The sequence below is a fragment of the Hyaena hyaena genome, unplaced genomic scaffold (assembly GCF_003009895.1).
Source record: "Hyaena hyaena isolate Hyena2069 unplaced genomic scaffold, ASM300989v1 scaffold_840, whole genome shotgun sequence".
Taxonomy (NCBI): Eukaryota; Metazoa; Chordata; class Mammalia; order Carnivora; family Hyaenidae; genus Hyaena; species Hyaena hyaena.
In genome coordinates, this window is record NW_024081475.1 from 157,580 (window position 1) to 227,925 (window position 70,346).

Sequence of the window (70,346 nt, forward strand, 5' to 3'; positions counted from 1 at the left end):
GGGGAGACGGAGAGAGGCAAACCATGAGAGACTCTTGAATGATGAGAACAAACTGAGGACTGATGGGTTTGGGGGGTGGAGGGGGGAGATGGGCATGGAGGAGGGCACTTGTGGGGATGAGCACGGGGTGTTATATGGAAACCAACTTAACAATAAACTATTTGTAAAAGAAATAAAATAAAATAAAGCATTCCAATGCAAAATAAAAAAAAAAGGAATGCAAGAGAAAGAATAGCATTTTTAGGCATATAAAGATTGCGAGTGTTTACCACTCACAGACGCTCACTGACGTAACTATTATAATGAAGAGTTTTGCAAGAAGGAAACAACTCGAAAGGAGAAAAAAAGGCAAAAAAGAAATGGTGAACAGAAGCTTTGCAAAATCCAAATGTGCACTAACTGTTAACATATAAAGGGGGAGGTTAAAGAATAAAATGCAAATACCTTGGGGCACCTGGGTGGCTTAGTCGGTTAAGCGTCCGACTTTCGCTTAGGTCATGATCTCACGGTTCGTAGGTTTGAGCCCCGCGTCGGGCTCTATGCTGACTGCCAGCTCAGAGCCTGGAGCGTGCTTCTGATTCTGTGTCTCCCTCTCTCTCTGACCCTCCCCTGCTCGCGCTCTCTCTTTCTCCTAAAAATAAATAAAACATTAAAAAAAAATTTAAAAAAAAAATGCAAATACCTTACGATGGTCACACAGAACAGTGGATGGTATGATGCGAAAGACAGGAGCTCAAGCATGAAAATGCCATGTATTGTTTGGAAGAATGATGTAGTTACCTGTTCTAAGCTTATTAAAAATTCAACATGCATATTGACATTTTAAATCAATACTAAAAGAGACCGTGAAAACAGTCAAAAACGTACATCTAAAAACTAAAATTACAACCCTAGGTAGCCAATGGGTTCATAAGAAAAGCTTCATGGAAATCATGAAAAAGTTGAAATCGATGACAATAAAATACATGTAAAAACATGGGGCATGCATCTAAAAAGTATTCGTGAAGAAAACGTATAGCGTTCAATGCATTTTTAAAAAATATGCCAAATGGGTGGCTCACTAGGTTAAGTGTGTGACTTTGGCTCAGGTCAATCTCTCACCGCTCGTGGGTTCCAGCCCCACATCAGGCTCTGTGCTGACAGCTCAGAGCCTGGAGCCTGCTTCTGATTATGTGTCTCCCTCTCTCTCTGACCTTCCCTTGCTCACACTGCCTCTCTCTCTCTCTCTCAGGAATAAATAAAACATTAAAAAAATTAAAAATTAATAAAAAACAAAAATATGCCAAATTCATGCATAAAGAGTTCCATTTATTTTTTTTTTAATTTCCTTACTAACTTACTTTAAGTAGTCTCCACACCCAATGTGTTCAAGCACCAATGTGGGGCTTGAACTCACAAACCTGAGATCAAGAGTCACATGTTCTACTGGCTGAGCCAGCCCGGTGCCCCTCGAGTTCCATTTATGAAGCTAAAGAAAGAGAAGGACAGGGGCACCTCGGTGGCTCAGTCGGTTAAGCGTCTGACTTCGGCTCAGGTCATCATTTCATAGTCCGTGGGTTTCAACCCCGCGTCAGGCTCTGTGCTGACAGTTAGCTCAGAGCCTGGAGCCTACTTCAGATTCTGTGTCTCCCTCTTTCTCTGCCCCTACCCTGCTCACAGTATGTGTCTCTCTCTCTCAAAAATGTTTTTAAAAAAAGAAAGAAAGAAAGGGGAAGCCAAAGCCAAAAAGACAGTGGAAAAAAGTGATAACGAGAAGAGCAAGCATTAAGAAACACACACACAAATTGCAAATGATCAATAAAACCAAAAGCTCGTTCTTAGGAAGAAACTAATATAACAGACATACCTCTACAACACTCACCTATTTAAAATCATATATACGTATATAATATTGAAAGAAACATACAACTATAGATTCAATTTAAATTTAAAGCCGTGTAGAACAGTTCGGAAACATGGAAGAATAAATACGTTTTCATTTGCTCGACATCCTGAAATCACACTAAAATGATAATAGATAATTGTACAGGGCACCTGGCTGGCTCAGTTGCTGGGGCATGTGACTCTTGATCTCAGGGTCATGAGTTCGAGGCCCACATTGGGCGTAGAGATTACTTAAAAATAAATATATAAATGAAATAAAATTATAATAGATAATTATAAAAAATATGGACCCACAAGAGCATGACACTTGCTTAGCTGAACACAGGGATTCCGAAATTAAGTATTCACACGGGGAAAGCCAACATACAAGCCAATTTGGCTCAGAAACCCAAAAAAGTTCAAGAATTGAAGGCATCAGCATAAATAGTATCTCACATTATGAGCAACAGCTATAATGTGCTGGGAAAAGATCTATGATTTCTGTCAGTCAAACCTATGAGTAATGCCGATACTGCTATGCTTTCTTTCCCACAGTCATACTTGAAGGAAATGCTAAATTTTCACTTAGTGACAAGAAAGATGTGACATTTTTCCATCCGAGTTCACAAGTTCAACATACCTACGACGCAGCAAGTCCACTCTTAAAAATATACACAACAGAAACACCTGCCTTAAGAAACATATATGAGAATGTGCGTAACAACATTATTTAACTGCCAGGAATGAGAAATAACCCACACGGTCAAAAACAGAACGGCACCCACTAAAGGGGAACCTAAGAAAGACCAAGTGAATTTCCAGGATGACATCTATGCAATGAGCCTAAATATCAATCAGTTCTCAGGGGAGTAGAAGGGTAGATGGCAGGCAGAAAGATGTCTCCAAATAAAAAAACTAAATAAAAACTAAACTGAAAGATTACCTGATTCTTTTGACCTTCTGAGGGAGGGTTTGACATCTCCGGAGGAGTCTGCTGGAATAATTCCTAAGAGGCACAAGAAACCAAATCAAGCAGGCCAGAAAAACAACCAAAGTAATTATTAACTGCAGATAAAATGAAATGTCATCTTCGATAGGAGGCATCATAACAGTATACAGCTGACCTGTGGACAATGTGGGCGTCAAGGGCACCAACCCCCCGCACAGTCAAAAATCCAAGTATAACTTTGTACTCACTCGAAACCTACCTACTAACAACCGACCGTTGACTGGAAGCCTTGTTGATAACAGAAATAGTGGAGTAACTCGTATTTCATATGTTACACGTACTACATGCTGTATTCTTATAGTAAAACTAGAGAAAAAATGTTACTAAGAAAATCATAAGGAGAATATGCATATTTATTGGAAAAAGGCCACGCACCAGTGGACCTGCGCTGTGCAAACCCATGTTGCTCAAGGGTCTATGGTAGGGTCTGTCTCAGCCACGAGCCACAGTCATCACAACACCAGCAACACCGAATTATGATTTAACAAAAACAGTGTAATCAAATGGGATAAGGGAAAGTATATGCAAGACTTTGCATTGTGAATAAATCCTGTTAGAAGCACAACTATTTTTTACTTGCCATTTGTCCGGCTGCCGTGACTTGAGTAATTAATAACAGACAGAATTTGTGAGCTGGCCACAACAGACATGTTTGTGACGCCACAAAATTCTCCAAAACATGTTTTGCGAGCTTAGTAGAGCGAATACGTGCTTTAACACAGGATGCGTAAAGACAGACTCGTTAGTAAACTAGTATGACAAGAGTCGTTATCTCGTACTGAATGTCAGGAAAGTAGAAAAATAGGTCCCGTGTAGCTTCTGATCAAGAACAAAGCATAGTCGAGTTTACTCTTAGAAACTGGCCTTCAAAATGTTTATTCAGGTAACGAGGTTTCTTCTTTAGCTCATAGGGTCTTAAATAGTCTCCGGTTTAGTTTATTAGTAAAATTAGAAAAGCAATCTATAGCAAAGCACAGAAATGAACAGAAATTTGAGGGCGAGGAAGGTGTCTCCCGTGTGTTCAATCCTCCTTGCCCATGTTTCCCTTTTAATTGGGGGCAGACAGCACAAGCGGTTGTACGTAGCCTGCCTTTCTCCTTTCAGCACTTTCTAACTCTACCTATGTGCCCACACGTCTGTGTGTTTTCAGGAAGAGAACTGAATGTTCATCTTCAATAAAATTCAATAAATAATCCTCTCCTTTCCCTCTATGTATAACTGAGTAGAAATGGAGAAGGATTGGGGGGATTAGGCAAATAATCTTATAATCCTTCGGTCTGAGTTAAAAAAATTTTTTGTAATGTTTTATTTATTTCTGAGAGAGAGACAGCGTGAGCAGGGGAGGGTCCGAGAGAGAGGGAGACACAGAATCCGAAGCAGGCTCCAGACTCTGAGCTGTCAGCACAGAGCCCGACACGGGGCTCGAGCCCACGAACCGGGCGATCATGACCTGAGCTGAAGTTGGAGGCTTAATCGACTGAGTCACCCAGGCGCCTCTCTTTTGGTCTGAGTTTAAAATTTAGGGGGGAAAAAATCCAAATAACTTTGTAAAATTGTAGCATAGGGACCAAGGACAGGCCCCCCTCAAAGTGTATCGCTTGGCATATTGATTATTTTGAATTAAAAGTTAAAGGGGCACCTCAGTTGGTTAGGCATCTGATTCTTGATTTCAGCTCAGGTCATAAGTTCACGGTTCTGAGATCGAGCTGCGAGTCAGGTTCTGTGCTGGGCATGGAGCCTGCTTGAGATTCTCTCTCTCCTTTTCCCTTGGTCCCTCCCCTGCTTTTACTCTATTAAAAAATTAAATTTAAATTTTAAAAAAGGTATTTAAAAGTTATTTAAGAAACAACCAGCGCGGGGGCCCTGGATGGCTCAGTCGGTTAAGCATCTAGCTTCAGCTCAGGTCATGATCTCGCAGTTCGTGGGTTCGAGCCCCGCGTCGGGCTCTGTGCTGACAGCTCAGAGCCTGGAGCCTGCTTCAGATTCTGTGTCTCCCTCTCTCTCTGACCCTCCCCTGCTCACGCTGTCTCTCTCTCTCTCAGAAATAAAAAGACATTTACAAATTAAAAAAAAAACACAGTGCAAGAATACTCAGACTCCCCCTCCAACTTTGTTTCCAGAGAGATAGAAATAAATCTCCTATGAAAGGTACATCCTTCCTGTACCAGGAAGAAAGAGACATCCTTATCACCAGATAGACAGTTCAGAGCCAAGAAGGGTGTAAAAACAAACCTTACACTTTTACTAATCTATTACCCCAAACCAAATTCTGCTTCGAATTCCTTCCTAATTGTCGGGCGTCTGGGTGGCTCAGTTGGCTGAGTGTCAGACTGTTGATTTTGGCTCAGATCATGATCCCAGGGCTGTGGGATTGAGCCTCGAGTTCGGCTCTGTGCTGAGCATCTGGCCTGCTTAGGATTCTCTGTTTCCCTCTCTTCCTCTCCCCCGTTCATGCTCTCTCTCTTACTCTCTCTAAAGTAAAAAAATAAAGTAAAATTTAGAATTCCTTACTAATTGAAGCCCCTAAACATACGTTTTCTTTGTCCTGTCAATTCCTCACAGGTATATAATCTCTTTGTCTAAAAAGTCTAAAAACTGCCCGCTGTGGTCATTTCTTTGGGTCTCAATTTTATTATCGGGCCTCTGTGCACATGTAATTAAACTCTGGCTTTTTTTCTCCTGTTAATCTGTCTTATGTCAATTTAATTCTTAGGCCAGCTAGAAGAATCTTAAAAGATCAAGTAAAACTTTTCCTCTATTAAAGTGGAACGTATACTTACTCTATGACCCAGCAGTTCCAATGCTAGATATGTAGCCAATATAAATGCATACATATGATCACCAAATGGTATGCACTGGAATATTCAGGGCAGCACCCCAAATAGTAGAATAGATGAATAGATGTGGTAGGTTTCCACAAAGGAATATTATATAGCAGTGAAAATGAACAATCAAAGCTACATATGACAATATAAATGAATCTCATTTCCAACATTCATAAAGTTAAGAGAAAGAAGGCAGACATCAAGAATACACACCATGTGGTTGAGTTTACATGAACTTCTTTTTTTTTTTAATATTTTTATTTATTTCTAGGAGAGAGAGAGAGAGACAGCGTGAGCAGGGGAGGGTCAGAGAGAGAGGGAGATACAGACTCTGAAATAGGCTCCAGGCTCTCAGCTGGCAGTCAGCACAGAGCCCAAAGCGGGGCTCGAACCCACAAACCGCGAGATCATGACCTAAGCGAAAGTCGGACGCTTAACCGACTAAACCACCCAGGCGCCCCGAGTTTACATGAACTTCTAAAGCGGCAAAAGTAACCAGTGTTGTTTGAAGTCGGGATGGTACCATTCCTGGGAGGAAATGACCTTGAAGGGAAGCAAAGGAAGCATCTAGAATGCTGGCAGTAGTGTTCCTTGCTCTCAGCACTGGTTACATGAGTGCGTTCACTCTGTGAAAATTCACCAAGTTGTACATGTATTCTTTGTACATTATCTGTATATGTATCATGCCTTTTTTTATTATAGTTTTTTTTTTTTTTTGAGAGAGAGAGGGTGTAAGTGAGGGAGGAGCAGAGTGGGGGAGAGAGAGAATCTCACTTGGGGCAGAGAAAGAGAGAGGGGGGAGAGAGACAAGTGGGGCTCACCTGAAGCAAGGCTCGAGCTCCCCCAATGTGAGGCTCGAACTCATGAACCGCAAGATCATAACCTGAGCCAAAGCCAGATGCTTAAATGACTGAGCCAGCCAGGTGCCTTGTATATGTATTCTACCCTGATTAAAAGTTTAATGAAGGGGTGCCTGGCTGGCTCAGTTGGTGGAGCATGTGACTCTTGATCTTGGGGTCGTGAGTTCAAGTTCAATTTGGGAGTGAAGCCTACTTTAAAAAAATAAATCAAATATTTTTTAAAGAAAGTTTAATTAAAAAGAAACTTTTACCACATGTGGTGGACAATAAAATGCCCCCCTAAAGTTGTCTACACCCTAATCCCCAGAACCTGTAACTATGTTAACTGTTTAAAAAGAAAGAAAGAGGGGCACCTGGGTGGTTCAGTCGGTTGAGCATCCAACCCCAGCTCAGGGCATGACCTCACAGTTCATGGGTTCGAGCCCCACGTTGGGCTCTGTGCTGACGGCTAGCTCAGAGCCTAGAGCCTGTTTCAGATTCTGTGTCTCCCTCTCTCTCAGACCCTCCCCTGCTCATGCTATCTCTCTCTCAGAAATAAATAAAACATTAAAAAAATTTTTGTAAATAAATAAAAATGTAAAAATAATTTAAAAAAAAGATAGAAAGAACAACCTCGAAATAAAGTCATTTGCCCCCTATAACAGCAAACCAAGATTTAATTACGGATTCAACCTATCGCAGAAGTGTGATCTTTTAAGAGTCAGTCTGAAATTCCCTGAGAGTGAGGTAACCTGCGTGATACATACCCGACCTTTCCCTTCCTCCCAGAAAGATGTCCTGGCCTCAAATAGTCCTTTCTTACCTTTTGCTAATAACTTCCTTGCCCCATCTTTCTATCTATAAAAATCTTCCATTTTGTACAGCTCTCCTGAGCATCTATTTGCCACATGGGGTGCTGCCCAATTCATGAATCCTTTAATAAAGCCAATTAGATCTTCAAATTTCTTTGGCTGAATTTTGTTTTTTCACATAAATTCTATGGCAAAGGGAATATTAAGGTGGCTAATTATCTGACATTAACATAGGAAGAGTATTTTGGATGATTCAGGCCAATATAATCACAGGGGTCTTACAAGTGGAAGGGGGAAAACAAACAAACAAAAAAGTGGAAGGGGGAGGCAGAAGAGAGTGAAAAAGAGGTGGATGAAGCAGAGTCAGAGAGAGATGCTATGTTCTTGGCTTTGAAGATGGAGAAAGGGGCCATGAGCCCCTAGCAGGTTCAACGCTCTGGAAATGGGGCACCAGGGGGTCTCAGTCGGTTAAGAATCTGACTCTTGATCTTGGCTCAGGTCATGATCTTATGGTTTGTGAGTTGAACCCTGTGTCGGAGTGCAGAGCCTGCTTGGGGTTCTCTCTCTCTCTGCCCCTCCCCTGCTTGCTCATGTGTGCGCGAACTCTCTCTCTCTCTCTCTCAAAATAAATAAATAAACTTAAAAGAAAACTCTGAAAATGACCCACAAAAACCTAGATTCTCTCCTAGAGCCTCCAGCATGGAACTCAGTCCTGTCTGTACGTCAATTTTAGTCCAGTGAGATCCATGTTGGACTTTTTTTAAAGTTTATTTGTTTTGAGAGACAGAGAGAGAGAGAGAGAGAGACGGAATGCACATGCAAGTAAGGGAGTGGCAAGGAGAGAGGGAGAGAATCCCAAGTAGGCTCTACACTGTCAGCACAATGCCTGATGTGGGGCTCAAATTCACGAACGGTGAGATCATGACCTGAGCCAAAATCAAGAGAGCACTTAACCTGACTGAGCCACTCAGGTGCCCTGATATACGTGTTGGACTTTTAATCTACAGAAATGTAAGATAATAAATGTGTGTTATTTTAATCCACTACATTTGTCGTAATTTGTTATAGCTTCAATAGGAGATCAATACAAGGGCACCTGGGTGGCTCAGTCGGTTAAGCGTCTGACTTCACTTCAGGTCATGATCTCACGGTTGGTGGGTTCGAGGCCCACGTCGGGCTCTGTGCTGACAGCTCAGAGCCGGCAGCTCACTTCTGATTCTGTGTCTCCCTCTCTTTCTGCTCCTCCCCCACTTGTGCTCTGTCTCTCTCTCTCTCAACAAGAAAAAAAAATTAATAAAAAAATAGGAAGCGAATATAGCTGGTGTGGGGAAGGCTCAAGTGTTCAGTTTTGGATGCATTCAGAGAATCTGAGCGTGTTAAACATCTATGCAGAAGATACCAAAGAGACAGCCAACCGGAGTCTGGAATTCAGGAGAGAGGTGTGGGCTGCAGATATAAATTTTGGAGCGGTCAGTGAAGCCAAAAGAATGGATTAGATTAACAAAGAAACAAGTGTAGATAGAGAAGAGGTCTCGGGACTGAGCCCTGGAACACCCAACTCGGACAGCTGACATGTAGCCAGTGGTTTAAAGGTGCGAGCTAGCGGGCACTCCAGAACAGAGGCAGACACCAAGATGCAAGCGCAGAGCTAAGCAGTAGGTCAGAGGCTGATACAAGCTAGGCTTGTAAGGACAGGCAGGTGCTGGAGTCGGCAGTGAGTCACCGATCTCGAATACAGGGAGACAGACTTGTCAAGAGGAATTAGGCACAGGCTTGGCAATAGAGGCTGAGAAAATCTGAAGGACAGAGTCTGGGTACTATATTTTAGATGTTGGCAAAGATGGGACCCTGGCTCTGAGCCAGCTTTCTGCCTTGCGCTTCTATCGCATCCTTAACTTGATTCCTGGGCCCTGTGGGTGTTTGTGCATCTTTCCAGCTTATCGTTTTCCCTTCTCTCATTTCTCTTCCTTTTTCCTTAATTGCACACAACATACAAATAACATATTCAATTGATTCTGACTTTTTGTTTCACATTTTAACACCCCTGAAGTCAGGATGAACTGATGGTGTGTCATCATTTAATTGGCAGCACTTTTTTTTCTTTCTTGGTATATATATATAAAATAATGGTGGTCTTAGATTCACTGGTATCTTTGACTTCATGAAATACAAATGCTCTATTATTTAGGGAAATACTTTGCAAATTTTGCATTTTTTAACATTTGGAGGGGACTAAACTTTACTGAAGTTTAACTGACTGAAAATAATGTTCACCAATCGTTAAAATTTTTTTATAAAATTTTTAAATGTTTTTTATTTCTACAGAGAGACAGCGTGAGCAGGGGAGGGTCAGAGAGAGAGGGAGACACAGAATCCGAAACAGGCTCCAGGCTCTGAGCTGTTAGCACGGAGCCCGACGCGGGGCCCGAACCCACGAACTGCGAGATCACGACCTGAGCCGAAACCGGACGCTTAACCGAGTCAGCCACCCAGGCGCCCCTAAGGTTTTATATATTTCTGAGAGACAGAGAGAGACAGCGCAAGCAGGGGAGGGTCCGAGAGGGAGGGAGACACAGGATCTGAAACAGGCTTCACGCTCTGGGCTAGGATCAGCACAGAGCCCAACGCAGGATTCGAACCCACGAACCGCGAGATCATGACCTGAGCCGAAGCCGGACGCTTAACCGACTCAGCCACCCAGGCGCCCCGGAAGCTATCTTTTGATCTGAAAAACACTAAACTTTCAAGAGTAAAGATTCCATTTACTCACAAATAGAGATACTGATCCGTCAGTGGCTCCAGACGCCTGGCCAGGAGCGGCTAGCTGCTTTGCATGCCGGGATTTGTAGTCCTCGAAAGAGTGGTTCTAGCCAAGATGGCGGAGTTGCTAATGACGTGAGACAAGCCGCCCCGAGGGAGTCTGGGCCACCAGGGGATGTCGGCCGGCGGGAAGTTAAGACCAGGTGCTAAGACCTTCCCATCAAAGGAAGCCTGGCGCCCTGAAGTCTCGCGAGATCCTGGCCGGGCCCAATGGAACGCGGGGCCTGGCTTATCACTAGGGACGTTTGTTGGGGGCGGAGCTAGGCGGGAGTGGGCCGGGCGTCGTAGGTGCCCGGCGTAGCGGCGTTTAGGCCGAGCTGCGGATATCAGGAGCGAAACCGTGGCCATGAAGGAGGAGAAGGATCATAGGCCTAAAGAGAAGCGAGTAACCCTGTTGACTCCCCCGGGGGCCACGGGCAGCAGCGGTGGAGCTTCGGGGGACGGCACCAAAGGGGAAGATAAGCAGGATCGAAATAAGGAGAAGAAGGAGGCGCTGAGCAAGGTGCCTGGCCAGCTGTTGGCCCGGGAGAGGGCGGGACGGGTCGGCCACCCGCGAGGATGGTTGGGAGGGGGCTGGCCTCTTCCCTCTCCCAGTCTGCCCCTCCGCTTCTTTACCTGTGTGAAAAATCGCGTCGCCCTGTCTTCATCCACTGGCCCGAGATGGAGGGAGCCCCCCTTTCGGCCAAACCCCGGGGTGCGAGTGCGGGAAAAGGGAGGGATTCTTAGATGAGACGGTTGAGGTACAAGCTGTGAGAAAAGAGTGCAAGAGGTATCGATAGTGAAGAGAATGAGGAATTAGAAGGTTAATGGGGGGTGGGGGGGAGGATTATTAAACAGTGAAGGGGCCATCAGGGGTGGGAGTGGTTTGTGGTCAGAGTAGTAATGGAGGCGAGTTGAGCGGGAGTGGGGGGATTCATGGTCGGGGGTGGGGGCCGGGTCGGGTTCATCCTATTTGGGGAGCAATAAGGGAACTTTTGGTATTTCTTAGAGTTTTGAATTCTCTGTGCTGAAATGAGGAAAGATTCTGTTTTGGCCGTGGTAGGGGGGATCATAAGTCAAATGTTCATGGTACCCACAAAAAGACCAGGGTTGGCCTAACAATTTCTTGATACTACATCTGTTGAGAAATGGGTGCTAGAAAATGATACAAAAATCCGGTAAACGGTTGGTTGGGTTGCGTTTAACAGAATCTGAGATTTTCCTTACTCCCTGGAGTTCTCGTTTCTAAGAGTTTATTTTTTTAAAAAAAGCCTTATGATTAGGTTTGGCTAATTCTCAGCATTAGAATAATTTTCTACTGGGTTTTTAATATGTGAGCTCATCGTTGAAAGACCATATTTTTTTAGGGACGGTGATTCTTTCAGGTATGGCAGGAAATGGATTTGTACTAATTTCATTTTCCTTGTTCATTTCTTAAGGTGGTCATTCGGAGATTACCTCCCACTTTGACCAAGGAGCAGCTGCAGGAACACCTTCAGCCTATGCCAGAGCATGATTATTTTGAGTTCTTTTCTAATGATACTAGGTAACAATGAATAAATAAAAGAGGGTGGGGGGTAAATGCACATTTTTCTTCCATTCCTTTTGATCCTACTGTTGCCATTTGATTCTTGAGCCTGTCTCTTTAATATATGCATACTTGTAATGCAGTCAGACACCTGAAGCACTTTTACATAATTGCTTTCCTCTCTGCAGTCTGTATCCTCATATGTATGCGAGAGCATACATCAACTTTAAAAACCAAGAGGACATTATTTTGTTCAGGGATCGCTTTGATGGTTATGTATTCCTTGACAATAAAGGTGAGTCCTTGTAACTGAAGGGGAGTTTCTTTGTCATTTGTATGTTTAAGACAATGTGTGTATCATGGTATTTTCTCAGTGCCTTCATAACTTTTCAAAAACTCGGTGATAAAATGTGCAGCATCTAAAGAGTTTTACACATTTGCTGAGCTCATTGCAGTCTTATAAATAGATGTGTGACTTTTCACAGCCCTTGGATATTTTTTATTAATCTGTTATTTCTGTAGTTTGATCAACTGAATGAAATTGCCACTGTTTTCTCTTCCTGTGGCAGATTTTTTTTTTGGGGGGGGCCTGGATTAGGTGATCTGTTGTTTTGATGATTTACTAGCTTCAGCAGGAATTCTGATAAATGGCTCTTTAAACTTGTACAACAAAGTTTTAAATATTTACCTGTCATCTTGCTTCAAGGACCAACATTGATCGATTTAGTTTAAATTCTTTAAGCCAGCAATTCCCAGGTGGGAACGGTGTTCAAGGTTCTAGTTTGTATTTGTACTTAAAACATCCAACTTCCTGATCTCCTGCTTTGCTCCAGGAGTGTACAGGGAAGAAAAACTTGCTTATTATCTGCCACTTGGGACATTTAGCTAGAGAATATCCAAGCTGCCTTTTGCCACTTTTCTTTTTTGTCTTTGTAACTATTGTAGGCAAACAGTGTGTCTTTTTGTTGGGCTGTTTTTCAGTACTAACTTCAGAGTTGATAAAATGGAAATCTTTGGCAGGGAAAATGGCAGTAAAAGTTGAAGGATTTCCGTGATGTTTGACCAGATTTTATTGATGCCCGAGCCCCCCAAAACCACTTACTTCTCCACTCCAACTTCATTCCAGTAGATAGCAATGTTTTCCTAGAAACCTGAGTTATGTTTAACTTTTTCCTCTCTTTATCCCTTATATTTAAACAAGTGATGAATTTTGCCAGTTTATTTTTTATATCTCATTCGTCTACTTACTAATACTTTCACACTGTGTCCTTGCCTCCCAATGCTGAGACCACCCACTGTCTCTAAACTTATAAAATTTTCCTTTTTTCCCCCCCATCTCTGTATAACTCAGTCTGTTATATTGGCCATGAAATTAATGTTTTTGAAAACAGTGATTTAAGATAGTTTCCGGGGGATGGGGGGAATCCAAAGTCCATAGCCTGGCCTCACTTCTGGGATTTTTTGTTTGTTTGTTTCAGCCTCTCTCGCAATTCCTTCTGCTTCAGTCTGGTTTATTTATTCTCAAATATATCAGTTAAAAAGCGAATCTGATTCTGTATTCAGTGTGATTTCCAATACCATGCTTCCTCCCTCACTGCTTTGTGATACCTTCTGGTCATTTCTATCTATTCTATTCTGGCTTATGTCTACATGCCAATGATCGTATTGTATGCCCTTTATGACATTATTCTATAGCAGGGGTCTGGTGTATTTTCTTTTTCCAGCAGTCACTTGGAGGTTTTTTTTTTATTGAGATATAATTCACGTACTGTAAAATTCCATGGTCTTTAGTATATTCACAAAGTTGTACAACCATCACCACGAGGTAATTCCAGAATGTTTTCATTACTCCAAAAAGAATCCTATGACCATTATGCGGTCATCTCCCTTTTCCCCTCTTGTGCACCTTTCCTAGAAGCAGAATCATACAATATGTGGCCTCTGTGACTGCCTCTTTTACTTGACATGTTTGCAAGGTTCCTCTGTGTTCTAGCCTATATTATTACCTCATTCCTTTTTTTTTGTACACATTTTTTTAAATCGTGGTAAAATACACAGAATTTGCCATGTTCACCACTTGAAATCTACAGTTCAGTTGAGTACATTCACGCTGTTGTGCAACCAATTCTTAGAACCTGTTTATCTTGCAAGACTGGAACTCTATACCCATTAAACAGTAAATCCCCATCTCTCCCTCCCCCCAGCCTCTGGCAACTACCATTCTGCCTCGCTGAACCATCATTTGTCTCCATAAAATTGACCATTCTGGGTACCTCATAGGAGCGGAACCATCTAGGATCTGACTTTCTGCCATTGGCTTGTTTATTTAGCATAATGCCCCCAAGGTTGAGCCATGTCATAGAGTGTGTCAGAAAATCCTTTTTAAGTGTTAAGTAATATTCCATTGTGTATGTATAGATGCTACATTTTGCTTAACCATTTATCTGTTGAGGACATTTGAGTTGCTTCCACATTTTGGCTATTGTAAATAATGCTCCCATGAACGTGGGCATACAAATATCTGTGCAGGTCTCTGCTTTCACTTCTTTTGAATATATACCCAAAGGTGGAGTTGCTGGGTCATAGGGTCATTCTAGTTTTATTTTCAAGGAACCACCACATTGTTTTCTATAACAGCTGCACCATTTTGCATTCCTACCAGTAATGCACAAGGGTTCTAATTTCTCCATGTCCTTTTCAACACTTGTTAGTCTCTTTTATTTTTCCATTGAATAGCTACCATTCTAATGGATGTGAGGTGATCTCTCATTGTGGTTTTGATTTGCATTTCCCTGATGATTAGTGGGGTAATTTAATCTTTACATAAGCTTGTTGGCCATTTGTATATCATCTTTGTAGAAATGTCTATTCAAGTCCTTTGGACATTTTTTAATTGGGCTCTGTTGCTGTGGACTTGTAAGAATTATTTATATATTTTGTATATCAGATGTATAGATTGCAAGTAATTTCTCCCGTTCAGTAGGTTGCCTTTTGACTTTGTTGACTTTTTTTCCTTAGATGAACAAAAGTTTTTCATTTTGATGTAGTTCCAGTTATTTTTCACTCTTATTGCCTGTGCTTTTGGTGTCCCCTGGTATATGTTTTAATAACAGCTTTATTGAGATATAATTCACATGTCATAAAATTCACCCTTTGTTTAAAGTGTACAGTTCAGTGGTTTTTAATGTATTCACAGAGCTGCACAACCAACACCACCATCTAACTTTAGAATACATTTAGGTCTCCACAGAGAAACCCCATATTCATTAGCCACCACTCCCCATTCACCCCCAACTATGCCCCAGCTCTAGGCAACCACTCATCTTCCTTGTATCTCTATAGATTTGACTGTCCTAGAGATTTCTGATGTATTTTTTAATATTTTTAAATGTTTCCTTTTTGAGAAAGAGAGCACACGTGGGGAAGGGGCAGAGAGAGGGAGGGAGACACAGAATCCCAAGCAGGATCCAGGCTCCAAGCTGTGGGCACAAAGCCCAACGCAGGGCCCGAACTCACAAACTGTGAGATCATGACCTGAGCTGAAGTTGGATGCTTAACCGACTGAGCCACCCAGGTGCCCCTCTGATGTATTTTTTCAATGAAAATTGATGTATAGATTTTTCCCCCACATATCAAAATATCACACTTTAAAAGTTGAACTTAAATGATGATTTTACTTTCCTGCCATATCTTTTCATTATGTTGTCAGTGTGAAATTGGGGCTCCCTTGGTAACATGCTGATTTTAGTTGTGCCCACATGATTTGTGCCCCTGTGATTTATTCCCATTGAGAGGCCCTATGACTCTCTTTGTATCCACTTTTGGCTTTTTTGTTGTTACAGCAAGTGTGGTATTTTTTCTAAACAGGTCAGGAATATCCTGCCATAGTAGAATTTGCACCTTTTCAAAAAGCTGCAAAAAAGAAGACTAAGAAAAGAGATACCAAAGTTGGGACTATCGATGATGGTACAGTATAGCTCCAGTTCTATAATGCTATTGCCACGGGTTTAAAAAAAAAAAATAGTCCTTTTGTGGGACTTAATTGGATTCCAGTCTTTTAAATAGGAAAACATACAGAATAAAGTTCCTGAGAAATGTAATTAAGTTTTGCTTAATTGGTAGACTAGAAGTGGGTTTTCCGTAGAGCCCCTCTCTCTTGGGCTAGTGCCATTTCATTCCTTCTCCATCAAGCAATATAGTGTTGACTGTCGAGCGGTCAATCCATCAGTTTATTGATTAGAAGGCAATGGGGAAAAATCAGATGTATCAAAGTACAACTCCTTGAGATCTCAATGTATTTGATGATGATGGTGATTTTTTGGTTTCCATTTTTATAAAGAGGGAAGGTTTATCATTGAGAGCTGGAATGGAAATTTTTCTATACTAGAGGAACTTAACCTAAAGTAGCTGAAATAGCCAGTCCTATTTTCTTAGGCTTTGAACATGCAGTTAACTGAACACATAGCAATGACATTGAACTGGAATACGGGAACTGAAACACGGGAATAATTGCCCCGCAAGGTAAACCCGATCCAGATTTTGAGCTCTGTGTACTATTACGTTGGATATGGCCTCTACTGGGACGTCTTCTATCTGATATTTTGGAATCCTCTAGTTTGATATCCATGACTTATCATTATAGCGGGTATTATAAAGAAAACACAGAAAAGATTCAACACATAGCTTGTTGCTGATTACATCATAGATTCAGGTCTGAAGGACTAGATCAAGTGACATGCCCCCACAGTGCCCAGAAACTTCCAGATACAAGCAATGGGATGACTCCGATGTGTTACCCTTCCTGATGTCAGATGCATCGAGAAAAGAACCCCACTGTGTTGGGTTTACTTAAAGTGAGGTGGGCCCGTACCGGAATTGCTGACATGCTCTCTAATACCGTGGAGGTCCCCTAACTACAACTTTCAGTTCTCACCTAAGTGTCAGTCTGGATGAGGTGGACAGTCGCTTTTAAAAGCAAACTACTCAACACGCCTAGAGGTTCTGTTACAACGTGTGGTGTCTGATTATCTGTGACTTGACGTGCTGCCAGCCTCCGTTAGTGAGTACAGGGCCTCAGAGTTCTGAGAGTAATGGACCAACAGAGCCCTAACGAGTCTAGTGGGCATGTTTGTTCAGGTTTAGTTTTAATCTTCCAACGTGTAGAAAGTTTTTTTTAAAGTCTGCTATATTTTCTGTTTACCAAAACAATTATTTAGATCCAGAATATAGGAAATTTTTGGAAAGTTACGCTGCAGATAATGAGAAAATGACATCTACTCCGGAGACACTGCTAGAGGAAATAGAAGCAAAAAATAGAGAATTAATAGGTAAGTGGGCAACAGGAATTCAGGGCAATGGCTTTTTCATCAGAAGACCCAACTCCTGCTTCTGTCCCTTGCTAGCTTTGCGACCGTGGGGAAGGTGCTAACTTCTCTGGGCCTCTGTTTGTTTTGCTATAAAGTGCAGAGGCTAATACCTCCCTCACAGGACTACGTAAATGCACTGATAAGATGGGAAAAATTCTCTGACGTACTTTAATGTCACACAAATATATGTAGAAAAGGCTTGAAGACTCATGGGACCTTTAGACGTCGGTAAGCCTCTGAAGATCAATTGGTATTTTCTAGTAACAAAAGCGGCTCACATTCCTGAAAACCATGTGAACTGCAAATATCAAAAAATGAAGTTAGTTACTGCCAAATTGAAAACTCCTTGAGAAGTTCTAGGTTGGACGTTGGTCCTAGTAGTAAATTGTCACTCCTCTCTCAGCTCCAAACATAAGCATTTCCACTCCTAGGAATTTATCCAAAGGAAGTATGCTTTCAAAACTGTTAACTACACAGCTAGCTAGCATTGTTCAGGCTACTGAAGATTACATTATTTTTCTAAAATGGATTTTATTAATGGATGCAGAGTCTACGCCCATCTCTGAAAATTGCCTTAGAATAAATTCCCAGAAGTGGAATTACGGGGACAAGAAGATGAGATATTTTTAGCCCCTTCCCCCAATTTCTTCCCTGGTGAACAAATTTATACTGCTGTCCGTGAAACACGAAAATGTCCCTTTGCACTTAATTCTCGCTGGCACTGGGAATTGGTCTGTTAAAAAAAAAAAAAAAAAAAAAAAAAACAACAAAAAAAAAACTTTTAATTTGGATTTCCCCACTCTTGAAAACATATTTCAAACCTTCAGCATTGACGTAAACTACTGTAAAACTCTTTCCTGATAGTGCACTGGTGAACTGTCTTAACGGGTATAGTTTTCCCACCTTGGGTGGTTGGCAGGGAATGTCAGAAAATGGAATCCTTTCTAGGGGTTGATAAGTATTATTAATAATCTGTTTACATTTATGTAGCTAAAAAGACAACCCCACTTTTGAGCTTCCTGAAAAACAAGCAGGTAAACCTTTTGTTTTTATAGTTCTCTCGATACTTTTGATTTCACTGGTTCATATCCATAAACATATGAGCGTTGGGACCCTAGAGGAGAATGCTTTTCTACCATTATTCTTTGAAAGCTGTGGCTCATCGGCCTCTGGCCCTGTCCTTCGTGTTGTTGGACCAAGGACCCACCCTGCAAACCCAGAGGGTCTTTAGCTTATTGCAGAGACGCTCCCCTGATTTCCCGAAAGCCTCTGGAAATATGGCACGCAGGCAGCAGCGGGAGACTCTGAAGCTAGCAGGCCCTGGTCTTTATTCCCAGGTTCTCAGTGGGGTGGGGAGGGAGTTAAAGAGGTAGAATGCCACTTTGTAGAAAGTAGGCAGGAAAGATCATCCCGTTTAGTGGGTGCCCACCGTACCTTTTGGATTAAGTTTTTGGTGACGTTCATCTTGTCGGGAGGCTTACGTGGATGTTTCTTTCCAGAGAATGAGAGAAGAAAAGAGAGAGGAAAGGAGGCGGCGAGAAATAGAAAGAAAAAGGCAAAGAGAAGAAGAGAGGAGGAAATGGAAAGAAGAAGAAAAACGAAAAAGGAAAGACATAGAAAAGCTAAAGAAGATAGACCGAGTTCCAGAGAGGGACAAATTAAAGGACGAACCAAAGATAAAGGTATGAAACTGATGTGAACTGACTGCATGTCGCTAAAAATTGCATGTACTTCTTTAAATATGCATGTATCTTGTGCTGTTGTAAATAGAGTGGTTTTTTTTTAATTTGTTTTTGTCTTTTTGTGGGGGGAGGTGAACCAACAGAAATCTTTCCTAAAATGCTAATGGTATGGTTTTTAAAAAATCAAGCTAATCTAAACGGACTCAGTAATTTACATGCCATTTTGTCGTGAAGATCTGTTATTTTTATCACCGAAAATGTTCAGTGTTCGGAGTATTATTCTCAGCTCTTCATAAGTAAGGGCTTAGGGCTGGCTGGCATGAATTATGGGTTTTACTCAGCTTTTCCTTCATATTTGATACATGAAGTTGCCTCATCTGTTTGTTTTCCACTGTCTTCAGGTACACAGGTTTCTGTTACAAGCTGTGAATCAGAAAAATGTAAGGACCCAGGTACATGATACAGTGCACCTAGTATCATGTCACACACGCAGGTCTTAGTCCATAATAAGTCCCTTTGGTGGTGGTGGTAGTGATACCTGTAGCAAACTCCTTCAGACTGACTCGAGTCTTCTCAAAATCTGAGCCCTTTTCAATTCCTACTTGAGAAGGAAGCCCCGGTGACTTCCTGATGCTCTGCTGGGTACCCGGAAGCTTTAACATAATCTACGGCTAGAGGACAACCATGCCCCAATCGCTCTCTCCCTTCATATGCCTCCCATAACTGGCTGCCTTGTGGGGGTATCGGGGATAAGTATATCCTGTATCACACGCTTCCCCTTTCCCGTGATTCCCCGCGTTACCTCCTTTCATCTCTCTGGGGGTCTGTGAGCGGCCGATTCTGATTTAATGCGCGCAGCCTAGGAAGAGGCAAGCTTAGAGGAAACTCCCAGCCACCCGGCTTCCCTTCTGAAGGCGCGGCCGAGGCAGCTCTTGCTCCATCAAACGTCCCGGGGGAGTACCTGTACCTAGTACCTCAGAGAAAGTCAGAAAAACAGCTCACAGAGACGGTGGCAGGGTCTCCCCCTCAAACCCAAGCAGTTTATATGGCCAGAGTTTGCCCCTCCGAGTCTCCCCCGGGCTCATTATCAGTGATAAGGAGCTTCGCAGTGGGGTGGAAAGATTCCCACCTCAGTTCCTTCTAGAGATCTCTCTCTCTGTCTCTCTCTCTCTCTCTCTCTCTCTCTCTCTCTCTCTCTGTCTCTGCTATGGCACAAATGACCCGACTTGCTGTTCCTATCAGCAAGGCAAAAAAGGTCACACCAGCCATACTAGAAACCTTCATGATCGTTCTTAATAGAGTAATGAACATCCTGGCCTCTAACAAAGGTGTTCACTAGAAACAATGAGAACACTTCCAATGAAACCTGCACATGGCATCCTCACTTGACATCACTCATAGTGTCCAGTTTGGACCTGCCATTCGCAGTGGCCGCGTGCTGCAGCCCTTCGTGCTTAGGCCCTTCTCATGGTGCTTTGCCTCTTGCTTGCTGACTTGTGTGATGCCTTCACCCTGAGATGAGCCTTTGTATGATGCCTTCACTCTGAGACTTGAAATTCTTCCATCTCGCCTAAGAATCACTCTGGATATCCGGTACTTGGGGGATATTCTAGAGAGGTTTGTGGCAGTGATGTGAGAAAGAGACTATTTGGTTAGCAATTTGGACTTCATAAAGCACGTTTATTTCAGAATTGCATTTTGTCATATATATGTGTGTCATATATATGTACGTGTATGTATATATATGTGACTGAGCAGAGCTCCTACTCCGTAGGGATGGAACTTCACCGTTCTGTGAGGTCTTTGGATCATTAAATCGAATGATGAAAACTATGATTGGGCCATCATAAGCATGTTATTCTCAGGCTCAAGGCAAAATTATTCTTGCAATGGATCTCTCCTTTGGCAACAAAGGTATTGGTCACTCCGAGCACGACGAGCCCACTGCTGTCCGACGTTACTGTCCAACAGTAATGATCTGCCCGGCATTTTCAATTTGTGGCCTATTTTCCCATCAAGCCACATCAGTATGCTAGTTGGCTACAGAAGACACACTGGAAAGTGTGCACTGGCTCACTAACAGGGTGACCCGTTTAAAGCCAAAGGAGCCTTGATCCTATTGCCACAAGTGATTAAACCACCTGGAGTGGATAACACTTTCACGTTCATAGCATCCTTTTAGTCAAGTACTGCTCTCGTGCACTAGCTAGCTCTTCACCTGGAAGTTTAAGGGTAGCCGCAGAAAAAGGCCTCCTATAGCCCAAGTTTAAAACACTTCGTATATTGTTTTCTTGGATAGACCCAGAAGAGAATGTCCCACCCTTGGAAATAAGAATATGTTTGTTCTCTTTAAAGCTACTCAAGAAGCCCGAAAAGGGAGAGGAAAAAGAATTAGACAAAAGAGAAAAAGCCAAGAAACTGGACAAAGAGAATCTGAATGATGAAAGAGCCAGCGGGCAAAGTTGTGCACTGCCCAAGCGCTCTGACGGCGAGCCTAAAGACGAAAAGCCTAAGAGGTCAGTGGCCGAGGGCCCTTTGGTTCACTCTGTTTTCGGCGGGTATCCACATGCTAGTTTAACCACTGTGTCCTGAACTCGTGTCTGAAGTGGGGGGGAGGGCGGGGGCGGCGGGAGGGTGAGGAGGAAAGGTTTCAGATAGTCTAGTCTTAGTCCGGGCGAATGTACTTTGGGTTTTGTTCTTGGTTTTCAAAACGCTCGCTTTGTTTGTTTTCACCCTGCTCCAAATGCGTACTTGTCGTCGCTGGTCCTAATGCATCCTAACCCGAGTGCCCCTGCGCAAGCACGCAAGCGAGCAGGTGGCATTTGGGGGCACCATCTGAAATCTGTTCCCCACGCAGGCCTGAAGATGAGAGCGGCAGAGACTACCGGGACCGGGACAGGGACCGCGACCGCGACCGGGACTACGAGCGGGACCAGGAGCGCCTCCTGCGGGAAAGGGAGAGGCTGAAGCGGCAGGAGGAGGAGCGCCGCAGGCAGAAGGAGCGCTATGAGAAGGAGAAGGCGTTTAAGAGGAAGGAAGACGAGATGAAAAAAGAGAAAGAAGCGGTTCGGGACAAAGGAAAGAAGGCCGAAAGCACCGAATCCGTAGGCAGCTCCGAAAAGACTGAAAAGAAAGAGGAAGTGGTTAAGAGAGATCGCATAAGAAACAAGGTGCTGCTTTTCGTTCTGTTTCTTCCCATGAGGACCTTTGCTCTCCCCTTGCCCCCGCGTAAAGGCAAAGGCCAGCTTGCCGTTCGGGAGCTTTGTTTCGGTCTCAGTTGGGTCCTTTGATTACCTTCTTGTAGACAAAACGTACACAACAGTAGAACAGAGACGAACACGACACACCAGTCCCCCAGCTTCAGCACTTACCAGCCCTCCTACCCCGCCCGTCCATCCCTGCCCCTGCTGATTAGCTTCAGGCAAATCCTAGACCGACAATTGCTTCTTTACATACATCAATATTAGAGACACAGATTCTTTTTGTTACTATAACCCCCGGTAGCATTTTCACACCAACCCCCCCACCCCTACTAGTAATTCTTAGCAACCTATCTACTGTGTTTTTCCCAATCATTCTCACCAGTAATTTCTTTATAGGCTCTAAACAAGGTCCGCAGATTGTATTGTATCCTTCGGTCTCTTTTAATCTAAACAATCCTCCCCCCCCTTGTTTTCCTGCCATTTATTTGCTGCAAAGACCAGTTTGCCCTGTGGAACTGTCAGCTCTAAGTTGGATGGGCTAACTCTCTCCCCGTGGTGTCATTTAACATGTTTGTCTGTCTTCTATGTTTCCTTGAAACCTGGTAGTTATATCTAGGGCAGGGGTCGGCAGATTTTTTCCCTGTACAGGGCCAGATGGTAAATATTGTAGGCCTTGTGGGCCATATGGTGTCTATGACACCCACTAAGCTCTGTAGAAAAGCAGTAGATAATATGAAGAGTGAGTACGGCTGTGTGCCAGACTCTTTTCATAAAAACCGGCGGCCCCTCACCCACAGGCCTGAGTACATTCAGGCTCAATTTTTGGCAAGAACACTTCATAGGCGGAGGGGCGCCTGAGTGGCTCGGCCGGTAGAGCACGCGACTCTTGAGCTCGGGGTTGTGAGTTTGAGCCCTGTGTTGGGTATAGAGATTACTTAAAAGTAAAATCATAAAAGAAAAAAAAAAGAGTACCTCATAGATGGTGTTGTGTACTTCCCACTGCATGATCCCAGGAAACCTGTGAGACCTGGGTGTCCCGTTAGTGTCATGTTATGATCCATCAGTGGCCATCGTGTTGCGGTTGTGGAATAGGATGTCCTTGTTCTTAGAATACACAGGCTGAAATATTTAAGGATGAAGGGTCATGGTGTGTTCAACGTACTCTCAAATGCCAAATAATGTATGTACGTGTGTACTCGAGGCAGAAAAAGCACAGGACAAAATGTTAATAATTGCGGATCCAGGAGAAGGGTATTGGTGTTCATTATACAGGTTTTGCAACATGTCTATAGATTTAAAATTTCTCAAGGTGAAAAAATTGAAAACAACCGATCAGTAGGTTCAGGTATTGTAAGCCTGATCCATGTATTCTAAGCATTTGTAGCCTGAAATTCAGTTTTTCCAGGAAAGGCAAAATACACACTTGATCCTTTCCCTTTATGCACCGGCATTCAGAGTAATGAGTCAGGGACCCCAGCAACCTCTAGGTCATCCGCAAGTTTCATCTTGTCACGAGAACTTATGGGTTTAAAAATATTTAGCGGATTCTAACTTGTCATTGTCAGTTATCATCCATGTGGATGATACTATGCCGGAGTCTTACCTGTTTAACATCTTAACTTATAAAAATATTGGAACATTTTGCTGGAATTGTTCAGTTGAAAATAATGCTTTAAGGCTAGCTTTTAGACGCCAAGGAGAAAGGGTAAGGAAGGCGCATGTAACTTTTTGTTGAGTTCTAAAAAGGGCCGATATTAGGGCGCCTGGGTGGTTCAGTCGGTTGAGCGTCTGACTTTGGGTCAGGTCACGATCTCACGGTAAGTGGGACTGAGCCCCGCATCAGGCTCTGTGCTGACAGCCAGCTCAGAGCCTGGAGCCTGCTTCAGAGTCTGTGTCTCCCTCTCTGTCTGACCCTCCCCTGCTCATGCTGTCTCTCTCTCAGAAATAAATAAAACATTAAAGAAAAAACAATAATAAAACAAAAAGGGCCGATACATCCAAGTTTTCTTTAAGTTTTTTATTTATTTGAGAGAGAGAGGGGGAGAGAATCCCAAGCAGGCTCTGTGCTGACAGCCCGCCTACTCTGGGTCTAGAATTGACAAACCGCCAGATCAGGACCTGAGCCGAAATCAAGTCCGATGCTTCACCGACGGAGCCCCCCAGGCGTCCCGAGAGTTTGCACGCTTTAATTTTTGTTTTACTCCTAAAACTTTCCTATGCAGTAGTGAATGTTAAAGCCTGTTTACGGATGGGGAGGAGAGACAGGGAATGGCTGAGGTTTCTAAGGAAAGAAAATTCAAGCTAATTCAGTTCACCGCGAGATGGTTACCAAAATTAGATTTATTGAAAACGTATCCGGAAAAAAAAAAAATGAAAACGTATCCGAGGCATAGAAAATAATACTTAACAAACGGTTGCTTTTCTTTGGAGGTACGGGAAAGGAAGCGGGCGGTTCGAAGCAAGTTAACCGTCCACACTGTCACGTACCGTGCCCTCACATCTGGTCCTGTGTGAGTTGTTTCGGGTATAAGCCAATACCCGAGCGGTGACTCTGAAAATCCCCTGTGAATGCTGAGCAGCAATGTTGTGACATTAACATTTAATTTTGCTTTAGGATCGCCCAGCAATGCAGCTTTACCAGCCGGGGGCCCGAAGCCGCAATCGACTCTGTCCGCCTGACGACAGCACCAAGTGTGGAGACTCGGGAATAGAAAAGAAGCAGGAAAGTGGTATTAGCCATAGGAAAGAAGGAGGCGAGGAGTGAGAAGTCCAAATGGCCTTAGGTGTCCTGACTGTCTAGGCAGCCAAAGAGCATGCATTAAGCAATCCAGAAGTGCCTTCAGGGCAAAGGAATAGAGACAGAGGAAGGGGATCGCTGTGCTGGTGGGGTACACTGCAGAGGAGTAATGTTGTTGTTGTTGTTGTTGTTTGTTTTTTTATCTTTGTGTCCGAGCAGGAACCTGATCGCAGGTTCGGGTTGGAAATACAATTTCATTTTTTGTATGCAGTTCCTACAAAGTCCTTTTCAAAGTGTCAGAGATGAGGGAGAGGACACGCATGGCGGGTTGCAGGTGGGAAGTGTCAAGTGAGGGCCTCACTAGGGATGACAGAGCCGGGCTAATAGGGCAGCCGGTTCTGTACTCAGAGGGCTCTGTCACACCCCGGGTTGGACTGTCTCCATTTGAGTGGAACAGAGTCACTGTGAAGTCTGGGTCAGATCTAATCACACTCACTGTTGGTGATAACTGTTGGCTTTGTGTAGCGTAGACGCCACAAACGTGTAATTGTAGTACGAGGCCAGTGAAGGGTATGACACCGTTTCGCCTGTGCAAAAATGTAACGATGTCGTGTCTATATCCTACGTCCTGAAGTTTTAGGATTAGCTTTAGTTTTTTATTTGCTTCTGTGAGCTTAGCGCAAAGAATATTTTTAAACTTCTCCGTTTTGCCTTTAGCAATTTTGATATTAATGAGTCAAACTTAACCCGTGTTTGGTTCTTGACAATCCAGTCTTTGTTTTATCTTAGGTCCGATGATCTGAGTGCATATCCTGTCCGGGAAGGAAACTGCACCGATTTCTGTTCCTGTCCAATAGCTACCTTTAGTCCTAGCTTGTTTGGCATTGATGTCAATAAATATCCACATCACTCAACTATGAAGCTCAGTGTCTTTTATTAACTTTACTAGTACATAGCTATTAATTTTGAGAAATGAGGCTTTTGATCCTGAATTAGCATCCTAGGAATTTCGAAAGGGGAGGAGCAACACTCGTTTCTGCCTTCACTCGCATTCTGCCTTTGTCTTGGCCGCCAAGGTCAAGTCGTGGTTCGCTACCGTCGCTCCTCAAGAACCAAAATGTCTGGACGGCATCCTGGAGCCGCTGCTTAATTTTCATCCCACCAGCTTCTCCTAAGGCGGCGGCGGTCTGCCATTACTGAACTCACTGCTTTAGGTTTTCCTCAGCTTTGAGAAACCAGTTTCCCAAGAAGCAGGTAAAGAGGAGGAGCCATCGAAGGTGGCCGAAAGAGAATGGTCCTCAGCTGGGAGAAAGCACCCAAATACAGGCAGGGAGAAGGGCAGAGAGAGCAGCTGCCAGTGGTCCGTGCCACATAGCGGTGATGGAAGATAGGAAAGGCGCTCGTGGTGCTTGGCGGCATGGAGGTCACCGGTGCACTGAAGAGGCAGAAACTGTATTACAGTGAGGGGTGGGTGGCACATAGGGAATGGAGATGGGGGCCGTTGGATAAATGGACCTTGGAGCTCAGGGAAGAGATCTGGGCCGGAGACACAGATTTGAAATTTAGGCGATCACTGAAGCCATGGGTCTAGATTTAGTCACTTCGGGAGAGATGGTGAAGAAAGAACAAGCAGACCTAGGGCCCAGCCTTGAAGAACCCTAAGGTGACAGGCAAGCAAAAGTATCTACATGGGGCGCCTGGGTGGCTCACGCGGTTGAGCGTCTAACTTCAGCTCAGGTCAAGATCTCGCTGTTCATGAGTTCGAGCCCCATGTTGGGCTCTGTGCTGTCAGCGCAGAGCCTGCTTAGGAGTCTCTGTGCCCCTTGCCTCTCTCTGCCCCTCCCCTACTCACTCTCTCACCCAAATAAAAAATAAACATTAAAAATATCTACAAAGAGGGGCACCTGAGTGGCTCAGTCGGTTGAGTGTCCGACTTCGACTCAGGTCATGTTCTCATGGTTCGTGGGTTCGAGCCCCACATCAGGCTCTGTGCTGACAGCCAGCTCAGAGCCTGGAGCCTGCTTCAGATTCTGTGTCTCCTTCTCTTTCTGACCCTCCCCTGCTCATGCTGTATCTCTCTCAGAAATAAATAAAAACATAAAAAAATTTTTTTTTAAATATATACAAAGACAGAAAAGGAGTAGCCAGAGGGGAGGTGAAAAACCAGAAGACTCTGGTATTACCTAACCCAAGAGAAAAGAGTGAAGAAGGAGAGGGAAGTGGCCATTAGTGTTGGATGCTGCTGGAGGGTCAAGTGTGATGCCTGAAAAAAAGGCCGTGGGATTCAGTGACACAAATCATTGGTGACCTGGAATTAAAGGGAATGAGAGCCAGATGGCTGAGAATGGAAACCACATAGAGAGGAGTTTGGCAGTTTTAAGTAGGCTCTATGCCCAGCATAGAACCCACCACAGGGCTTGTACTCACAACCCTGAGATCAAGAGCTGAGATCAAGAGTCGGACGCTTAACCTCCTGAGCTACCCAGGCACCCCCATGAAGGATTCTTTTATTTTAAAATTTTTTAATGTTTATTTTCGAGAGAGAGAGAGAGACAGAATCCGAAACAGGCTCTAGGCTCTGAGCTGTCAGCACAGAGCCCGTTGCGGGGCTCAAACCCACAAACCGTGAGATCATGACCTGAGCCGAAGTCAGATGTTTAACTGACTGAGCCACCCAGGCGCCCCTGAAGGATTATTTTAAATATGAGAACTACTAAAAAGCATGTTTAGAAGCCAAAACGAAAGCCCCGAGAAAGGATGAAGACCAGGGGAAGTGATCGTCAATCGTGGTTTCCTGAGAAAGCAGGTGAAAACAGGGCGGCAGAGGGTCGAGCTGGCCTTAGGAGGAGCAGTACACCGCGACCATCAGACCATCAGTCCAAAGTCGGCATCGCTTGCCTCCTTACCCAGCCTGGGGCCGGCGGCCAGGCCTCTGGAGGCCATTTTCACCTCAGCACCTCCCCCTTCACTTGCCTAGCCAGTCCGACTTGGTAAACCACACTTTCCTATGCCCCTTAAATGTCTTCACTTATGTCGTCATTTTTGCAAACATTTACTAATCACTGACTGTGTGCCAGGCCCTGGGGGCTAAGGACTCAAGTCCTTGTCCTCGAGAAACCATGGCCCAGTGGTAGGAAGAAACAGCTAGAAAGAACCAGAGCACAACGCACCGCGTGAGGAGGGCTAAGATGGCGTGGCCGGCTGTGGGAGGGTCCTGCCCCCAAGCTGCCGAGTGCTGCTGGAGAGAACCCCTTAGCCAGACCAACTGGTGAGGCGAAGGGAGGGCCCTCCCTCCTGCTAATAAGCTACTTTTCAAATCCATCTTGATGTCCTTTCCCACAGCGCGCGTTGCTTCCTCTGGTCGGGCCCCGTCGCTCTCTTGGGTCAGGAAGAAGGCGGTGAGGACCACTTCCTCGTAACTCATGAGTTAATGCTCCTCCTGAAAACAAACTGCTGTAAACAGGAGAAAAACAAACATCCATTCCATTTTTGCCTACTTCAGGCTAAGGTTTGACCTGTTCGGAAATAACGACAGGATGGAGACGGCTCAGATATCTAAAGGTTCATGGAACACCTCGTATAGGCTGCCACCAAGATTACGGTAGTGAACAAGGTCCCTGCCCTCGATATTTACAGCCATGGGGAGTGTGCTGCTCCGCTGGAGAGAAGTGATACTAAGGGAGGTGAGCAGGAAAAATTCAAGGGGTGAGGGCAGTGGGAATAGGTATTTCCAGGGCGGTGACGAGCGGGTCCTCAAAATCGGGAACCACACTCCCTCTCGCCAGCAGGCCTACCAAGGTAGTCATGAGGTAGTCCTTGAACTCTGACTAAATGGAGACTTAGCTCTCCATGGTATTCACAATGCTGTCTTTAAGTCCATAAAAGAAAGGTTAATGGTTTTGTAGCCTTCTGTCGGTGTATAGAAACTCTGCTATGTTTTATGTTTTTATGGGGCCTTCCCAGAAGGTTCTTTACAGTCTCTGGGGCTGTCTGCTACACCACAGAAGTCTATGATGACCACTTATGTCCTTATTAAGGAAGGCAAGGTAGCAAAGATAGGTTCGCATTTGGTGAATTCTTGGGAAGTATATACTGACAGCTACATACATAGGATTAACCATCCTGAGAAATCTCACAGAGCTCATTCATTCACCAAATATTTTATTTTTAATAAAATATTTTATTTTATTTTTAATGTTTTATTTATTTCTGAGAGAGAGAGAGAGACAGCGTGAGCAGGGGAGGGTCAGAGAGAGAGGGAGATACAGAATCTGAAGCAGACTCCAGGCTCTGACCTAGCTGTCAGCACAGAGCCTGATGCGGGGCTCGAACCCACGAACCGTGAGATCATGACCTGAGCCGAAGTCGGACCCTTAACCGACTGAGCCACCCAGGTGCCCCTCATTCACCAAATACTTAACGAAGCTTCTGTGGAGACATGGGTAAACACATCATAGTCCCTTACTAGTGTAATACAGGGTGTAGTATCTACGTTTCCGGACTTTGAGGTTCTCTTCTGTATCTCTAGCCCTGCCCACCCCCCTCATCTCAGATCCAGCCGCCTACTAGACCTCTGTGCCCAGACGCCCCACAAGTGTCTCTGGTCCCGAACCGAACTCAGTTTCCTCCTGCCCTGCTGTTTGTAGAGGGTGTCAACCGCCCATCCACCCAGCACTGAGGGTCATACTTGACTCCGTCCTCACTCCCTATAGCCAATCACTGGATGGTGTGTCCGATCCATCTCCCTCCTCTCTATCCGTTCGCTGCCCTCAGCTCAGGTTGCCATCATTTATTCATTCGTTCACTATTTCTTAAGCACACACCATGTACAATGGAGCTGACATTCAAGTGGAGAAAGTAAATAAAACAAGCAGATAAGTACTGCCGGAAAGTGACAGGTGCAGGGGCGCCTAGCTGGCTGGGTCAGCAGAGCGTGTGACTCTTGATCTCGGGGTTGTAAGTTGGAGCCCCACATTGAGTGCAGAGATTACTTAAAAAGTAAGTGACAGGTGCGGGCACCTGGGTGGCTGGTCAGTTAAGCATCTGACTCTTGATTTTGGCTTAGGTCATGATCTCACAGTTTGTGAGTGTGAACTTGAGCCCTACATGGGGCTCCGCACTGTCAAGGCAGAGCCCAGTTTGGGGTTCTCTCTCCTCCCTATCTCTCTGCTTCTCTCTCTTCTCTGCCCCTCCCCCACTCACTCACACAGTCTCTCAAAAAAACTTTAAAAAATTACAACAGAGTTTCTTAAAAAAAAAAAAAAGTCACAGGTGCCTGACAGAAGTAATAAATCAGGGAAAGGTAATATGATGTTCACGGTTGGGGCTTGAAAGGCCTAAATGAAAAGGTGACTCAGAGTAAAGACCTGAGACATGAGGTGGAAGCCTCCAAAGGAAAAAGTATGTGAAGGGGCACCTGGGTGGCTCAGTTGGTTGAGCATCTGACTTCGGCTCAGATCATGATCTCACGGTTCCTGGGTTCGAGCCCCGCATCGGGCTCTGTGCTGACAGCCAGCTCAAGAGCCTGGAGCCTGTTTCCAATTCTGTGTCTCCCTCTCTCTCTCACCCTCCCCTGCTCATGCTCTCTCTCAGAAATAAATTAAAAAACATTAAAAAAAAATTTTTTTTTAAAGTACGTGAAAAGGCCCTGGGGCAGGAATGTGCCTGGCCTGCTCAGGAATGGCAAAGAGGCCATAATGGCTGGACTAGAGTGAGTAAGGTGGAAAGCAGCCAAAAGGGACGGAGTGAAGTCAGAGAGTTAACAGGGCCAAGATCCTAGAGGTCATAGTTAGGACTTGGGCTTTTCTTCCAAATGATCCGGGAACCGGCGCAAAGTTTTGAGCAGAGGTGGGATATAATCAGACTTAGTATTTGACAATAAAAGGATCGCTCTGGCTGTGGTGTTGAAAACAGACCAAAACAGGGGAAAGCAGGGCAAAGAGACATTAAGCTATTGCAGGAATCTAGTAGAGAAAGGATGGCTGCCTGGACCAGATGGCGGCCACGGAAGTAGCCAGAAGCGATCACATTCTGAAAATATTTTTTAGGCAGAGCCCACAGAATTTGCTGACTGACCAGATGTGGGGTGTGAAAGTCAAAGATTATTTAAGCCACCGGAAGGATGAGGAAAGGATTGAGATGGGGAAAACTGCAAGAAAAAGTGTGTGTGTGTGTGTGTGTGTGTGTGTGTGTGTGTGTGTGTCTGTCTGTCTGTCTGGTGGTACAGGAGGCTATCAGTTTAGGACATGTGAAGCCATGGGATTGAGATCACCACAGGAGTAAGTCTAGATTGAAGAGAAGAGACTCAGGACAGAGGTCTGGAGCACTTGAGCATTTAGATGCGAGATAAAGAACCAGAAAGAGAGGTTCTGAATGAGCAGTTAGAAAGATAGGAAGAAAATCAAGCAAGTGTACTGTCCTGGAAGCCATGTGAACAAAGTAGTTCAAGGAGAAGTCAACTCAGACCCTATCAGAGAGATTAATTTAGGATTTAGCAACAGAGAAGTCACCAGTGATCTGCAGTTTCGGTTTGAGTGCTAGGTGAAAATCTGACTGGAGGGGCGCCTGGGGGGCTCAGTCGGTTAAGCGTCCAACTCTTGGTTTCGGCTCAGGTAAGGATATCACGGCTTCGTGGGTTCGAGCCCCACATTGGGCTCTGCGGGCAGGAGCAGCGCAGAGCCTGCTTGAGATTCCCTCTCTCTCTCCCTCACTCTCTGCCCCTCCCCCACTCATGCTGTCTCTGTCAAAATAAATAAACTAACTTAAAAAAACAAAACCAGATCGCTCTGGCTGCCACACTGAGAAGAGAATGGAGGGGGCGCCTGGGTGGCTCAGTCGGTTAAGCATCCGACCGGCTCAGGTCATGACCTCATGGTTTGTGGGTTCGAGCCCTGTGTCGGGCTCTGCGCTGACAATTAGCTCAGAGCCTGGAGACTGCTGCGGATTCTGTATCTCCCTCTCTCTGATCCTCCCCTGCTCACGCTGTCTCTCTTTCTGTCAGAAATAAATAAAACATTTAAAAAAATTTTTTTAAAAAAAGAAGAGACTGGAGGGGTTAGGGTCAAAAGAAGGCAGAAGAGTTAGGAGGCTTCCATCATGACTCAGGTGGGGGGGGTATCTTGAGTCAGGCTGGGGGCAGTGGGGGGCGTGTGGATTCTAGCTGTGTGTGTGAAGAGGACTTGCTGTCAGATTAGAACAGAGGGGTAAGAGAAGGAGAAGAGTCAATGGGGAAAATGTGGCCTATGGACCGGGGCAGGGGTGGGAAGGGGGCAGACCAGGATGACAGAAAGACCTCTGCAAATGTTTCATTTGTAGTTTTTTTCATTTTAATGGTTTTGTTGTTGTTGTTGTTTTTAAGAAAGAGAGAGAGAGGGGGGCGCCTGGGTGGCTTAGTCGGTTAAGCGTCCGACTTTCGCTTAGGTCATGATCTCGCGGTTCGTGGGTTCGAGCCCCGCGTCGGGCTCTGTGCTGACTGCCAGCTCAGAGCCTGGAGCCTGTTTCAGTCTGTGACTCCCTCTCTCTCCGACCCTCCCCTGTTCATGCTGTGTGTCTCTCTCTCTCTCCTAGAGATAAATAAAACATTTTAAAAAAAAAAATTTAAAGAAAGAGAGAGAGAGAGAGGATCTGAAGCGGGCTCTGCACTGACAGCAGAGGGCCCTGTGTGGGGCTCAGACTCACAAACAATGAAATCATGGCCTGAGCCAAAGTTGGATGCTTAACTGACTGAGTCACCCAGGCGCCCCTATAGTTTTCTTTTTTTTTTTTTTAGTGTTTATTTTTGAGAGAGAGAGAGAGAGAGAACAAAAACCAGCGGGGGAGGGGCCGACAGAGGAGGACAGGATCTGAAGCGGGCTCTATGATGACACCAGAAAGCCTGATGTAGGGTTCAAACTCCCCAACCATGAGATCATGACCTGAGCTGAGGTCGGACGTTCAACTCTTCAACCGACTGAGCCACCCAGGCGCCCCCCCCATTTGTAGTTTTGTCTGTAGACCCATATAAATGTGGTTTTAACTTTACACTGAAACACAACACCCATGCAGAGAAGTGTACCATCCCAAAGTGAACACATGCATACCAACAGCACCCGGATCAAGAAGGAGAATATGATCAGCGCCCCCTGCTCCCAAGGATAACCACTATCATGACTTCACACTGCACAGATTCCCTTCTCCTGGTTTGGGTCTTTACGTAAATAGAATCCTACAGCATGTGTGCTCTTGTCTGGCTTCGTCTGTACCACATTTTTGTGGATGTGGATGAGATCATCCGTGCCGCGGCTGTTTTGTCATAATTTGTTTATTTCCATGGCTGGGCAGGAGCAGTTTGCAAATGCTTTGGTCTTAAGAGTCCTTTTTATCTTTTTTATTCTTTAAAAATTTTGTTTTTAATGTTTTATCTATTTCTGAGAGATAGCATGAGCAGGGGAGGGTCAGAGAGAGAAGGAGACACAGAATCCAAAGCAGGCTTCAGGCTCTGAGCTGTCAGCACAGAGCCCGACACGGGGCTTGAACCCACGGACTGTGAACCCACGGACTGTGAGATCATGACCTGAGCCAAAGTCGGATGCCCAACCGACTGAGCCACCCAGGCACCCCATGGTCTTAAGCCTCCTTAAGACCACTTACCTCAGGGACCTCTGTTTGTATAGATCGATATAATCTATCTACCAATATATACTGTATTAGAAAGTAAACCAGGAATTGTTTTTTGAGAGAGAGAGAGAGAGAGAGAGAGAGAGAGAATATCCCAGGAGGGGCAGAGGGAGGTAGAGAGAGAGAGAGAGAGAAGCAGGTCTCACCCAATGTGATGTGGGCCTCGTGTTCACCCGAAGTGGGGCTCGAGCTCATCGGATGTGGGACTTGGGCTCATGAACCATGGTACCGTGACCTGAGCAGAAGTCGGATGTTTAATGACTGAGCCACCCAGGCGCCCTAAAACAGGAATATTGAAAACAGAGAAGCACACATTCTGTTGTCTGTCAGAACAAGGAAGTCATTCTAGTCACGCAGCCTCTGGAAAACTCCACAGTACACTCCTGAGAGCATGAGAGTAAAAGAAGCAAGTGATTTCTTTGTATTATTATAAGATTCATGTTGACCTCACAGACCCTCCCCCAGAGTCCCACGCATCACACTTTGAGAACTGCTGTGTATTGCAGCCCTTGGTAAATAGGCGATGTATCTGCTCACGTGCTGACAGATTAGGACAGTTTCCGGTTTGGGGCTATCATAAATAATTCTGCTACAAGCAATTTAGTACATACCTCTGGATGCACATCTGTGCGCCTTTCCGTTGGGGAAACGCCTAGGAAAGGAAATGTAGGGCTAGATAGGAGGGGACCATGTAAAACATTTACATAATTTAACAACTAAATTTATAAGAAACATCCTCTCTTCATGTCTTCTTCCCTCCCACTGCAGGAAACGACTGTTCTCTTTCTCAACGGAATCTCCTCTCCCAAGGCCCCCACGTGTCCTCCGAGCCCCCCCCCCCACTATCCAGTATACCTGCATTTTCTTGCATCTTTTCTCTCTCTCCTTCCTATCTTCTCCATGATCTACCGAAACCCACCAACTCTTGAGCTCACCACTCTCTCGCGCCCCCTTTCTTTGTCTCCTTCCCTTCACACCCAAACCTCCTAAAAGCATCTCCTCCCTCCAAGCCCTGCCCCACCTCATCACCCACTCTGTTCCCTTCTTGCCACCTTCCTCACCTCCCATCTACACTGTCCAACTTTCACGGGTACCAAGGTGCACCCGATGGCAAATTCTGGGGCCTCTTCACAGCCCCTGTCCTTTCTGACACCTCTGGGACCCAGTTCGGTTGCATTCCAGGTCCCTGAAATGTGCCTCTGGCAAATCTGGCTCCGCCCAATCAGGATGTATTGCGCCCGACGCTTGAGTCTTGTGGTGACAGCGCGGCTCCTAGTGGCTGGAAAGCCCTCCTCCCCATCTCCCCATGTCCTGACCCCGCTAGTATCAGGTATCAGGCCGCCGGGGCTGCCATAACAAAATGCCAGGCTGAGTGGCTCAAATGACAGAAATTTCTCACAGTTCTGGAGGCTAGAAGTCCAAGGTCAAGATGATCAAGGCATCAGCAAGGTTTGGTTTCTCCTGAGGCCTCTGTGGGGCGCGAGGGTGGCTCAGTCGCTTACGCGTCCAACTCTTGGTTTTCCCGATCAAGTCATGATCTCACAGTTCGTGAGTTGAAGCCCCGTGTTGGGCTCTGTGCTGACAGTGTGGCACGTGCTTGGGGTTCTCTCTCTCTCCCCCTCTCTCTCTCTTTCTCTCTCTCTCTCTTTCTCTCCCTCTCTCTCACCCCCTCCCCCCCATGCTAGCTCTCTCTCAAAATAAGTAAACTAAAAGAATTTTTTTAAATCTCCTGAGGCCTCTCTGATTGGTTTGCAGCTTCCACTGTGTTCTCGCATGGTCTTTGAGCCTCTCTGGTGTCTCTAGTTAGGGCCCACAGTAGCAAGCCTCATTTCAACTTAATCACCGCTGTAAAGGTCCTACGTCCGAATAGTCACGTTCTGACATACTGGGGTTAGGGCTTCAACATATGAATTTTAGGGGAACACAATGCAGCCCATAACACCACCACTCACCTTCTACGGCTGGATTCAAATCCCATCTCCTCCCCTTCGCTGGCAATCCGCACCCCTTCAATATGTAAAAAAAAAAAAAAAAAAAAGTTTATTTTGATTTTAGAGAGACAGAGCATGAGCAGGGGAGGGGCAGACAGAGAGGGAGACACAGAATCCGAGGCAGCTCCAGGCTCCAAGCTGTCAGCACAGAGCCAAACAGGGCTCAAACTCACAAACGGTGAGATCATGACATGAGCCAAAGTCAGAACCCAACCGACTGAGCAACCCAGGTGCCCCAGGAGCCCCTTCAATATTCTTGTAATAGTTTATTTCCTTCCTAGCACTATCTGCCCTGTTACCATACAAGGGAATGAAAGTAATACTGGCCGCTGTTTACTGAGCTGGTGGCTATCATGTGCCCGGTATATATTAACTCAGGCCTTACTGTGTGCTTAACATATCTTAACAGCGACTCTGAATCCTCACCATGGCACTGTGAGTTAAGTCATATTATTTATCCCCATTTTACAGAAGAGGAAACTAAGGCACAGACACGCTGAGTTATGTATCCAACGTCCCCTAGCTAGTAGGTTGCGCTGGTAGCGTTCACACTCGGCTAGTCCTGGTTTCAGTCTGTCAGCACTGCACTTGGTGCCTCTTCAGTTCAACAGGTACCCAGGCCTACTCTGTGTCAGGCTTGGGTCTTGGTGCTGGGGGTACAGGAGCTTACAAATGCGACCCAAAAGCCCTGCCTTTGTGGAGGCTTGTGGTAATGGTGTAGTTCTAGATTTTACTGCGGTGGCAGTTCTATGAAGCTACATATGTGATAAAACTATATAGAACTACTGGGGTGCCTGAGTGGCTCAGTTGGTTAAGCGTCTGACTTGGGCTCATGAGTTCAAGTCCTATGTTGGGCTCTGTGCTGACAGCTCAGAGCCTGGAGCCTGCTTCACATTGTGTCTGCCTCTCTCTCTGCCCCTCCCCTGCTCACTCTCTGTCTCTGTCTCTCAAAAATAAATAAATATTAAAAAAAAAATTTTTTTTTTTTTAAATTTTTTAGACAATATAGAACTACACACACACACACAACCACGAAGTTACAAATATGATAGAACTATAGAACTGCACACACGCAGATAAGTACACATCTAACTGGTGAAATCTGAGGAAGCTCTTTGGATTGTTTCAATGTCTGTTTCCTGGCTTTGATATCATATGATAGTAACGCAAGACATTAATGCTAGAGGCCGAGTGAAGGGTGCACAGGATCTCTCCGTAGGTTTCTGTGACTTCTTATGAATCCCTGATTATTTCAAAATATTTAAAAGAATCTCTCTGGGGCGCCTGGGTGGCTTAGTCGGTTAAGCGTCCGACTTTCGCTTGGGTCATGATCTCGCGGTTCGTGGGTTCGAGCCCCGCGTCGGGCTCTGTGCTGACTGCCAGCTCAGAGCCTGGAGCCTGTTTCAGTCTGTGACTCCCTCTCTCTCTGACCCTCCCCTGCTCACGCTGTCTCTCTCTCTCTCTCCTAGAAATAAATAAAACATTAAAAAATATTTAAAAAAAAAAAAAAAAAAAAAGAATCTCTCTGCCCTCATTGAGCTCAATTCCAGTGTGGAATTAGACAATAAACAAATACATAATATGACATGATAGATGCTGATAAATGTCATCACGAAAAGCAGGGCATGAGGGTACACAGTGTTTGGGGAATGGTGTCTCTTAAATGGATACATGTGAGCCTTGACTTGCAGGAGGTGAGGAAGCGAGACGTGGGATACCTGGGGGAACAGAGTCCCAGGGAGGGAGAACACCCAGTGTGAGGCCGTGAAGACAGCTGTGTTTGGTGTGTTTAAGGAAGAGCAAGGAGGTCAGTGAGGCTTTGGCAAAGTGAGAGAGAAGAGCGGGAGGCTGGGTAAGAGAACTAATGTCCAACCAACTGGGTAGGGCCTTCGAGGCCACTGCAAATTCCTGTGCTTTCTTTTTTTTTTTTTTTAATTTATTTATTTTGAGAGAGAGTGAGCGAGCAGTGGGGAAGGGGCAGAGAGGAGGAGAGACAGAATCCCAAGCAGGCTCCATGCCATCAACACAGAGCCCTACATGGGGCTAGAACCCACGAACCACGAGATCATGACCTGAGGTGAGATCAAGAGTCAGGCACTTACCCAACTGCGCCACCCAGGTGCCTCCGACCTTTTTAAATTTATTATCTTTTTATTATTATTTTTTTGACAGAGAGAAAGAGCGCATGTGAGCAGGGGGAGAGGGGCAGGAGAGAGAATCTCAAGCAGGCTCCACGCTCAGTGTGGAGCCTGATGCAGGGCTTGATCTCACCACTGTGAGATCATGACCTGAGCTGAAAGCAAGAGCCTGAGCCACCCAGGTGCCCCTGTACTTTCTTTTATTAGGAGAGGGATGGGGAGCCATTGGAGCGCGTTGAGCAGAGGAGTGCCATGATCTGCCCGAGATCATTTTTTTTTAAATATTTATTTTTGAGAGAGAGAGAAACAGAGTGTGAGCAGGGGAGGGTCAGAGAGAGAGGGAGACACGGAATCTGAAGCAGGCTCCAGGCTCTGAGCTGTCAGCACAGAGCCCGACGTGGGGCTCGAACTCACCAACTGTGAGATCATGACCTGAGCCGAAGTCAGACGCTGAACTGACTGAGCCCCCTAGGCGCCCCTGACTGAGGTCTTGAAAGGGTCGCTCTGGCTGCTGCAGAGAAGCCACCAAGCAGGCAGAGCAGTGAGGAGCCCTAAAACAATCTAGGTGAGAGAGGGTGGCTCGGACCAGGGTAGAGGTGATGAGAAGTCCTCAGGATCAGGATCAATTTCAAAGTCAAGCTGACCAGATTTGCTGACAAACCAGATGCAGGATGTGAAAGAGAAGAGTGGAAGATAAATTTTGGCTGAAGCGACGAGAAGAATGGAGGTGCCATTTGCTGTGATGGGGAGGACTTCGAGTGACCCAGTTAGGAGTTCTGTTTGGGACATACTACGTTTAAGGCATCAATGAGACATCCCAGTGGATGCTGGGAAGGTGGTAGAAGCTCAGGGGAGGTCAAGGCCGGAGATACAGGTTTGGGTGTCTTCAACCAAGAGAGTATTTAGAGCCATGATATTGGATGAAATCGCCAAAGCAGGGAGTGTATATAGAAAAGACAAGAGGTTCAGGGGCGCCTAGGTGGCTTAGCTGGTTAAGTATCTGACTCTTGGTTTCAGCTTGGATCATTGGGTTCTGTGCTGACAGTAGGGAGCCTGCTTGGGATTCTCTCTCTCTTCTCTGCCCCTCCCCTCCTCTCGCTGTCTCTCTCAAATAAATAAACTTTTTACAGTTTTTTAAAAAAGAAAGAAAAGAAGAGGTCCAAAACAGAACCTTGGGGCCCTCCAATGTTAAAAAGGAATTGAAGTAAGGAAGAATCAGCAAAAGAAACTCAGAAGGGGTAGCATGCAAGGCAAAGGGAAAACCCGGTAGAATGAAGATTGCCCTATAAAGCTGTAAGAATTAAAAAGATGAAGAGCACCTGGATGGCTCAGTCAGTGAAGCGTCTGACTTTGGCTCAGGTCAGGAGCTCACAGCTTGTGGGTTCGAGCCCCGCATCAGGCTCTATGCTGAAAGCTCAGAGCCTGGAGCCTGTTTCCGATTCTGTGTCTCCCTCTCTCTCTCTCTCGGAAATAAACAAACATTAAAAAAAAAAAAAAAAAAAGGATGATTTGCCCTTCTTGGTACCTGTCCCCGGTGGCCCTGTGGGCGTATGGGCCAGAGGCGGCCCCAAAGAGTAGGAGGCGGAGGGGGAGCAGGTGGGCAGGTGTAAGTGTTGCGATGGCACACTCCCCGGGAGAATCGAGACAGGCAGGTGACCACAAGGATGCACCCAAGAGCTACGGCATCCAAAGAGGAACAAGCAGTAACAAAGTCTCAACGTGGAAAAACCAACCAAGAAAAGAAAACAAAAGGGTGAAATGGAGCAAGTTGCTAATAAAGGAGAGCCCTTGGCCCTTCCTTTGGAAGCTGGAGACTATCATGTGCCTAGAGGAAGCTGTAGGTGGTTCCGTGTTCCCAGCCCATCCTGTAGTCTAGGTGGGGCATGGCGTGGAGACTTGCAGAGTGAGGGTGACAGAAAAGAATATGGTGGGACGCCTGGGTGGCTCAGTCGATTACGTGTGGGACTCTTGGTTTCGGCTGAGGTCATGATCTCCAGGTTTCCTGGGTTCGAGCCCGGCCTTGGGCTCTGTGCTGACAGCTCAGAGCCTGCTTGGGATTCTCTGTCTCCTTTTCTGTCTGGCGCCCCAATTTATTTCTTTTGAGAGAGGGAGGACCGAGAGAGAGTGGAGGAGGGTTAGAGAGAGAGAGAGGGAGGGAGAGAATCCCAAGCAGGTTGCACGCTGTCGGCGCAAAGCCTGATGCAGGGCTTGAACTCATGAACTGTGAGATCATGACCTAAGCTAAAATCAAGAGTCCGATATTTGGGGCACCTGGGTGGTTCAGTCGGTTGGGCGTCCGACTTCTGCTCAGGTCATGATCTCACGGTTCGTGGGTTCGAGCCCCACGTCGGGCTCTGTGCTGACAGCCTGGAGCCTGTTTCAGATTTTGTGTCTCCCTCTATTCTCTGACCCTGCCCTGCTCACACTGTCCCTCTCTCTCTCAGAAATCAATAAAAAACATTAAAAAAAACTTTATGGGAAAAAAAAGAGTCCTGGTGTTTAACTAACTGAGCCACCCAGGTGCCCCACTGTCTCAAATAAACTTAAAAAAAAAAAAAAAAAGGAGACTATGGAAAGGATCGGGGAGGAGGTGAGACAGCTGAGGGAAAAGCAATTTGGTCATGGTCTGCTGGCGGTTAGCAATGACCCTCCTCGCCAGGGCCATCAGGATGAGTTTTGCCTCACCCTGTAAATCCTGTTTTCCCCAAAGTTAATAGGAAGACAGTCCTACTTCCTCGCCTTACACATTCTCAATGTACCTTTGTTGTGAACCATTTGGTGTTCCATGCCTCTTGCGGGTCTCCTGTTACCAGCTTCTAACTGAATGTTCCATTTTGACCCATTCTGTAAGATTCTGTCAGCAGGGGAGTTTTACCCTATTGTACATACAGCAAGATGCTCACTATATATTGTGAAGTTAATAAAGCAGTTTAAAAAGGAAAAAAAAAAAAGATGATTTGTATAAGCTCTTAGCAGTGTCCGTCGCATCCTAAACCTCAGGTAAATGGTAGCTATATCGATGATATTGATGGTTTAATTCAGCAACTGAAGGGTTATTTGCTGCTCCTCTGGGCCACCAAAAACCAGATACGGGCTCTCAAATAAAGAATAAAAATCCAGGTTAAGAAGCCTAAGGACTCACCTCACTTAAACATAAAATGATCTGGATGAGGGTCTGAATTTAAAAACTGGATGGGATTTAAGTAACTAAAGTTTTGCTGTTAAAAAATGGTTATTAGGGCCACCCGGGTGGCTCTGTCAGTTAAGTGGCTGACTCTCCATTTCGGGTCAGGGCATGATCTCACAGTCCATGAGATCGAGCCCTGCCCTGCACTGGGCTCCGAGCTGAACTTGGAGCCTGCTTGGGATTCTCTCTCCCCTTCTCTCTGCCCCTCCCCTCCTCGCACCGCACCCACGAGGGCACGTGCACAATCACACTCTCTCTCAAAATAGATACATTGTAAAAAATGGTTATTAAATTGACTCAAGCTTCCTACTGTCTACTATTTCCTCTCTAGACTTAAGCCACCAGCATCCAGTTGCTCAAAACAGAAACTTGGACCAAGTCCTGTTACTGTTATAATCATCTCTTGATTTTCTTTCTTCTTATTCAACATCTTGGAGGCTGCTTTACTTTGAACCATCATTTCTTTTTTTAAGATTTTATTTTTAAGTAATCTCTACACCCAACGTGAGGCTCCAACTCACAACCTCAAGATCAAGAGTCACATGCTCCACGGCCTGAGCCAGCCAGCCGCCCTATGGGCCATCATTTCTTGCCAGACGATTTCCAAAGTCTCCTACGTAGTTTGATCTACCATCTGTCACAATACTCCAATATAGGGATTCCTAACCATTTCTGTGCTGTGGAACCCTTTGGCAGTCAGATGAAGCTTATTTTCAGAATGTTTTTGAATACATGAAACAGAGTACATAGGATTACAAAGAAAACTACACTGTAATACAGTTGTCAAAATATTTTCTAAAAGAAATGTGTGCTGTAATAACATATGGGCTTCTTTTTTTAAAATTAGGTTTATTTACTTATTTACAGAGAGACCGCACACCAGTGGGGTAGGGGCAGAGAGAGAGGGAGAGAGAGGGGCGGGGGAAGACAATCTGAGAGAGACTATGCACTAGCAGGGTAGGGGCAGAGAGAGAGAGGGAGAGAATCTCAAGCAGGCTCCACACTGTCTGCGCAGAGCCTGACTGGGGACTAGATCCCACGAACCTCGAGATCATGACCTGAGCCAAAATCAAGAGTTGGACGCTTAAGAGACTTGAGTCACCTAGGCTCCCCATTTTTAAAACAATTTTTATTTTTTAAAGTTTACTTTTTCATTAAAAAATATTTTTAATGTTTATCTTTAAGAGAGAGAAAGACAGAGACAGACTGTGAGCAAGGGAGGGGCAGAGAGAGCGGGATCCAGGCTCCAGGCTCTGTGCTGTCAGCCCAGAGCCCTACATGGGGCTCGAACTCACAGACTGTGAGATCATGACCTGAGCTGAAGTTGGATGCCTAACCGACTGAGCCATCCAGGTGCCCCCAAAACTTATTTATTTTGATAGAAGGGGAGAGAGAGAGAGACAGAGAGAGAAGCAGGGGAGGGGCAGAGAGAGAGAATCCCAGGGCTCCGCACTGTCAGCACAGAGCTGGACTCGGGACTCAATCCCACCCTGAACCGAAATCAAGAGTCAGTGCTTAACTGACTGAGCCGCCCAAGCGCCCAGGACATATGGGCTTCTTAACACAGTTCTACTTATGGGTCTACTAACTACAGTTTACCCTCTAACAACGCAGGGGTTAGGGATGCCGAGCCCATGCAGTGGAAAATCTACATGTAACTTTTGACTCTCCCCAAAACTTAATAGCCTACTGCTGACCAGAAGCCTTACCGATAACACCAACTGTTGATTTACACATATTCTATACGTTATATGTATTATATACTATATCCTTATGATAAAGCATGCCAGAGAAAAGTTTAGTAAGAAAATCATAAAAGAAAGTATTTATAGTCGTGTCCTGTATTAATCGAAGAAATCCACATATAAGTGGACCCATGTAGTTCAAACCCATGTTGTTGAAGGTCAACTGTACTATAATTTCAAACAAGTGATCAATGTGTAAATGCTATTTCAACATCTGCATCAACTGCAATGTGATATGAAACCATCTTTGATTTCTACTGGTGACAAAGTCATGGGAACTATTGACACCACTATAGTTTGTTGCCCACCTTTGTAAATAAAGAAAGCGCTAAATTTCAGACAGGTTGATAAAAACAAGTTGTGATTTTTTTTTCCCCATCCAAGTTCATGTACCCTGTGAATTCTATAAACAGACCATTTGTGGACCCCAGGTTAAAAACCCTTACATTAATCTACTGGTGCAAAACGGCTTGAGGCGACTGCAAAGAAACATAGAGGATTTTTAATTTATTTTTTTTTCATTTTAGAGACAGAGCGCACAAGAAGGAGGGGAGAGGGGCAGAGGGAAAGAATCTTAAGCAGGTTCTACGCTTCGCACACAGCCCACGTGGGGCTCCCACGACCTTGGGATCAGGACCTGAGACTAAATCAAGAGTGGGAGGGTCATCCGACTGAGCCACCCAGGCGTCCCAGGATTTTTTGTTTTTAAGCGTGGAGAAGAAACACATGAAAGCGGGGATCATTAACCTCCAAAAGGCATGTCATCAATTCCTATACATTTCGCAAAGCGGGCTAAAAGTCAGTCTGGGATTTCTAGTAGCCAAGTAAAAGGTTATCCTGAAATTAGTCAGCTTAGACCTTGATGAGCAACCTCTTGCCTAGATGTACCGGACCCACCTAGCGCAGCCCTGGCCACCCTCTCCTGCTTCCTCCACCACCACCATCCCTTCCCGCCCAGCACGGCTCAGCCAGCTCGAAACCACTGTTAGAGGTCGCGATAAGACCGAGATGTGTGCCGCGAGGCCATCCGGGCGGAGGCTAACCCTCGGCGCATGCCTTCCTAAACCCAGGACCTTGCGCTCGGACGTGACGTCCCCCCAACCCGCCCCTGCAGTCAGCCCCGCCCACTCTGCTCTGCCTTCAGAAGGGTTAACACTTTGGCATTTACCACCGGCGGCTGGTGCCTCACCCACGAAGCAGGGTGCCCTGTTCCCGAGGGCCCCACTTACGGAAGTGGCGCAAAACGAATTCCATTTCGCACGGCCGTGCGCGATTTGCCGAGTTCCCAGGAGAGCGCGCACGCGCGCGCACGCGCACGCGTGCAGGACTGGAGTTGAAGGGGAGGCCCCAGACGGCCTTTGGTTTACAACAACTACCAAGCCCCGCCTCTGGCGACGTCTTCTAAATACGTCCTTCCGCCCTCTTCCTTCTCTTTCCGCTTCTCCGCCATCGTGGTGTGTGTTGCTGGCTCTCTCTCGCCATGGTGAGTCTATCCGTTACCATCGGCCCCGGGGTGCTTTTGCGACACTTGAGGTCCCCGCGATCTCGCCGGCACGGCACGCTATGTCGAGGTCCGGGGACCTTTTTAAGGCTTTTACCGGAAAAGACGGGGTTTGGTCACTGCTCCAGGTACAGGCCTGGTGGGGAGCTAGGAAGCGATGGAGAACCGGGGTGGGGTGCGGGGCTGGTGCTTTGTGCACCATGCCGCTCCCCATGCTAGCGGGGGTTTCCCCCTGCCCTTCGCCCTTCTGAAGCGAAATGTGATTCTGGGGCAGAGAGAGAAGTCGGGGGGATCCACTCCAGAAAGCGTGGCCCGACAGTGGGGCACGCGGACCGTGCCAGGCATCGAGAAGGGAATGTGGTCGGCTGGTTTCCGGAAATGTTTAACCCAGCTGCGTACCGGGTTAGGCACTTCCAGGACTTTTAGTCCTTTGTTCGAAGACTTAAGCGTCTCTCCCGTGGGCGCATCTGGAAGAAGGGGTGCTGTAGTTGGAATCTATTTGCCATTAGGGCGTTCTTGCTAAAAGCCAACTGCGGACAGTTACGGTCGTGGATTTTACCTGTGATCGCTTTCTGAGAACTTAGCAATTGCTGTAGGCTTCTGAGTGTGGAGAGGGTCGATATCTGGTGGTGGTTTTAGTTGGCTGAAAATTTACAACTGCTACCGTGAGCTGGGAGAGAGGAGTGTCGTCTTTGCCTTCTTTGTTACACAAGGGTGCGTTGGACCACGTTGGCCAGACCCGAGACCACCAGTCCTGCAGACTGAGGAGAGGGAGGTGGTTGGGGTTGGACTTCGATGACCCCAGTTCTTAAAGCCAAAAACGCAGTGAGAAACTGGTAAAGTCATCCTTGAAAATTACGTTTCAAGTAGAGTTAGAAAGAATGGTCAGTGGGTTAGAATAGATTTATTGACTGGCAAGGATTTTGTGTATGTGTCTTAATTGCTCTTGGGACGACCCTTGAAATCAGGTACCTGTTTTACATAGTGCGCTGAGACTCGTTGACCGAAAGCTTGTGTTCTTTTTTGAAAACCAAGTTCCCCAGCCATCCCCAAGAGTCCTCTGGGTCCTGGGTGACAGCAGGGAACAGTGGAAGGCACCCTAGCCATTTGTGGATTGAGGGAGTTCCTGACTTTGAATCTTTTGAGCAAGCTGTTGTGTTGCTGTCTCCAGTGATTATATTTTTTGGGGGACATCTGGGTGGCTCAGTCGGGTCAGCGTCCGACTTCCGGTTCAGGTCATGATCACCCGTTGGCGAATTGGAGCCCCGCTTCAGGCTCTGTGCTGACAGCTTGGGGCCTGCTTTAGATTCTGTGTGTGTCTCTTTCTCTCTGTCTCTCTCTACCGCCTATGCTCATGTTCTGTCTCTCTCTCAAAAATAAAGCATTAAAAAAACTTTGTTTTAATTGATTACCTTTCCTTTCCAGTCTTCTCATAAGACTTTCAGGATCAAGCGATTCCTGGCCAAGAAACAAAAGCAGAATCGTCCCATTCCCCAGTGGATTCGGATGAAAACTGGTAACAAAATCAGGTAAGGATCCCCCATAACCACCCGCGTGTTTTGTTTTCATGTGCTTTCTCTGTCTCTGGACAGCAACCCAGCCCACAGCTGGGATTAAGGGCAGAAATTCCAATATTTGTTAATTTTCTGTTGTCTGAAGGTTGCCCTCTACTGCAGAAGTAGTTGAACTGATGGTTTTGGAATTGCTAGAATTGCTCCAGGGCCTCTGGGCTCATCTAGGCTTAACAGGCAAAGCAGGCGCTGCACTGTCAGCGTGGAGCCCGGTGCATGGCTTGAGCTTGTGAACCGTGAGATCATGACCTGAGCCAAAATCTAGAGTCAGACGTTTACAGTGTATTAAAGCAGGTTGCAATTACAGTGCTTCGTTTTGTGGAAGTACTGACATTATCCTGCTGAGAGAAAGAAAACCCGTGTTGGTCATTTTTGATTTTGCCTCTCTTAAGGGTGAAATCAGGACAGATTGACATGGACAGTCCTGAGGAGCCTTCACTCTGCAAGTCCCTTGCTTTGGTGCTGGAGTGGTGGGAGGCGTTCAGCTATTGTAAAAATTTCGCAGGAGCTTTTTTATGTGTGTGTGATGCACGATGCAGAAATGCCGTTTTGATGTTTTGAAAGAGAAGAAGTTCCAGAATGTCGGGGTCTACCCAGGGATGGTGGGTCACGAGTAGGTGGGTGGACTCCCACGAGGGGAATGGGCTTCCCTGCCAGTCCAGTCTCCAGAACCAGTGTGTTTTTCTAGCCTGAAATCCTGTGGAGAAGCAAAAATTCAATTTGACTAGTTCTTAAATACACCTAGCAAGTCACTTTTTACTCTCCAAAGAGCGCTTCAAATGTGTTAGGGGGAGGGAAACTGGGAGCCTTTGCCTTTCAAGGATTTTACGGTACTTAGAAGGCAAAGTGTGTGCTGGCCAAGGGCAGCGAGGTTGGGGTCAGACTCTTTGTGACCCGGGTATCTTTCCGTGCAGGTACAACTCCAAGAGGCGACACTGGAGAAGAACAAAGCTGGGTCTGTGAGTGATCCTACGTGAGATGGCAATGGCACGCGTTTCCCCGTTTATCATGCCGCTTGAATCCTGTGTTCCTGATGCGACACCTGCCCGTCACATGCCCCATACCAATAACTTATCAAGGAAATAACTTCTCTGTTACGTTGCTCCTGAACCAGTAGGTTGGTTCAGTAATAAACGTGAGGGGTTTTGATTGAACTGCTGTGTGTTCTGGTTTGTGGCGTACTGACCTCCCCCTCCTGTCCAATCTCACATAGCACTGCCCGGTAGAACTTTCTGCAGCAATAGAACTGTGCTTTGACTACCAAGTATTTGAAGTGGCCAGTTAAGTAGGCTTCCTGCCTGGCCCGGAGTCCAACACGGGACCCAGACTTAGGACTCTGAGATCAAGAATTGGACACTTAACTGACTGGTGGCAAAGCACATTCTTAAATAGGATCTTTAGATATTATTCTGTAATGCCAGTCTTGAATACAAGTAGGAATCAAGTGAACCAGGGGGTATCAGACTGGTCAGCCTGGTTTTGTATGGCCTGTGAACTAAATTTTCTGTATTTTTAAATTGTTGAATGAAATCAAAAGACTATTCTGACACACTAAGTTCAAACTTCCCGGGCCTTTATGTGCCAGGCACTGTTCTAGGTACCTGTGATTAGTTGATGGATAGACAGATACAGGTATATGTTAGGCTGGTAGTAATAGGCCAATAATGGAAGCCAGAGCAAATGTCTGGAAAAGGTGGGAAGGAACAGAAGTTCCCTAAGTACCTGTGGGACAGAAGTGAAAGTGAAACTACAGTGAGGGAAAGGGAAGTCAAGTTTGGTGGCCACCCCATATGTAGTTTGTAGGGACCCTGTGCTGGACGTGGCAGAGGCAGCGAGTGGTGGGAATGTCCTGGCATGGGGGTCCCTGACCCAGAACCACACTAGGAAGTTCAGATGATCATAATCCTGAAGGACCCCTATTTACCGGAAACTGGAAGAGTGGGATACAGAACACTGGCTAACCAACCTAGGAACCTGAGGGCTACTGATCTGGGGACAGCAGTGGGGTTTTGTTTTGTGTTTAAGTTTATTTGAGAGAGAGAGCAGGGGAGGGGCAGAGGGAGACAATCCCAAGCAGACTCTGCACGGCACCGCACAACCCCTCTGATGTGGGGCTCAAACCCACAAAACCATGAGATCGTGACCTGAGCCGAAATCAAGAATCCTACACTTCACAAACTAAGCCACCCAGATGCCTGGATAGCAGTGTTAACCTGCTAAAAAATCTTACAGAGATCCAAAGCAGAGGGGCTTGATACAATTGGCAGTCATGTGACAGAATTTCTAACTTTTGGAGTGTTGATACCTCAGCTTTGGGGCGCCTGGGTGGCTCAGTCCATTAAGTGTCCAACTCCGGATGTCGGCTTGAGTCATGATATGGTTCGTGGGATGTAGCCTCGCATTGGGCTCCATGCTGACAGCGTAGAGCCTGCTTGTGATTCTCTCTCCATCTCTACCTCCTCTGCTCACATACACACTCTCAAATGTTAAAAATAGCGCCTGGGTGGCTCAGTCGGTTGAGCGTCCGACTTCGGCTTGGGTCATGATCTCACGGTTCGTGGGTTTGAGCCCCGTGTCGGGCTCTGTGCTGACAGCTTAGAGCCTGGAGCCTGTTTCGGATTCTGTGTCCCTCTCTCGCTCTCCTCCTTCCCTGCTCATTCTCTGTCTCTCTCACTCTTTCAAGGATAAACATTAAAAAATTAAAAAAAAAAATAACCTCAGCCTCACTATTCAGAGGAGGTTGGGACAAAGCTAAGGTGTACCAGTGGACCTTAAACAGGTGTTAGAGATGAAAGGGAAAATGGCATGGACGCCAGGGCTGATTGGTCGTGTGTAAGGTGTTCCTTCTGAGCCTGGGGTTTGGGGCACAGGTCCTGGCTTCATTGGCCCCTTAGTAGCTCGTTCAATTGCCAGTATTTGTTTTCTCATCTGTGAAGGACTAGATCCGTGCTTCCTGAAGGGGGAATAATGAGAGCTCTGAGGCCTTTAGGATCCACATTTACAAACCCACCAGAAGTGTAGCATTAGAGGTCAGCTGTTGAAAGACACGGGGTCAACGCCACTGCCACTGCCCAGCCCTTGACAGCCTACTGAGAAGCAGGCGGCAGCAGAGGTCTGCCGTGCGCCCTGGACTCCACAGAGTTGGGATTCAAATCCTGCTCTTCCATCTGCCAGCTGTAGGCCTCCCGTGTCTTCATCTGTGATGTGGGGTCAATGGACGCTCCCTCGGGGGGCTGTGAGGACGACATGTGTCAGTACACAACAGCACTTGGTTTGGTGCCTGACCAGGAATGGGGAGTGTGGATCCCTCCCCGGCAGGCGTGAGCTGCGCGCTGGATAAAGCTAACGACAGGTAGTGGGGAGGGACGGCGTCCAGGGAGAGGTCAGGCAGAGCTGTCAATGGTCGTGCTCAGTATCAGCGTCTAGACAGATGCTGGTTCCCTTCCAATTCCCGGACTCTAATTGGGGGTACCTCAATCCCGCGGGGGCTCGGAAAGGAGGCTGGGCAGTGTGAGAGTTAAAATCCTGGGCCTTGCAATCAGGCCTCTGGTTGAGTCCCAGCTCCATCCTGACCCAACTGTGGAAACTCGATCTCCTAAGAGACTCCCCCCCCCCCCCCATCATACCTACCTTGGGTTTGTAAGGATCCATAATGTCTATGAAAGATCGTTCTACCAGGTCTTCTCCCATCATACAGATTTAAAAAGGTTATACAACTCCCCTGCTGATAACAGCTGACATGTCCAGTGCGTAACATGCCGGGCAGCTGCCGTTAGTGGGAATGGCGATAAGGACGAGACGGAATAGAGTGAAACATTATGCATTCACACTTCCCTGATCCTGTCCTATTCCAGAGAAGGGAACATCACACCGCTGCCCACGCAAAACACTGGTGGGTGTTTGGGGCGCCAGAGGCAAGTATGATCTGCCAGGCTACTGCAGTCAAGACTACACGGGGTGCCTGGGTGGCTCAGTTGGTTAAGTATCTGGCTTTGGCTCAGGTTATGATCTCGCGATTCATGGGTTCAAGTCCCACATCGGGCTCTGTGCTGACAGCTCAGAGCCAGGAGCCTGCTTCGGATTCTGTGTCTCCCTCCCTCTCCACCCCTCCGCCAGTCATGCTCTGTCTCTGTCTCTGTCTCTGTCTCTGTCTCTCTCTCAAAAGTAAACTTAAAAGAAAAAAAAAGACTACAGTCACATATGTATGGGCCTGTATGTCCATCATACCTGTATGTCTGGGAACAGAGGGACAGTGGCAAACCTTCATTGGATAAAACCAAGTGGGTCCACCTAAGTAAATGGTTTGATAGTCTTTCTTCACTGGGAGTGATTCTGCCGCTTACAGCCCCCGTGCCCCGCCCAGGGGACATTTGACAAGGCCTGGAGACCTCTTCCATTGCAGTGATGAACAGGAAGGAAGGTGCCGCTGGCCACCTGCAGGATAGAGGCCAGGCTGCCGCTAAATGTGCCCCAGTGCACAGGGCAGTCAGTCCCCCACGACGAAGGCTCGTCCGGCCCAAAACATCAATAGTGCCAACTTTGACAAAGCCTGGTTTCACGGCACTGCGACCCCCCCAGAGTGAGCTTTTTGACACAGATCTGCTGAGCACACCACTTCCCTCTTCTCCGCTTCACACTACTCTGGGGGTGAGTCTTAAAATGGCCCCAAAGAAGCAAGGCATGTCCTCTACCCCCTCTTCATTCTAAGCTGGGTCCAGCCACACTTCTCTGCCTTTCAGAGCACCAAGCTCCACCCTGCCTCCAACCTTCCCCCCACGCTATTCCCACTAGCTGATGTGCTCCCTCCTCCCCTGGTGAAACTCCCATTCATCTTCAGGTTGCAACCAGCTTTTCACCTCCACAGAGAGACCTTCCCTGACTTCACCTCCACAGAGAGACCTTCCCTGACTACTCCTCTCTCCCCTCAGTCCAGTTGGGTCCTTCTGCTTAGTACCTCTGAAATCACCCTGTAGGTTTCCTTCATACCTGCAACTGTAAAGGTGTGTATGTGTGTGGTTAATTAAGCCTCCCTCCCTAAACTGGGCTCTACCAGGTAGAGATGGGTCTATCTTGCTCGCTGCTGATTGCTGTCACCTAACACAGCATTTGGCACAAAGGAGGCACTCAATAAATTTGTTGAATGAGCCAGTGGATGGATGGATGGATGGGTGGGTGGGTGGATAAATAAAAGATGAATGGATGGATGGATGGATGGATGGATGGATGGATGGATGGATGAATGAATGGGTGGATTGATGAATGGATGGATCAATGAATTGATGGATCAATGAATGGAAAAACAGGCATGCAAGTGAGCAAAGAGTGGTACAAGCTGTGTGCCTGGACGTGTGTGTACAAGGAGGGGTGAGGGCCATATCCTGAAAGCTCAAGCACACCTCGAGTTGGGGATGGCACTGTTCACACCACTCACCCTCTTGTACAAGCACCTCCTTCACATCAGCAAGAGATTGAAGTACAGTCACTGACTCGGCCACTTGGGGCTGCACGTCTGAAGCTGCTGAGAGAAACTGGCAGGGGCAGCCAGACAAGACTCAGCTCTCAGCCTGACCTTGAATGAAACTGTTCTCTTGATCAATTTGAATGATTTAGATTACAGCAGAGCTGATTATACAGATGTCTTAGAGATACAGCAGCAGAGGCCAGACCCAAGTCATTTCCTAGAAGAAGCAAAAAAAAAGAAAGTTTAAATTCAGCACCTTCCCCCTCAAAGAGACCTCCTGGAATCCTAGACTATTTTTCATATTTCTATTAAAATACAGAAAGATGGGGCACCTGGGTAGCTTAGTCGGTTAAGTGTCCAACTCGTGATTTTGGCTCAGGTCATGGTCTTGTGGTTTGGTTCGTGAGTTGGAGCCTCACATTAGGCTCTGCGCCATCTCCTCTGCCCCTCACCCGCTCATGCACGATCTCTGTCTCTCAAAAATAAATAAAATATACAGAAAGGTACACCCATCTATTATGAGTATATAGCTCGAGGAATTTTCACAGGGTGAATCCAATTGTGAATTGGTGGTGGATCCTGACCACCACCCAGTTCAGGAAGCAACATGATTGGCATCCCAGAAGCCCCTCCTTGGGCCCCCCTTCCAGTCACTGTCACCCCCAGACGTAACCACTGTCCTAACATATAACAGCATAGATTAGTCTTGTCTATCTTTGCATTTTACATGAATGGAATAATTAACTTTGCACTTACTGTGTCTAATTTCCTTTCCTCACTTGCCATCACATGGGATTTTGTTGTTGTGTGCAGCTCTAGATGATTCATTTTCATTGCTATCTAATGTATTCACCTTAAAAATATAACTGTCAGGGGCGCCTGCGTGGCTCAGTTGGTTAAGCGTCTGACTTGAGCTCCGGTCACGATCTCACAGTTTGTGAGTTCGAGCCCTGCATCTCGCTCTGTGCTGGCAGCTCAGAGCCTGGAGCCTGCTTCACATTCTTTGTCTCTGTCCCTTTCTGCCCCTCCCCTGCTCGCTCTCTCTCTCTCTCTCTCTCTCTCTCTCTCTCTCTGTCTGTCTCTCTCAAAAATACATAGAGGTGCCTGGGTGGCTCAGTGGGTTGAACGTCCGACTTTGGCTGAGGTCATGGTCTCACCATTTGTGAGTTAGAGCCCCATATCGGACTCTGTGCTGACAGCTCAGAGTCTGGAGCCTGCTTAGGATTCTGTGTCTCCCTCTCTCTCTGCCCCTCCCCTGCTCATGCTCTGTCTTTCTCTCAAAGGCAAATAAACATTAAAATTTTTTTCAAATAAATAAACATTAAAAATAAATAAATAAAACTGTCAGAGAGGCGCCTGGGTGGCTCAGTCAGTTAAGCATCCGACTTCAGCTCAGGTCATGTACTCACAGTTCGTGAGTTCGAGCCCTGCAACAGCTCAGAGCCTGGAGCCTGCTTCAGAATCTGTGTCTCTCTTCCTGCCCCTCCCCCAGTCAGTCACACACACACACTCTCTCTCTCTCAAAAATAAATAAATATTAAATAAAGAAATAAATAAAACTGGCAGCGGGGCATCTGGGTGGCTTGGTTGGTTAAGCATCTGACTCTTGGTTTTGACTCAGGTCATGATTTCATGGTTTGTGGGTTCAGGCCCCACATTGGGATTCTCTCTATCTCCCTTTCTCTATGCCCCTCCCCTGCTTACGTGCATGCTCTGTCTGTCTCAAAATAAGTAAATAAGGATTAAATAAAATAAGACTGCCAGTTGTTTAACCAGCAAAAATGGATTTATTCAGGAATAGCAGAGAATTACATTTCAGGACACGCGAACTGAGGCACAAACAGCAAACAAAGGAGACGAAGGCTTTTTTACAGAGGAACGGGAGAGTTGGAAGGCACTGTTATAAATAAAAAGTCCATGGGAGTAAACTGGGAGTTGGAAATATGATGGCTTTTCATTGGCTGAGTTGTGACAGTCCCCAGGCTGTTAGGAGGCAAGAAGAAAATCCTTCCTCCTCCTAGGGTAGCAAAGTATAGGCTTCTAACTGGGGAATGCAAGGTACATCTTTTCCTGTCGGGGTCTGCAATTGACCATGAATGGTAGGACATAGGAATGCCCCTTTCTGGCCTCCTGACTCCATTTTATTTTATTATTTTATTTTTCAAAAAATGTTTTATTTCTGAGAAAGAGAGAGAGAGAGCATGAGCAGGGGAGGATCAGAGAGAGGGAGACACAGAATCTGAAACAGGCTCCAGGCTCTGAGCTGTCAGCACAGAGCCCGACATGGGGCTCGAACCCACAAACCGCGAGATCATGACCTGAGCCGAAGTTGGACGCTCAACCGACTGAGCCACCCAGGTGCCCCTCCTGACTCCATTTTAAATGAGCTTTCCTTTTGATCAATTTTCGCAAGTGTTCCAGGCGTGAATAAACCACAATTTATTTCCCCATTTTACTCTTGATAGGCATTCAGATGGTTTCAGGTTTGGAGCCTTTATAGAGCTGCTATGAACATCTTTGTACATACCTTCGGTTGTACATGTGCATGCATCTCAATACAAGTGATTTGGTTTTCATTTTCTATTTCTCAGGATGTATAAACATAAAAATGTTTTTGGGGCGCCTGGGTGGCTCAGTCGGTTAAGCGTCCGACTTTGTCTCAGGTCATGATCTCACGGTTCGTGGGTTCGAGCCCCGCGTCGGGCTCTGTGCTGACAACTAGCTCAGAGCCAGGAGCCGGCTTCAGATTCTGTATCTCCCTCTCTCTCTGACCCTCCCCTGCTTGCGCAGTCTCTCTCTCTCTCTCTCTCTCTCTCTCTCAGAAATAAAGCCTTTAATAAAAAAAATGTTTTATAATGCGAAAAAAGCTAATTACAATTTCTACAATGAACATGTGCTTTTGTGTGTGTGAGAGAGAGGGCACATGTGAGTGAGGACAGAGAGGGAGAGAGAGAATCCCACAAGGAGCAGAGAGAGAAAGTGAGAGAGAAGCAGGGCTCACCCGAAGTGGGGCTCAAGCTCATGAACCGTGAGATCATGACCTGAGTCAAAGTCAGATGCTCAACCACCTGAGCCACCCAGGTGCCCAAATATGTGTTTATAATCAGAAAAAAATTAAGAATTATTTTTTAATGTTTCTTTTTGAGAGAGAGCATGAGCCAGGGAGGGGCAGAGAGAGAAAGGGGGATGGGATCTGATGCAGGCTCTGTGCTGTCAGCTTGGAGCCCGAGGCGGGGCTCAAGCCCATGAGCCGTGAGATCATGACCTGAGCCGAAGTCGGAGGCTCAACCGACTGAGCCACCCAGGCGCCCCTTTCAGCTTCTTTCTGAATGTCACTTGACGCATGTCCTTCTGGGCAGACCTGTTTCCTCTGCTTCTCTTTGAGCAAAGTGAAATGTGGCACCCGGTCGGTCCCAGAGAGAAGTGGGTGGGAAGCTGTGAATCCCAACAGCAAGCCCATGAGACGGTAGCCTGACTGGCCCAGCCAAGAATCCGTCAACTGTCGCTGGAGGGCAGGGCCCCGTGTGAGAGCACAGACTCCAGTGGAGCTGGGAGCTGGGAACAGGAGGCCTGCGCCCTCGTCTTGATGTCACTTCAAGAAACTTCCTGTGGATTTGAGCCTTGGTCCTCTTCTGTTTGCTTCCCTTCATCCAGTTTTTTTACAGCTCTTCATGTTGATGTTTAAGTTTGCTTTTCTGTGGGTATTCTCAGAAGCTTCCAAGAACACGGAGATGTGGGAAAGATGACATGTCCAGTAAACAAGGGAGAGTCCTGAAATAAATTAGGGAAGCTTATGAGCTGTGGGATTTGAAAAAGACATACCCTTTTGACCTTAGACCGAATTCGTGGTCTGGGCTACAGGACCAGTTAAGCGTTCAAGCTAGAATAGAATGTTACTTCCCTTTAGAGACTCGGGAACGAGTCCCATGTTCCTTTTTAAAATTTTTTTTCAAATGTTTACTCATTCTTAAGAGACAGAGAGTGGGGGAGGAGCAGAGAGAGAGGGAGACACAGAATCTGAAACAGGCTCCAGGCTCTGAGCTAGCTGTCAGCACAGAGCCCGATGTGGGGCTCGAACGCACAAACTGCCCAGAGCTGAAGCCAGACGCTTAACCGACTGAGCCACCCAGGCACCCCCATAAACACCCATCTTAAGGTTGTGTCTACACAGATTGGTTCCCCATTGGTTGACAGGGACAATGTAGGCTGTCAGCTCTTCATACAACCCTCTGTGTAGGTGCTTTGGTTAATTGTGTGGGGGTGGGAGAAGAATACAGAAAGCTCATGGAGCTTTGCAACTTTGCAGCTGGCCAGGTCTGAGTTTACATCGTCTACCATTCACTAACTAGCTGGGTGACTTTAGGGCAGTTACTTAACCTCCCTGGGCATGTGTGAAATGGGGGTTAATAATACAGTGCTACAGACTTGCTGTGACAATTAAATGAGATGGTATATCCAAAGTATCTGGTCAAGGGATGCCTGGGTGGCTCGGTATGTTAAGCGTACAGCTCTTGGTTTCTGCTCAGGTCAGGATCTCACGGTTCGTGAGTTCAAGCCCGACATCAGATTTCACACTGACAGTGCCGAGCCCACTTGGGATTCTCTCCCTCTCTCTCTGCCCCTCCCCTTCTCACTCTCTCTCTCTCTCTCAAAATAAATAAATAAATTTAAACACATTTAAAAAATATCTGGTCTGTTGTTCAGGCTTTGTGAACGGTAGCAATTCATCTTTAAGAGTTCCTAGAGTATGGGACGCCCGGGTGGCTTAGTCGGTTAAGCGTCTGACTTTCGCTTAGGTCATGACCTCGCAGTTCGTGGGTTCGAGCCCCGCATCGGGCTCTGTGCTGACTGCCAGCTCAGAGCCTGGAGCCTGTTTCAGAGTTTGCATCTCCCTCTCTCTCTGACCCTCCCCTGTTCACGCTGTCTCTCTCTATCCTAGGAATAAAAAAAAAAAAAAAAAGAGTTCCTAGAGTAAACCTGTAACATAGTTTTTTTTTCTTTCTTTTTCTTTCCTCCCTTCCTTCCTTTTTCCTTTCCTTTCCTTTCCTTCCCTTCCCTTCCCTTCCCTTTCTTCCTTCCTTCCCTCCTTCTTCCCTCCCTCCCTCCCTCCTTCCCTCCTTCCTCCTCTTCTTTCCTTCTTTTCCTTCCTTTGCTTCCTTCTTTGTTTTGGATGGATTGGGGAAGAGATGGACAGCTTCTGTATCAGAAGGCAGTTAACAGAAATCTCACACTGGTGTAGATATTTAGGACCAAACTGAAAACTAAAAATTGAAAGCGAATGGATAATAAATAAACTGCTATAAACTTTATGGAGGAAGTGGAAGTCTGGAGCCTAGGATTCTTAGGAAACAGTAAAGGGTCCCAAGAAGATGAGGACGTTCATCTCCAAATAGGAAATATCAAGAGTAACATTCACTCATTCAACAAATATTTATAGAACATCTACATGTGTCAAACAGTATGCTGGTTGCTGGGGATACAGCAGTGAGTAGGCTAGGCACGGACACTGCACTGAGAGATCTCACAGTCTAGTCCAGTAGCCACACACACACACACACACACACACACACACACCTGCAAGTTTCTAGATATAATACTTGTGTGCAACACATACTCATATTTTTATGTTATTCTATCTCATTAAAAATTTATTTCAGGGACACCTGGGTGTATCAGTCAGTTAAGCGTTCGACTTCTGGTAAGGTCATGATCCTGCGGTTCGTGAGTTCGAGCCCCACGTTGTGCTCTGCGCTGACAGAGCCTTGAGCCTGCCTCAGATTCTGTATCTCCCTCTCTCTGCCCCTCCCTTGCTTGTGCTCTGTCTCTCTCACTCACAAAATTAAACATTAAAAAAAATGTTAAATATATACTTCGTAACCTATTAATAGGTTGCATCTACAGTTTGGAAAACAGTGATCTAGTCAGAGAAATAGACACATAGACAATTAAATATCGTACAGTGTTATAAGCGCAATGACAGAGAAGGATTCCTAGGGGCCAAGGGAAGTATTGTGAACTCATGTATTAAAGAAGTTTTTTTTTTTTTTAATTTTTTTTTTAATGTTTTTATTTTATTTCTAGGAGAGAAAGAGAGACAGCGTGAGCAGGGGAGGGTCAGAGAGAGAGGGAGTCACAGACTGAAACAGGCTCCAGGCTCTGAGCTGGCAGTCAGCACAGGGCCCGACGCGGGGCTCGAACCCACGAACCGCGAGATCATGACCTAAGCGAAAGTCGGACGCTTAACCGACTAAGCCACCCAGGCGCCCCAAGAAGTTTTTTTTTTTAATGTTTATTCATTTTTTTGAGAGAGAGAGAGAGACGGGACATGAGTAAGGGAGGGGCAGAGAGAGAAGGAGACACAGAATCCGAAGCAGGCTCCAGACTCTGAGCTGTCAGCACAGAGACCGACACGGGGCTCGAACTCACCCACCGTGAGATCATGACCTGAGCTGAAGTCGAAGTTAGAGGACTAACTGACTGAGCCACCCAGGCGCCCCTGAATTCATATATTTTAAATTAAAAGGTCTGGTTAAGGTGATGCCAGAAGAGTACATGTCCCTCGTGTGAGATGCATTTTTTATCTTTTTTATTCTCATGTTTTCATTTTTTATCTTTTAACCTCCAGAGTGACATTCCTATGTTTGTAAAACACCTATAACCATGTATTTAGTATGTCATTTGTGGATCCCAGACTGGTAACATTTTATACAAATAAAAGCTGTGTGCTTTAAAAGCTTTTCACTGACATTTTGAAGAACACTAGGGATAGTATATTTCTTCATTATCTACTGCTGGGTAACAAAGCATCCCAACACTTAATGATCTAAAACAAACATTTTGAGGGGCGCCTGGGTGGCTTAGTCGGTTGAGCGTCCGACTTTCGCTTAGGTCCTGATCTCGCGGTTTGTGGGTTCGAGCCCCGTGTCGGGCTCTGGGCTGACTGCCAGCTCAGAGCCTGGAGCCTGTTTCAGTCTGTGACTCCCTCTCTCTCTGACCCTCCCCTGCTCACACTGTCTCTCTCTCTCTCTCTCCTAGAAATAAATAAAACATTTTTAAAAAAATTAAAAAAATAAAACAAACATTTTGTTTCCATCATCATTTTGTGGGTCAGGACCTTGGACAGGCCTTGGCTGGCTATTGGGGGCAACAGGGGCTGGAGAAGGTGCTCCCAGTATGGCTTCTTCAGTTCCATCGAGAAGGAAAAATTTTCCCCTACCCCTCAAAGTCCTGGCTGGTCTAAGAATTGTCTTGACTTTAATGATGTGTGTATGGGGAATCCACATAAACATGAGAGATTCCAAAGACAGGCAAAACGAGGTAGAGTGTCATCCTGAAGTAAGGACAAGAGGGTTAGGGGCCTGGGACTTCAAAGGCAAGGAAAGCAAGTCACAAGAAGATAGAAAGGAGTACATGTTTGGTAAACAAACCTTTGCTGGGCCACTTAGAAGCAATAGGACATAGAATTGGATGAAACAGGCCTTGCTAGGAGCTTCCTTGTCTACTGCGCTTAGCTCACATTATAATGTAGTTTTCTAGGGTTCCCGGCCGGCTCCATTGGTTAAGCGTCCAACTTCTGCTCAGGTCATGATCTCACGGTCTGTGGGTTCGAGCCCCGCATTGGGCTCTGTGCTGACGGCTCGGAGCCTGGAACCTGTTTTGGATTCTGTGTCTCCCTCTCTCTCTGCCCCTCCCCTGCTCACGCTCTCTGTCTCAAAAAAAATTAACATTAAAAAAATTGTATATAATGTAGTTTTCTATGGTGTGAGCTCTCTTCCTGGAGCAGGTTCCTCATCATCCAAATTCTTTTAGGCAGTTGGAGGGAGGGTCGAAGTTTCTTCCTGACTCTTTTGGGCCTTAATTGCTTTCAGCCTGAAATAATCCGCACGTGAAAGTGGCACATCTTGGGGTGATTGTTCTGAACCCCTACGCTCACACGCTGAGCTCCTTGGTCTGTTTCTCTGCACGTGGGATCTCATTTTCCAGGGCCTCTCCTTGTAGCTCATGCTGCTCCCAGCATGGTGATCTCAGGCTGGTTGATGGCTTGCCTGGCACCTGGCTTGACTGAACATTCCAAGAAATAGGAACTGGAAGTTGTCTCCAGTTTCTTGTGACCTGAGCCCTGAAACGGGCAGCAGGAGCGTGGTCATGGCCATACAGACTGTGCAGTCACACAGGGCCCTGCTCTTGCCATCTTGAAATTCTTTACAAAAAGAAAAATTCTATTTTCTAAAAATTTTTTAAGCAATTTTTTATTTTTGAGAAAGAGAGAGACAGAGCACAAGCAGCGGAGGGGCAGAGAGAGAAGGAGACACAGGATCCGAAGCAGGCTCCAGGCTCCCAGCTGTCAGCACAGAGCCTGACACAGGACTCGAACTCTCGAAACTGTGAGATCATGACCTGAGCCGAAGTCAGAGGCTTAACCGACTGAGCCACCCAGGTGCCCCCAAAATATTCTATTTTTTTAAGTTTATTTACTTGTTTTAGTGATCTCTATACCCAACATGGGGCTTGAACTCATGACTCTGAGATCAAGAGTCGCACACTCTATGGACTGAGTCAGGCAAGCGCCCCACCATCTTGAAATTCTTTTTTTTTTTAATGTTTTATTTATTTCTGAGAGAGAGAGAGAGAGACAGTATGAGCATGGGAGGGTCAGAGAGGGAGATACAGAATGTGAAGCAAGCTCCAGGCTGTGAGCTAGCTGTCAGCACAGAGCCTGATATGGGGCTCGAACCCACGAACTGTGAGATCATGAGCTGAGCTGAAGTCAGATGCTTAACTGACTGAGCCACCCAGGCACCCTTTTTTTTTTAACATTCATTTATTTTTAAGAGACAGAGAGACACAGACCATGAGCAGGGGAGGGGCAGAGAGAGAGGGACACACAGAATCCGAAGCAGGCTCCAGGCTCTGAGCTGTCAGCACAGAGCCCGATGTGGGGCACGAACCCATGAACTGCGAGATCATGACCTGAGCCGAGGTCGGATGCTTAACCGACTAAGCCACCCAGGCGCCCCTTGAAATTCTTAATACATGTTTAGAAGGGATCCTACATTTTCATTTTGGGCTCTGCCCAGTATATCTCTTTTGCTGTACTTTATTTGCCTAAAAGTTACAGAGCCCACGTGGATACAGAACTCAGCACCAGGAAGGGTATATCAGAGAACTCATGGTCACCTTTAACCCGTCACTGCACGGTGTAAGAGAGGGGACAGTGTACTAGAAACAAGGAGCCTGAGGTCTAGGGACACCCACCTGGCTCAGTCAGAAAAGCCTGTGACTCTTATTAACTCAGAATCATGCGTTTGAACCCCACATTGGGTGTAGAGATTCCTTAAATCAACAAACTTAAAAAGAAGGAGAAATCTGAGGTCCGGTTAGTAGTGGGTCTGCTACCAACAACCGCTTCAGCTTTTGGGACTTCGGTTTCCTTCCACTTAAAATGAGGAAACTGGTGGGGCGCCTGGGTGGCTTAGTCAGTTGAGCTTCCGACTTTCGCTTAGGTCATGATCTCGCGGTTCGTGGGTTCGAGCCCCGCGTCAGGCTCTGTGCTGACTGCCAGCTCAGAGCCTGGAGCCTATTTCAGAGTCTGTATCTCCCTCTCTCTCTGACCCTCCCCTGCTCACGCTGTCTCTCTCTCTCTCTCCTAGAAATAAATAAAAATATTTTTTAAAAAATGAGGAAACTGGTTCAAAAGTCATGAACCTCTTGTGCTACATTTGTAACTCTCTCTCTCCATGTACATCTGATTTGGTATACATTTGAAAAAATGTTTCCACCGGGCTCACCAAGGGGAGAAGGACATGGGAACGGAAGGCAAATGAGCTACAAAGAAAAAGATTATTAGATTAATCAGTAGGGCTGTGGATCTAAATTCAAGGTTACCCGTCTCCAACTTCCACTTGTTCCTTCCACAAACATGCACTGCAGGGGATGAGGCAGCCCCACAGGGCTGGGTGCTGGGTGCTGGGCCGCAGTGGTGGGCCACATCACAGGCCCCCGTCTTCAGGGGCCCACAGCCTACGGGGGTGGGGGAGCAGGCAAGGTTGCAGACAGTTACAGCGTCTAATGCTAAGTGCTGTGTGCGGAAAGCATTAGGTCCTGTCCTGATGGGGGAGGGGCTGAAGAAGAGCCAGCTGAACCCTGGAGGCGGAGGAAGAGTTAGGTCTGGGGGTGGTGTGTGGCGCATTCGCATTCTATGCAGAAGGAAGAGACTGTGCCCGGTTGGGGGAAAGCTGGGAGACTTTATGGAACTGAAAGTCACTCTGTGTGGAGGAAGTGCAGCAAGGGGACGTATTCGGTGGGTGGTGGCAGGAGAGGGTGCTGACTGAAGGAGTGATGAGGGAATGAGGCTGAAGGCAGAAGCTGGGGTCAGATCGTGGGGAGCCTCGGAGCCTTAAGAGGGAGTTTGGAGGGTTTGAAACATTGGACAGTGAGTCTCTCTGATTTGGGTGGAAGGAAGCACCAGGGTTATTGTGTGGACTGCTGAGATCACACTGGTTGGAAGTACGGCTGGGTAGCTAGGAGTAGACTGGTAGGAGGCTGTGGTTTGTGGTCTGGGTGAGAAATGATGTGACAGCAGTAAGGCAGAGGCAGTGGAGATGGCGTGAAATGGACAGATAAGCGAGATTTAGTATAAGCAACGAGACTTGTGGTTGCGTGAAGAGGAGGGAGAAGAGGGGGAGTGGCAAGGTCATCCCCAAGTTCCCAGTTTGAGCAACAGGGTGGATGGTGGTATCATTTACTGAGGGAAAGACCATGAGAGTAGTTTCTTTGGTGGAAAAGTGGAGGGACCAAGGGTCCAGTTTGGTTATGTGCAGTAAAACCTTGGTTTGTGAGCGTAATTCATTCTGGAAACACGATTGTAATCCAAAGCCACTTGTATATCAAAGTGAATTTCAAGAACCATTGGCTCAGTTGCGATCATCGGTGTTCCTACTCGCATTCTAAGACATCGCCCGTTTATCAAGTTAAATTGTATTAGAAATGGTTGCTCATCTTGCGGAACACTCGCAGAACAAGGTTGTACTGCATTTAGCGTGGGATGGCTGTGAGACTCCTGGGTGAAGAAATCCAATAGAGAGTTGGGTTGTGGATATGCAAGTCAAAAGAGAACTGGAGGAGGCTGTGGGTTAGGGGAGGGGGTTTGTTTTGACCTAGGAGTGACAGCTCATCTGCAAAATGATGTGAAGAGCACAGAAGAGAAGAGAAGGTAGGAAGACAGAGGGGTCAATGGGAATAGCCAATGGACCAAAGCTCCTGAGGGCTGGGGAGGGATGGGTCCTCGCAGGTCTAGGGATTTGTCTTACAGAGGAGGAAAGCTTAGGAATTAAGAGTTCAGCCTCTTGGAGATGGGTGATGGGTACTAAGGAAGGTACTTGTTGTAATGAGCACTGGGTATTGTATGTTATTAATGAATCACTAGATTCTACTCCTGAAACCAATATTGCACTGTATGTTAACTAAAATTTAAATATAAAAATTTAAAATCTAGTTTGATATAAAAAAAAAGAGTTCAGCCTCTTGGGTGGGGGTATGGGTGAAATAAGTAAAGGGATTAAAAGCACACTTATCTTTAAAAAAAATAAGAAAGTAGGGGTGCCTGGATGGCTCAGTCGGTTAAGCGTCCAACTTTGGCTCAGGTCATGATCTCACGGTTCATGAGTTGGAGCCCCGCTGTCAGCACAGATCCTCTGTCTCCCTCTCTCTCTGCCCTCCCCACCCCCGTCTCTCAAAAAATAAACATTTTTTGGGGGCGCCTGGGTGGCTCAGTCGGTTAAGCGCCCGACTTCGGCACAGGTCATGATCTCACAGTTCGTGGGTTCGAGCCCTGCATCAGGCTCTATGCTGACAGCTCAGAGCCTGGAGCCTGCTTCAGATTCTGTGTCTCCCTTTCTCTCTGACCCTCCCCTGCTCACGCCGTCTCTCTCTTTCTCTCTCTCTCTCTCTCTGTCAGAAATAAATAAAACATTAAAAAATTTTAAAAAAACATTTTTTTAAAAAGAAAGAAAATAATTTATATAAAAAAGTACACTTATCTTGATGAGCACTGAGTAATGTATAGAACTGTTGAATCACTCTATTGTACACCTGAAATTAATATAACACCGCATGTTATATTGGAACTAATAGAAATTAATTTGGAATATTAAATTCCATATTATTTGGAATATTAAATTATAGAATTTAATTCCAAAGAGCTCAGGGCCGCCTGGCTGGTTCAGTCGGTAGAGCACGCAACTCTTGGTCTCGGGGTTGTGAGTTTGAGCCCCATGCTGCAGGGAAAGGTACTTAAAAACAGAAAAAAGTTCAGACTCTGGCATCTGGTTCAAACACTTGGTTCATCACCTTCTACCTGTGAGACCTTTGGCTGTTGCCTCAACTTTAAACTGCGAAAATTATGAGAACCTCCAAAGTTTGGCCCAATAATTACAGGCAATACTGTGTGCAACAGGCTTCCCATGGTGCTTGGCTCATAGGTCATGCTGCCTAAATGGTAGGTGTCGTTGTTATAACAGGAGCAGCAGAGGGAAAGCAATAGATGCACGTGCAAGTCAGGCCATAGGTTTGGTTGCAGGAAGCTGAACAAATTCTTTTTAGACATTTTATATTTTTTTGATGAAATAAAAGGTGCGGTTATCAATGGGGGGCTACGTGCAAATGTCTCTGGGACTAGAAAAGCCACTTTTTTTTTAAATTTTACTGTTTTATTTATTTTTGAGTGACAGAGAGAGTCAGAGCATGAGCATGGGAGCGGCAGCGAGAGAGGAAGACACAGAATCCGAAGCAGGCTCCAGGCTCCAAGCTGTCAGCACAGAGTCCAATACTGGGCTCGAACCCAAAACCATGAGATCATGACCTGAGCTGAAGTCAGATGCTTAACCGACCGAGCCACCCAGGCGCCCCAAGATTTGCTTTTATTTATTTATTTATTTATTTATTTATTTATAATCTTTATTTATTTTTGAGAGTGAGACAGAGAGAGACAGAGTGTGAGCAGGGGAGAGGCAGACACAGAATCTGAAACAGGCTCCAGGTCTGAGCTGTCAGCACAGAGCCTGAGGCGGGGGCTTGAGCCCATGAACAGTGAGCTCATGACCTGAGCCGAAGTCGGATGCTTAACTGACTGAGCCACCCACGCACCCCGATTTGCTTTTAAATTAAAGTAAAAATGGAAATAGCAGAGTGACTTCTGTTTTTGTAGCCTAGTACTGAAACTTGTACTCAGTACAAGTCACAAGTATTTGTGACTGATTTTGTTCCTGATCTAGTTTCCTTTTTTAAAAGGTTTTTAAAAAACGTTTTATTTATTAAAAAAATAAATAAAATAAAATGTTTTATTTATTTCTGAAAGAGAGAGAGAGAGTAGGGGAGCGTCAGAGAGAGAGGGAGACACAGAATCTGAAACAGGCTCCAGGCTCTGAGCTGGCTGTCAGCACAGAGCCCGACGCGGGGCTCGAACCCATGAACCGTGAGATCATGACCTGAGCCGAAGTCAGACACTCAACCGACTGAGTCACCTAGGCGCCCCTAGTTTCCATTTTTTTTAAACAGTTTATTTTATTTTGTAAGTAATCTCTACACCCAACATGAGGCTCAAACTTACAACCCCGAGATCAAGAGTCATGTGCTCCTCTGACTGAGCCAGCCAGGCGCCCCTGATCTAGTTTCTTTTTTAGAGAACAATTTTAGATATAACAAAAGGTTGAGAAGATAATACGGATTACTTAAAGTTCACAATTTATTTGGCTTTTCTTAGTTTTCACCTAATATCCTTTTTCTGTTCTATGGTCCCATCCACTTTGCATGTAGTTGTTATGCCACCTTAGGCTCTTCTTGGCTATGATAGTAGCTTGGATTTTCCTTTTTGATGACCTTGGCAATTTTGGGTACTGGTCAAATTTTTGTAGGATGCTCCTCTATTGAATTATTTGGTATTTTCCTCATGATTAGAATGGGGTTATAGATTTGGGGGAGGAAGATCAAAGAAATAAAGTGCCATTCTTATCAGATCGTGTCAAGGGTACATACCATCAACATGATTTATCGCCTTTGATGTTGACCTTGATCACCTAGCTAATGTAGTGTTGGTCAGGCCTCTCCACCTAAAGTTATTTTCCCTTCTTCCCACCTGTACTCTTTGGAAGGAAGTCACAATGTGCAGCAGTCTCTTAAGGAGCGGGGAATTGTATTTCCTGCACTTTAAGGGAAGAATGTCCCCATAAATTATTTGGAATTATTCTCCCTGGGACATCTGTCTCTTCTTTCCTATTTATTTATTTAATCATTTCTTTATATCAAAATGGAGTTATGGATATTTCTTTTATACTTTGTGTTATAATCCAATACCTTCCCAGCCCTAGAATCAGCTATTTCTCCAAGGAAACAAGGTACCTTGGCTTTTTTTTTTTTTTTTAATTGGGGAATGCTATTAGAACCCAAGATCTGGCCACTAGTTATTTTCCATGTGAATAAACTTTAATCTGATCACAAACCTGTCATCTTGAGGTAACATAGTTGGGGTTTTTTTTAAGTTTATTTATTTATTTTGAGAGAGAGAAGAACACAGGAGCAGGGGAGGGGCAGAGAGAGAGAGGGAGAGAGAAAATCCCAAGCAGGCTCCACGCTGTTTCTGTGGAGCCCGACTCAGGGCTCGAACCCACGAACCGTGAGATCATAACCTGAGCCCAAACCAAGAGTCAGACGCTTAAGAGACTGAGCCACCCGGGCGCCCCGATATAGCTGCTTTTTGTATCAGTCAGTGTTCAACAAGAGAAGCAACACCAATATCTATGAAGAGATTTATCATGAGGAACTGACTTCCACGATGGTGAGGTCTGACAGGCAAGTTGGGAACCCACAGGGCAGGCCTTCAGAGGGGCACAGCGGACCTCACCAGCAGGGACCGTCCACAGGCAGAATATCTTTCCTCAGGGGAGCTTCAACCCTGCAATACCGAATTACTGAGGAGTACTCCCATATGAACTAAAGCTTGTAGACTGTTACATATTCAGAACAGAGGTTTTTGTTTATTTATTTATTTATTTATTTATTTATTTTTATTGTAGAGAGGCAGTGTGGGGGAGGGGAGAATATTAAGCAGGGTCCACTTTGAGTGTGGAGCCCAACGCGGGGCTGGATCCCACGACCCTGGGATCATGGCCTGAGCTGAAATCAAGACCCTAAGATTAGGAGTTGCATTTTCTACCAAATGAGCCAGCCGGGTGCCCCTCGACTGTTACATATTCAGGACGCACCATAAACGTCTCCCCCTTCTTCACCTGAACTAGTAACTACTTTAATCTGGTTGGAATCACCCAGGGCCCCCAGTGTGAACATCATTTATCATACTGAGCTGAGCTCACAGGGGTGCTTCAAGAGCCTCTGAAGCCTGGATTACTCCCTTCCCTCCAAGCCCACGAACCTCATTTCTCTAGGTCATTTAGTTCCTGCGACGACTGTCTTTTAAAGTTTGTTGGTTAGTAATCTCTACACCCAATGTGGTGCCTGAACTCAGGACCCCAAGGTCAAGAGTCAAACACTTTCCCAACTGAGCCAGCCAGGCACTCCCCCCCCCCCCCCGTCAGCTTTCTGTTTATAGACTTCCTCCTCCATGCCTTTTTGAATTTTTAAAAAATGTTTATTTATTTTTGAGAGAGAGACAGAGTGTGAGCAGGGGAGGGGCAAGAGAGAGAGGGAGACACAGAATCTGAAGCAGGCTCCAGGCTCTGAGCTGTCAGCACAGAGTCCAACGTGGGGCTCGAACTCACACACCGTGAGATGACCTGAGCCGCAGTCGGATGCCCAATCGACTGAGCCGACCGGGTGCCCCTCCTCCTTGCCTTTTTGAAGGCTGCCGTTTCTCAATGTCATCAGCCTGACTCCCCTACACGCGACCTGCAACAACTTTGCTGGGTGAGGAAGCTGAAAGCCAAGCGTACACAGGTTGCTGTGGGAACAAATGTTGATCCCACAGGTCTCTCTTTGTCCTGAGGTTGAGGTCTATAGAGTTTATGTCAAATACGAAATAGATTGACTAAAAGCATCATACAAAATGAATGTTCCTATTTCTGTCCTGGGTGCTGGGGATACAGGAATAAATAAGAGTTGATATGTTTCTTTCATTATTTATTCAATAACTCTGTGTGTGAGTGTGTGTGTGTGTGTGTGTGTGTGTGTGTGTGTGTGTGTGTGTGTGTTATGTACAAGGGAAAGCTTATAAGGCTAACAGTTGACCTTTCGGCAGAAAGTTTGCAAGCCAGGAGGTGGTGTGATAGGTTGACGGTGCTGAAAGGGAAAAACCTACAACCAAGAATTCTCTACCCTGCAAGGTCGTCATTCAGAATTAAAGGAGAGATAGAGTTTCTAAGACGGACAGAAGTTAAAGGAGTTCATCACCACTGAGCCAGTCTTCCAGCACGTGTTAAAGGGACTTCTTTAAGTGGAAAAGGAAAGGATATAACTAGAAGTAAGAAAATTACGGGAAAAAAATTTCACTGGTAAAGGTAAACATCACTTATGTATGAATATTAAAAGACAAAAGTAATATAATTAAGTACATCTAAAAAATTAATTCAGGGAGGGGCAGCTGGGTGGCTCAGTTGGCTAAGCATCTGACTCTTCATTTTGGCTCAGGTGATGAACTCGTGGTTTGTGGGATCGACTCCCGAGTTGGGCTCTACATTGACAGCATGAAGCCTGCTTAGTATCCTCTCTCTCCCTCTCTCTCTCTGTCCCTCCTCTGGTCTTTCACTCAAAATGAATAAATAAACATGAAAAATTTTTTAAATTAATTCAAGGATTCACAAAATAAAAAGATGCAAAATATGACATCATCTACCTAAAACATGGAGAGGGAGGAGTAAAAATGTAGTGCTTTTAGAATGTGTTTGAACATGGGGCGCCTGGGTGGCTCAGTTGGTTAAGTGTCCGACTTCGGCTCAGGTCATGATCTCACAACCTTTGTGGGTTCAAGCCCCGCATCAGGCTCTGTGCTGACAGCCAGCTCAGAGCCTGGAGCCTGTTTTAGATTCTGTATCTCTCTCTCTCTGACCCTCCCCTGCTCATGCTTGTCTCTCTCTCTTTCTTTCTCTCTCTCTCTCAGAAATAAGTAAAACATTAAAAATGTTTTTTTAAAAAGAGTGTGTTTGAACTTAAGTGATTATCAATTTAATATAGACTGCCATATACTTAGGATGTCATATATGAACCTCATGGAACCACAAATTAGAAACCTACGATAGATACACAAAAAATAAAGAGAAAGAAATAAATACTAAAGAAAGTCATCAAGCACAAGGGAAATGGAGAAAAGAAAGAAGAACAGAGAACTACAAAAACAACCAGAAAACAATGAACAAATTGGCAATAAGTACATACCCATCAATAATTTTTTTTAAGTTTACTTATTTTTGAGAGAGAAAGTGCACGAAAAATGTAGGGGCAGAGGTGGGGGGGGGGGACAATCCCAAACAGGCTCTGTACTGTCAATTCAGGGCTCGAACCTACCAACCGCGAGATCATGGCCTGAGCCAAAATCAAGAGTCAGACACTTAACTGACTAAGCCACCCAGGTGCCCCTCTCAGTAATTATTTTAAAAGTAATTAGGGGTTGGTCAGGCTCTGTGCTGACTGCCAGCTCAGAGCCTGGAGCCTGTTTCAGTCTGTGACTCCCTCTCTCTCTGACCCTCCCATGCTCACGCTGTCTCTCTCTCTCTCTCCTATAAATAAATAAAAACATTAAAAAAAATAAAAAATAAATAAATAAAAGTAATTAGGGGTTGGGCTAACCCTTCGGCTCAGGTCATGATCTCGCAGTCCGTGAGTTCAAGCCCCACATCAGGCTCTGTGCTGACAGCTGAGCCTGGAGCCTGCTTTGAATTCTGTTATTCCCTCTCTTCTCTGCCCCTCCCCTGCTCAAGCTCGCTCTCTCTCTCTCTCTCTCTGTCTCAAAAATAAAATAAACATTAAAAATTTAAAAAAAGTAATTAGGGGTTTAGGGGTGTCTGGGTGGCTCAGTCAGTTAAGCGTCTGAATTCCACTCAGGTCATGATTTCAGGGTTCATGAGTTCGAGTCCCACATTGACAGTACAATCCTCTTCTCTCTTTGCCTCTCTCTTTCTCTCAAAATGAATAAACATTAAAAAAAAAAAGTAAATGGTCTACATTTAGTCAAAAGACTAGAGTGACCGAATGTATTTTTTAAAAATCCAACCAACCCACCAAACAAAGGAAAACAAGACCCATCTATATGCCTCTTACAAGAGACTCACAACAGACTTAAAGACACACACAAACAAAAAGTGAATGAATGGAAAAATATACTCCATGTAAATGGAAGCCAAAAAAAAAAAAAAAAAAAAGGCTGGGGTAGCAATACTTGTACCAAACAAAATAGGCTTTAAAAGAAAGAGTGTAACAAGGGACAAAGAAAAGCATTACATAGTGATAAAGGGATCGATCCAACAAGACGATATAACAATTGTGTTTTGTTTTTATTTAAAAAACATTTTTAATGTTATTTATTTTTGAGAGACAGAGAGAGACAGAGTATGAGCAGGGGAGGGGCAGAGAGAGAGGGAGACACAGAATCTGAAGCAGGCTCCAGGCTCTGAGCTGCCAGCACAGAGCCCGACGCGGGGCTCGAACTCACGAGCCTTCGACCCGTGAGATCATGACCTGAGCGGAAGTCGGCTGCTTAACCGACCTAGCCACCCAGGTGTCCCGAGGATATAACAATTGTAAATATATATGTACCATACAGGGAGTGCCTAAATATATAAAGCAAATATCAACAGATATAAGGGAGAAAGTGACAGTAAAACAATAATAATGAGGTGCTTTAACACCCGTCCCCTTACATCGGTGGACAGAACATCCAGATAGAAAATCAATAAGGAGGAGCACCTGGGTAGCTCAGTCGGTTAAACCTCCGACTTTAGCCTCAGGTCATGATCTCTCTCTCTCATGATCTCATGATCTCTCTGCTCTCAGCACAGAGCCCGCTTCAGACCCTGTCTCCCTCTCTCTGCCCCTCCCCCACTAGCACTTGCTTTCTCTTAAAAAAATAAACATTAAAAAAATTAGAGGGAATAGATCTCAACATGAGAAAGGCCGTATATGGCAAACCCACACATTCAATGGTGAAAAGCTGAAAGGTTTTCCTCTAAGGTCAGGGACAAGACTAGAATGTCCATTCTTAGCACTTTTATTCAGCATGGCACTGCAAATCCTAGCTGCAGCAATCAGACCAGAAAGAGAAATAAAAGCCATCCAAATGGGTAAAGGAGTAAAATGTTCACTCTTTGCAGATGGCATGATACTATGTATGGGAAACATACATATATCTCCACTGGAAAGTAGAACTCATAAATGAACTCAGGAAAGTTGCAGGATACAAAATTACCACACAGAAATATGTTGCATTTCCATACA

The 70,346-nt window shown here is 45.8% G+C and overlaps 2 protein-coding genes, 2 long non-coding RNA genes and 1 other non-coding gene across 7 annotated transcripts; 3 read left to right on the plus strand and 2 right to left on the minus strand.

The window, feature by feature from the left end:
* Positions 1-592: 592 nt before the first annotated feature.
* Positions 593-10,194, minus strand: LOC120222127. Its single transcript, XR_005525969.1, has 3 exons — positions 10,119-10,194; positions 2,807-2,869; positions 593-631 (listed from the first exon to the last, which is right to left on the minus strand). It is a non-coding gene; the product is annotated as an uncharacterized LOC120222127 (long non-coding RNA).
* A 239-nt stretch (positions 10,195-10,433) lies between these two features.
* Positions 10,434-25,578, plus strand: UPF3B (UPF3B regulator of nonsense mediated mRNA decay). 2 transcript variants are annotated; one of them, XM_039219828.1, is made up of 11 exons: positions 10,434-10,670; positions 11,587-11,693; positions 11,864-11,970; positions 15,543-15,641; positions 16,892-17,002; positions 18,032-18,075; positions 18,541-18,723; positions 19,125-19,163; positions 21,079-21,239; positions 21,581-21,893; positions 24,541-25,578. In XM_039219828.1, exons 1-11 carry the CDS (start codon positions 10,515-10,517, stop codon positions 24,688-24,690), a joined length of 1,470 nt encoding a protein of 489 aa, XP_039075759.1. In that variant the 5' UTR covers positions 10,434-10,514; the 3' UTR covers positions 24,691-25,578. The 2 variants fall into 2 exon arrangements, with proteins under 2 accessions (XP_039075759.1, XP_039075760.1); XM_039219829.1 differs by lacking the exon at positions 19,125-19,163.
* Positions 25,579-25,580: 2 nt separating this feature from the next.
* On the minus strand, positions 25,581-35,325 carry LOC120222132. Of its 2 annotated transcripts, XR_005525970.1 has the most exons (5): positions 35,271-35,325; positions 33,930-33,970; positions 33,465-33,597; positions 27,834-28,102; positions 25,581-26,098 (listed from the first exon to the last, which is right to left on the minus strand). It is a non-coding gene; the product is annotated as an uncharacterized LOC120222132 (long non-coding RNA). The 2 variants fall into 2 exon arrangements; XR_005525971.1 differs by lacking the exons at positions 25,581-26,098; positions 33,930-33,970 and having other exon boundaries at positions 27,327-28,102; positions 35,271-35,298.
* Positions 35,326-43,757: 8,432 nt separating this feature from the next.
* On the plus strand, positions 43,758-46,605 carry RPL39 (ribosomal protein L39). The gene is made up of 3 exons (XM_039219830.1): positions 43,758-43,862; positions 45,306-45,409; positions 46,366-46,605. The coding sequence occupies exons 1-3, from the start codon at positions 43,860-43,862 to the stop codon at positions 46,412-46,414; spliced, it is 156 nt and encodes a 51-aa protein (XP_039075761.1). The 5' UTR covers positions 43,758-43,859; the 3' UTR covers positions 46,415-46,605.
* LOC120222149 lies at positions 45,739-45,875 on the plus strand. The gene has a single exon (XR_005525973.1). It is a non-coding gene; the product is annotated as a small nucleolar RNA SNORA69 (small nucleolar RNA).
* Positions 46,606-70,346: the final 23,741 nt, after the last annotated feature.

Excerpts from the sequence above, each read along its gene's own strand:
- UPF3B (XM_039219828.1), top strand. The coding sequence starts at position 10,515 with ATGAAGGAGGAGAAGGATCATAGGCCTAAAGAGAAGCGAGTAACCCTG. Across the intron at positions 15,642-16,891 it reads AGTTGGGACTATCGATGATG|ATCCAGAATATAGGAAATTT; the intron begins GTACAGTATAGC and ends ACAATTATTTAG. Across the intron at positions 18,724-19,124 it reads AGGACGAACCAAAGATAAAG|GTACACAGGTTTCTGTTACA; the intron begins GTATGAAACTGA and ends CACTGTCTTCAG.
- RPL39 (XM_039219830.1), top strand. Across the intron at positions 45,410-46,365 it reads AAAACTGGTAACAAAATCAG|GTACAACTCCAAGAGGCGAC; the intron begins GTAAGGATCCCC and ends CTTTCCGTGCAG.